Below are 70949 nucleotides of genomic sequence, written 5' to 3' on the forward strand. Positions count from 1 at the left end.
GAACTGCACGCCAAGACCCTTATGCTTGCAAAACGCAAACTCTATCTTTAGAGGATATTCATATGTGGCTGTGTGTTCCCAGTTGTTTAAAGATGGGAGAACAAGGCCGCACTCTAGGCAAGTTGTATACTCTAAGGGAAGGGCAGGCCAAGTCCCGAATGCTTCCAAAACGTATAATCGCTCTGAAGGTTAAGTCTCATAGGTGGCAGTGAGGTCCCAGGTAAGGAGAGATCTTACAACAAGGGCCGATTGTAAGCATTTTCAATACTCTTTAAGTTAAATTGAAGTGAAGCCCCTTATGCTTCCAAAACCTACAAACGCCCTGAAGATGAACACTCCTAAATCGCAATGTTTCCAGGGGAGGACAAGTGTTAGAACAAGGGCGGTCTCTGGGCAGGTTGGACACTCTCAGCTAAGTGCTCACCAATGCGCTTCTGCTTCCAAAACGTCAAATCCCGCTGCATACCAAAACCCATTCTGGCAGTGTTTCCCCAGTTGAGGAAAGAAGTTAGAACAAGGACGGACTGTAGGCAAGTTGGATCATCTGAGGGAAGTGCACACCAAGTCCCATAGACTTCCCAATCCTATCATCGCTCTTAAGGTGAAGTCTCCTAAGTGGTATTGTGTTCACAGTTCAGGAAAGAACTTAGAACAAAGGCGAACATAAGCAAGTTGGAAGCTCGGAGTCAAAGGCAGGCTATGGCCCTGACGCTTCCAAAACGTATGAAGGCTCCTAAGGCGAAGAGGCCGAAGCGGCCCTGCGTTGCCCGTTCAGGAAAGAACTTAGAACACGGGCAGAGTATAAGCCAGTTGGAACACTGAGTTCAGTGCACGTCCATCCCCAAATGCTTCCAAAACATATAATTGCACTTAGGGTGAAGTCTCATAGGTGGCAGTGTGTTCCCAGTTAAGGAAAGAATTTAGAACAAGGCCAGACTAGAAGCTTGTTGGATCCTCTGTGTTGAAGGGACACAAAGACGCTTAGGCTTCCAAAAGGGAAACGCGATCTTAAAGTGACGATTCAAAAATGGCACTGTGTTCCCAGTTGTGGAACGAAGTTAGAACCTGCGTGCACTCTAGGCAAGTTGCCTACTCTAAGTGCAAGCCCGCTTCCTGATGCTGCCAGGACGTACACTCGATCTTTGGTGAAGATTCCTATGTGGCTGTGTGTTCCCAGTTGTGGGAAGACGTGAGAACAAGGCGCACTATAGCCATGTTGCATACTCTAATGTAAGTGCATGCCAAGTCCCTTATGCTCCCAAAACGTCTAATCGCCCTTAGCGTTAAGTCTCCTATGTGGCAGTGAGTTCCCAGTTGAGGGAAGGTGTTAGTACACGGGCGGACTCTAGACAGGTTGGAGACTCTGAGTTAAGAGCTTGCCAGTGCGCTTCTACTTCCAAAACGTAAAATCCTGCGGCATACGAAAACCCATTCTCGCAGTGTTTTCCCAGGTGAGGAAAGAAGTTAGAACAAGGACGGACTGTAGGCAAGTTGGATTCTCAGAAGGACATGCACACCAAGTCCCTTAGACTTCCAAAACCTACCATCGCTCTTCAGGTGAAGTCTCCTAAGGGGCAGTGTGTTCACAGTTCAGGAAAGAACTTAGAACTCAGGAGGACATAAGCAAGTTGGAAGCTCTAAGGAAAAATGCAGGCTAAGGCCCTGAGGCTTCCAAAACGTAAAAAGGCTCTTAAGGCGAAGAGGCCTCAGCGGCCCTGGGTTCCCAGTTCAGGAAAGAACTTAGAACAAGGGCAGACTACAAGCCAGTTGGATACTCTGAGTTCAGTGCACGTCCAGTCCGTTCTGTTTTCAAAACGTACAATCGCACTTCAGGTGAAGTCTCATCAGTGGCTCTGTGTTCCCACTTAAGGAAAGCATTTAGAACAAGGGCAGAGGAGAAGCTGGTTGGATCCTCTGAGTGACGGGCAGACAAAGACGCTGAGGCTTCCAAAACGTAAACGCGATCTTAAAGTGAAGATTCAAGAATGACACTGTGTTCCCAGTTGTGGAAAGAAGTTAGAACTTGGGCGTCCTCTAGGCAAGTTGCATACTCTAAGTGAACTGCACGCCAAGACCCTTATGCTTGCAAAACGCAAACTCTATCTTTAGAGGATATTCATATGTGGCTGTGTGTTCCCAGTTGTTTAAAGATGGGAGAACAAGGCCGCACTCTAGGCAAGTTGTATACTCTAAGGGAAGGGCAGGCCAAGTCCCGAATGCTTCCAAAACGTATAATCGCTCTGAAGGTTAAGTCTCATAGGTGGCAGTGAGGTCCCAGGTAAGGAGAGATCTTACAACAAGGGCCGATTGTAAGGATTTTCAATACTCTTTAAGTTAAATTGAAGTGAAGCCCCTTATGCTTCCAAAACCTACAAACGCCCTGAAGATGAATACTCCTAAATCGCAATGTTTCCAGGGGAGAACAAGTGTTAGAACAAGGGCGGTCTCTGGGCAGGTTGGACACTCTCAGCTAAGTGCTCACCAATGCGCTTCTGCTTCCAAAACGTCAAATCCCGCTGCATACGAAAACCCATTCTGGCAGTGTTTCCCCAGTTGAGGAAAGAAGTTAGAACAAGGACGGACTGTAGGCAAGTTGGATCATCTGAAGGAAGTGCACACCAAGTCCCATAGACTTCCCAATCCTATCATCGCTCTTAAGGTGAAGTCTCCTAAGTGGCATTGTGTTCACAGTTCAGGAAAGAACTTAGAACAAAGGCGAACATAAGCCAGTTGGAAGCTCTGAGTCAAAGGCAGGCTATGGCCCTGACGCTTCCAAAACGTATGAAGGTTCCTAAGGCGAAGAGGCCGAAGCGGCCCTGGGTTGCCCGTTTAGGAAAGAACTTAGAACACGGGCAGAGTATAAGCCAGTTGGAACACTGAGTTCAGTGCACGTCCATCCCCAAATGCTTCCAAAACATATAATTGCACTTAGGGTGAAGTCTCATAGGTGGCAGTGTGTTCCCAGTTAAGGAAAGAATTTAGAACAAGGCCAGACTAGAAGCTTGTTGGATCCTCTGTGTTGAAGGGACACAAAGACGCTTAGGCTTCCAAAAGGGAAACGCGATCTTAAAGTGACGATTCAAAAATGGCACTGTGTTCCCAGTTGTGGAACGAAGTTAGAACCTGCGTGCACTCTAGGCAAGTTGCCTACTCTAAGTGCAAGCCCGCTTCCTGATGCTGCCAGGACGTACACTCGATCTTTGGTGAAGATTCCTATGTGGCTGTGTGTTCCCAGTTGTGGGAAGACGTGAGAACAAGGCGCACTATAGCCATGTTGCATACTCTAATGTAAGTGCATGCCAAGTCCCTTATGCTCCCAAAACGTCTAATCGCCCTTAGCGTTAAGTCTCCTATGTGGCAGTGAGTTCCCAGTTGAGGGAAGGTGTTAGTACACGGGCGGACTCTAGACAGGTTGGAGACTCTGAGTTAAGAGCTTGCCAGTGCGCTTCTACTTCCAAAACGTAAAATCCTGCGGCATACGAAAACCCATTCTCGCAGTGTTTTCCCAGGTGAGGAAAGAAGTTAGAACAAGGACGGACTGTAGGCAAGTTGGATTCTCAGAAGGACATGCACACCAAGTCCCTTAGACTTCCAAAACCTACCATCGCTCTTCAGGTGAAGTCTCCTAAGGGGCAGTGTGTTCACAGTTCAGGAAAGAACTTAGAACTCAGGAGGACATAAGCAAGTTGGAAGCTCTAAGGAAAAATGCAGGCTAAGGCCCTGAGGCTTCCAAAACGTAAAAAGGCTCTTAAGGCGAAGAGGCCTCAGCGGCCCTGGGTTCCCAGTTCAGGAAAGAACTTAGAACAAGGGCAGACTACAAGCCAGTTGGATACTCTGAGTTCAGTGCACGTCCAGTCCGTTCTGTTTTCAAAACGTACAATCGCACTTCAGGTGAAGTCTCATCAGTGGCTCTGTGTTCCCACTTAAGGAAAGCATTTAGAACAAGGGCAGAGGAGAAGCTGGTTGGATCCTCTGAGTGACGGGCAGACAAAGACGCTGAGGCTTCCAAAACGTAAACGCGATCTTAAAGTGAAGATTCAAGAATGACACTGTGTTCCCAGTTGTGGAAAGAAGTTAGAACTTGGGCGTCCTCTAGGCAAGTTGCATACTCTAAGTGAACTGCACGCCAAGACCCTTATGCTTGCAAAACGCAAACTCTATCTTTAGAGGATATTCATATGTGGCTGTGTGTTCCCAGTTGTTTAAAGATGGGAGAACAAGGCCGCACTCTAGGCAAGTTGTATACTCTAAGGGAAGGGCAGGCCAAGTCCCGAATGCTTCCAAAACGTATAATCGCTCTGAAGGTTAAGTCTCATAGGTGGCAGTGAGGTCCCAGGTAAGGAGAGATCTTACAACAAGGGCCGATTGTAAGGATTTTCAATACTCTTTAAGTTAAATTGAAGTGAAGCCCCTTATGCTTCCAAAACCTACAAACGCCCTGAAGATGAACACTCCTAAATCGCAATGTTTCCAGGGGAGGACAAGTGTTAGAACAAGGGTGGTCTCTGGGCAGGTTGGACACTCTCAGCTAAGTGCTCACCAATGCGCTTCTGCTTCCAAAACGTCAAATCCCGCTGCATACGAAAACCCATTCTGGCAGTGTTTCCCCAGTTGAGGAAAGAAGTTAGAACAAGGACGGACTGTAGGCAAGTTGGATCATCTGAGGGAAGTGCACACCAAGTCCCATAGACTTCCCAATCCTATCATCGCTCTTAAGGTGAAGTCTCCTAAGTGGTATTGTGTTCACAGTTCAGGAAAGAACTTAGAACAAAGGCGAACATAAGCAAGTTGGAAGCTCGGAGTCAAAGGCAGGCTATGGCCCTGACGCTTCCAAAACGTATGAAGGCTCCTAAGGCGAAGAGGCCGAAGCGGCCCTGCGTTGCCCGTTCAGGAAAGAACTTAGAACACGGGCAGAGTATAAGCCAGTTGGAACACTGAGTTCAGTGCACGTCCATCCCCAAATGCTTCCAAAACATATAATTGCACTTAGGGTGAAGTCTCATAGGTGGCAGTGTGTTCCCAGTTAAGGAAAGAATTTAGAACAAGGCCAGACTAGAAGCTTGTTGGATCCTCTGTGTTGAAGGGACACAAAGACGCTTAGGCTTCCAAAAGGGAAACGCGATCTAAAAGTGACGATTCAAAAATGGCACTGTGTTCCCAGTTGTGGAACGAAGTTAGAACCTGCATGCACTATAGGCAAGTTGCATACTCTAAGTGCAAGCCCGCTTCCTGATGCTGCCAGGACGTACACTCGATCTTTGGTGAAGATTCCTATGTGGCTGTGTGTTCCCAGTTGTGGGAAGACGTGAGAACAAGGCGCACTATAGCCATGTTGCATACTCTAATGTAAGTGCATGCCAAGTCCCTTATGCTCCCAAAACGTCTAATCGCCCTTAGCGTTAGGTCTCCTATGTGGCAGTGAGTTCCCCGTTGAGGGAAGGTGTTAGTACACGGGCGGACTCTAGACAGGTTGGAGACTCTGAGTTAAGAGCTTGCCAGTGCGCTTCTACTTCCAAAACGTAAAATCCAGCGGTATACGAAAACCCATTCTCGCAGTGTTTTCCCAGGTGAGGAAAGAAGTTAGAACAAGGACGGACTGTAGGCAAGTTGGATCATCTGAAGGAAGTGCACACCGAGTCCCACAGACTTCCCAATCCTATCATCGCTCTTAAGGTGAAGTCTCCTAAGTGGCATTGTGTTCACAGTTCAGGAAAGAACTTAGAACAAAGGCGAACATAAGCCAGTTGGAAGCTCTGAGTCAAAGGCAGGCTATGGCCCTGACGCTTCCAAAACGTATGAAGGCTCCTAAGGCGAAGAGGCCGAAGCGGCCCTGGGTTGCCCCTTCAGGAAAGAACTTAGAACACGGGCAGAGTATAAGCCAGTTGGAACACTGAGTTCAGTGCACGTCCATCCCCAAATGCTTCCAAAACATATAATTGCACTTAGGGTGAAGTCTCATAGGTGGCAGTGTGTTCCCAGTTAAGGAAAGAATTTAGAACAAGGCCAGACTAGAAGCTTGTTGGATCCTCTGTGTTGAAGGGACACAAAGACGCTTAGGCTTCCAAAAGGGAAACGCGATCTTAAAGTGACGATTCAAAAATGGCACTGTGTTCCCAGTTGTGGAACGAAGTTAGAACCTGCGTGCACTCTAGGCAAGTTGCCTACTCTAAGTGCAAGCCCGCTTCCTGATGCTGCCAGGACGTACACTCGATCTTTGGTGAAGATTCCTATGTGGCTGTGTGTTCCCAGTTGTGGGAAGACGTGAGAACAAGGCGCACTATAGCCATGTTGCATACTCTAATGTAAGTGCATGCCAAGTCCCTTATGCTCCCAAAACGTCTAATCGCCCTTAGCGTTAAGTCTCCTATGTGGCAGTGAGTTCCCAGTTGAGGGAAGGTGTTAGTACACGGGCGGACTCTAGACAGGTTGGAGACTCTGAGTTAAGAGCTTGCCAGTGCGCTTCTACTTCCAAAACGTAAAATCCTGCGGCATACGAAAACCCATTCTCGCAGTGTTTTCCCAGGTGAGGAAAGAAGTTAGAACAAGGACGGACTGTAGGCAAGTTGGATTCTCAGAAGGACATGCACACCAAGTCCCTTAGACTTCCAAAACCTACCATCGCTCTTCAGGTGAAGTCTCCTAAGGGGCAGTGTGTTCACAGTTCAGGAAAGAACTTAGAACTCAGGAGGACATAAGCAAGTTGGAAGCTCTAAGGAAAAATGCAGGCTAAGGCCCTGAGGCTTCCAAAACGTAAAAAGGCTCTTAAGGCGAAGAGGCCTCAGCGGCCCTGGGTTCCCAGTTCAGGAAAGAACTTAGAACAAGGGCAGACTACAAGCCAGTTGGATACTCTGAGTTCAGTGCACGTCCAGTCCGTTCTGTTTTCAAAACGTACAATCGCACTTCAGGTGAAGTCTCATCAGTGGCTCTGTGTTCCCACTTAAGGAAAGCATTTAGAACAAGGGCAGAGGAGAAGCTGGTTGGATCCTCTGAGTGACGGGCAGACAAAGACGCTGAGGCTTCCAAAACGTAAACGCGATCTTAAAGTGAAGATTCAAGAATGACACTGTGTTCCCAGTTGTGGAAAGAAGTTAGAACTTGGGCGTCCTCTAGGCAAGTTGCATACTCTAAGTGAACTGCACGCCAAGACCCTTATGCTTGCAAAACGCAAACTCTATCTTTAGAGGATATTCATATGTGGCTGTGTGTTCCCAGTTGTTTAAAGATGGGAGAACAAGGCCGCACTCTAGGCAAGTTGTATACTCTAAGGGAAGGGCAGGCCAAGTCCCGAATGCTTCCAAAACGTATAATCGCTCTGAAGGTTAAGTCTCATAGGTGGCAGTGAGGTCCCAGGTAAGGAGAGATCTTACAACAAGGGCCGATTGTAAGGATTTTCAATACTCTTTAAGTTAAATTGAAGTGAAGCCCCTTATGCTTCCAAAACCTACAAACGCCCTGAAGATGAACACTCCTAAATCGCAATGTTTCCAGGGGAGGACAAGTGTTAGAACAAGGGTGGTCTCTGGGCAGGTTGGACACTCTCAGCTAAGTGCTCACCAATGCGCTTCTGCTTCCAAAACGTCAAATCCCGCTGCATACGAAAACCCATTCTGGCAGTGTTTCCCCAGTTGAGGAAAGAAGTTAGAACAAGGACGGACTGTAGGCAAGTTGGATCATCTGAGGGAAGTGCACACCAAGTCCCATAGACTTCCCAATCCTATCATCGCTCTTAAGGTGAAGTCTCCTAAGTGGTATTGTGTTCACAGTTCAGGAAAGAACTTAGAACAAAGGCGAACATAAGCAAGTTGGAAGCTCGGAGTCAAAGGCAGGCTATGGCCCTGACGCTTCCAAAACGTATGAAGGCTCCTAAGGCGAAGAGGCCGAAGCGGCCCTGCGTTGCCCGTTCAGGAAAGAACTTAGAACACGGGCAGAGTATAAGCCAGTTGGAACACTGAGTTCAGTGCACGTCCATCCCCAAATGCTTCCAAAACATATAATTGCACTTAGGGTGAAGTCTCATAGGTGGCAGTGTGTTCCCAGTTAAGGAAAGAATTTAGAACAAGGCCAGACTAGAAGCTTGTTGGATCCTCTGTGTTGAAGGGACACAAAGACGCTTAGGCTTCCAAAAGGGAAACGCGATCTAAAAGTGACGATTCAAAAATGGCACTGTGTTCCCAGTTGTGGAACGAAGTTAGAACCTGCATGCACTATAGGCAAGTTGCATACTCTAAGTGCAAGCCCGCTTCCTGATGCTGCCAGGACGTACACTCGATCTTTGGTGAAGATTCCTATGTGGCTGTGTGTTCCCAGTTGTGGGAAGACGTGAGAACAAGGCGCACTATAGCCATGTTGCATACTCTAATGTAAGTGCATGCCAAGTCCCTTATGCTCCCAAAACGTCTAATCGCCCTTAGCGTTAGGTCTCCTATGTGGCAGTGAGTTCCCCGTTGAGGGAAGGTGTTAGTACACGGGCGGACTCTAGACAGGTTGGAGACTCTGAGTTAAGAGCTTGCCAGTGCGCTTCTACTTCCAAAACGTAAAATCCAGCGGTATACGAAAACCCATTCTCGCAGTGTTTTCCCAGGTGAGGAAAGAAGTTAGAACAAGGACGGACTGTAGGCAAGTTGGATCATCTGAAGGAAGTGCACACCGAGTCCCACAGACTTCCCAATCCTATCATCGCTCTTAAGGTGAAGTCTCCTAAGTGGCATTGTGTTCACAGTTCAGGAAAGAACTTAGAACAAAGGCGAACATAAGCCAGTTGGAAGCTCTGAGTCAAAGGCAGGCTATGGCCCTGACGCTTCCAAAACGTATGAAGGCTCCTAAGGCGAAGAGGCCGAAGCGGCCCTGGGTTGCCCCTTCAGGAAAGAACTTAGAACACGGGCAGAGTATAAGCCAGTTGGAACACTGAGTTCAGTGCACGTCCATCCCCAAATGCTTCCAAAACATATAATTGCACTTAGGGTGAAGTCTCATAGGTGGCAGTGTGTTCCCAGTTAAGGAAAGAATTTAGAACAAGGCCAGACTAGAAGCTTGTTGGATCCTCTGTGTTGAAGGGACACAAAGACGCTTAGGCTTCCAAAAGGGAAACGCGATCTTAAAGTGACGATTCAAAAATGGCACTGTGTTCCCAGTTGTGGAACGAAGTTAGAACCTGCGTGCACTATAGGCAAGTTGCCTACTCTAAGTGCAAGCCCGCTTTCTGATGCTGCCAGGACGTACACTCGATCTTTGGTGAAGATTCCTATGTGGCTGTGTGTTCCCAGTTGTGGGAAGACGTGAGAACAAGGCGCACTATAGCCATGTTGCATACTCTAATGTAAGTGCATGCCAAGTCCCTTATGCTCCCAAAACGTCTAATCGCCCTTAGCGTTAAGTCTCCTATGTGGCAGTGAGTTCCCAGTTGAGGGAAGGTGTTAGTACACGGGCGGACTCTAGACAGGTTGGAGACTCTGAGTTAAGAGCTTGCCAGTGCGCTTCTACTTCCAAAACGTAAAATCCTGCGGCATACGAAAACCCATTCTCGCAGTGTTTTCCCAGGTGAGGAAAGAAGTTAGAACAAGGACGGACTGTAGGCAAGTTGGATCATCTGAAGGAAGTGCACACCGAGTCCCACAGACTTCCCAATCCTATCATCGCTCTTAAGGTGAAGTCTCCTAAGTGGCATTGTGTTCACAGTTCAGGAAAGAACTTAGAACAAAGGCGAACATAAGCCAGTTGGAAGCTCTGAGTCAAAGGCAGGCTATGGCCCTGACGCTTCCAAAACGTATGAAGGCTCCTAAGGCGAAGAGGCCGAAGCGGCCCTGGGTTGCCCGTTCAGGAAAGAACTTAGAACACGGGCAGAGTATAAGCCAGTTGGAACACTGAGTTCAGTGCACGTCCATCCCCAAATGCTTCCAAAACATATAATTGCACTTAGGGTGAAGTCTCATAGGTGGCAGTGTGTTCCCAGTTAAGGAAAGAATTTAGAACAAGGCCAGACTAGAAGCTTGTTGGATCCTCTGTGTTGAAGGGACACAAAGACGCTTAGGCTTCCAAAAGGGAAACGCGATCTTAAAGTGACGATTCAAAAATGGCACTGTGTTCCCAGTTGTGGAACGAAGTTAGAACCTGCGTGCACTATAGGCAAGTTGCCTACTCTAAGTGCAAGCCCGCTTCCTGATGCTGCCAGGACGTACACTCGATCTTTGGTGAAGATTCCTATGTGGCTGTGTGTTCCCAGTTGTGGGAAGACGTGAGAACAAGGCGCACTATAGCCATGTTGCATACTCTAATGTAAGTGCATACCAAGTCCCTTATGCTCCCAAAACGTCTAATCGCCCTTAGCGTTAAGTCTCCTATGTGGCAGTGAGTTCCCAGTTGAGGAAAGGTGTTATTACAAGGGCGGACTCTAGACAGGTTGGAGACTCTGAGTTAAGAGCTTGCCAGTGCGCTTCTACTTCCAAAACGTAAAATGCAGCGGTATACGAAAACCTATTCTCGCAGTGTTTTCCCAGGTGAGGAAAGATGTTAGAACAAGGACGGACTGTAGGCAAGTTGGATCATCTGAAGGAAGTGCACACCGAGTCCCACAGACTTCCCAATCCTATCATCGCTCTTAAGGTGAAGTCTCCTAAGTGGCATTTTGTTCACAGTTCAGGAAAGAACTTAGAACAAAGGCGAACATAAGCCAGTTGGAAGCTCGGAGTCAAAGGCAGGCTATGGCCCTGACGCTTCCAAAACGTATGAAGGCTCCTAAGGCGAAGAGGCCGAAGCGGCCTTGGGTTGCCGTTCAGGAAAGAACTTAGAACACGGGCAGAGTATAAGCCAGTTGGAACACTGAGTTCAGTGCACGTCCATCCCCAAATGCTTCCAAAACATATAATTGCACTTAGGGTGAAGTCTCATAGGTGGCAGTGTGTTCCCAGTTAAGGAAAGAATTTAGAACAAGGCCAGACTAGAAGCTTGTTGGATCCTCTGTGTTGAAGGGACACAAAGACGCTTAGGCTTCCAAAAGGGAAACGCGATCTTAAAGTGACGATTCAAAAATGGCACTGTGTTCCCAGTTGTGGAACGAAGTTAGAACCTGCGTGCACTCTAGGCAAGTTGCCTACTCTAAGTGCAAGCCCGCTTCCTGATGCTGCCAGGACGTACACTCGATCTTTGGTGAAGATTCCTATGTGGCTGTGTGTTCCCAGTTGTGGGAAGACGTGAGAACAAGGCGCACTATAGCCATGTTGCATACTCTAATGTAAGTGCATGCCAAGTCCCTTATGCTCCCAAAACGTCTAATCGCCCTTAGCGTTAAGTCTCCTATGTGGCAGTGAGTTCCCAGTTGAGGGAAGGTGTTAGTACACGGGCGGACTCTAGACAGGTTGGAGACTCTGAGTTAAGAGCTTGCCAGTGCGCTTCTACTTCCAAAACGTAAAATCCTGCGGCATACGAAAACCCATTCTCGCAGTGTTTTCCCAGGTGAGGAAAGAAGTTAGAACAAGGACGGACTGTAGGCAAGTTGGATTCTCAGAAGGACATGCACACCAAGTCCCTTAGACTTCCAAAACCTACCATCGCTCTTCAGGTGAAGTCTCCTAAGGGGCAGTGTGTTCACAGTTCAGGAAAGAACTTAGAACTCAGGAGGACATAAGCAAGTTGGAAGCTCTAAGGAAAAATGCAGGCTAAGGCCCTGAGGCTTCCAAAACGTAAAAAGGCTCTTAAGGCGAAGAGGCCTCAGTGGCCCTGGGTTCCCAGTTCAGGAAAGAACTTAGAACAAGGGCAGACTACAAGCCAGTTGGATACTCTGAGTTCAGTGCACGTCCAGTCCGTTCTGTTTTCAAAACGTACAATCGCACTTCAGGTGAAGTCTCATCAGTGGCTCTGTGTTCCCACTTAAGGAAAGCATTTAGAACAAGGGCAGAGGAGAAGCTGGTTGGATCCTCTGAGTGACGGGCACACAAAGACGCTGAGGCTTCCAAAACGTAAACGCGATCTTAAAGTGAAGATTCAAGAATGACACTGTGTTCCCAGTTGTGGAAAGAAGTTAGAACTTGGGCGTCCTCTAGGCAAGTTGCATACTCTAAGTGAACTGCACGCCAAGACCCTTATGCTTGCAAAACGCAAACTCTATCTTTAGAGGATATTCATATGTGGCTGTGTGTTCCCAGTTGTTTAAAGATGGGAGAACAAGGCCGCACTCTAGGCAAGTTGTATACTCTAAGGGAAGGGCAGGCCAAGTCCCGAATGCTTCCAAAACGTATAATCGCTCTGAAGGTTAAGTCTCATAGGTGGCAGTGAGGTCCCAGGTAAGGAGAGATCTTACAACAAGGGCCGATTGTAAGGATTTTCAATACTCTTTAAGTTAAATTGAAGTGAAGCCCCTTATGCTTCCAAAACCTACAAACGCCCTGAAGATGAACACTCCTAAATCGCAATGTTTCCAGGGGAGGACAAGTGTTAGAACAAGGGCGGTCTCCGGGCAGGTTGGACACTCTGAGGTAAGTGCTCGCCAGTGCGCTTCTGCTTCCAAAACGTCAAATCCCGCTGCATACCAAAACCCATTCTGGCAGTGTTTCCCCAGTTGAGGAAAGAAGTTAGAACAAGGACGGACTGTAGGCAAGTTGGATCATCTGAAGGAAGTGCACACCAAGTCCCATAGACTTCCCAATCCTATCATCGCTCTTAAGGTGAAGTCTCCTAAGTGGTATTGTGTTCACAGTTCAGGAAAGAACTTAGAACAAAGGCGAACATAAGCAAGTTGGAAGCTCGGAGTCAAAGGCAGGCTATGGCCCTGACGCTTCCAAAACGTATGAAGGCTCCTAAGGCGAAGAGGCCGAAGCGGCCCTGGGTTGCCCGTTCAGGAAAGAACTTAGAGCAAGGGCAGAGTATAAGCCAGTTGGAACACTGAGTTCAGTGCACGTCCATCCCCAAATGCTTCCAAAACATATAATTGCACTTAGGGTGAAGTCTCATAGCTGGCAGTGTGTTCCCAGTTAAGGAAAGAATTTAGAACAAGGCCAGACTAGAAGCTTGTTGGATCCTCTGTGTTGAAGGGACACAAAGACGCTTAGGCTTCCAAAAGGGAAACGCGATCTTAAAGTGACGATTCAAAAATGGCACTGTGTTCCCAGTTGTGGAACGAAGTTAGAACCTGCGTGCACTATACGCAAGTTGCATACTCTAAGTGCAAGCCCGCTTCCTGATGCTGCCAGGACGTACACTCGATCTTTGGTGAAGATTCCTATGTGGCTGTGTGTTCCCAGTTGTGGGAAGACGTGAGAACAAGGCGCACTATAGCCATGTTGCATACTCTAATGTAAGTGCATGCCAAGTCCCTTATGCTCCCAAAACGTCTAATCGCCCTTAGCGTTAAGTCTCCTATGTGGCAGTGAGTTCCCAGTTGAGGGAAGGTGTTAGTACACGGGCGGACTCTAGACAGGTTGGAGACTCTGAGTTAAGAGCTTGCCAGTGCGCTTCTACTTCCAAAACGTAAAATCCTGCGGCATACGAAAACCCATTCTCGCAGTGTTTTCCCAGGTGAGGAAAGAAGTTAGAACAAGGACGGACTGTAGGCAAGTTGGATTCTCAGAAGGACATGCACACCAAGTCCCTTAGACTTCCAAAACCTACCATCGCTCTTCAGGTGAAGTCTCCTAAGGGGCAGTGTGTTCACAGTTCAGGAAAGAACTTAGAACTCAGGAGGACATAAGCAAGTTGGAAGCTCTAAGGAAAAATGCAGGCTAAGGCCCTGAGGCTTCCAAAACGTAAAAAGGCTCTGAAGGCGAAGAGGCCTCAGCGGCCCTGGGTTCCCAGTTCAGGAAAGAACTTAGAACAAGGGCAGACTACAAGCCAGTTGGATACTCTGAGTTCAGTGCACGTCCAGTCCGTTCTGTTTTCAAAACGTACAATCGCACTTCAGGTGAAGTCTCATCAGTGGCTCTGTGTTCCCACTTAAGGAAAGCATTTAGAACAAGGGCAGAGGAGAAGCTGGTTGGATCCTCTGAGTGACGGGCACACAAAGACGCTGAGGCTTCCAAAACGTAAACGCGATCTTAAAGTGAAGATTCAAGAATGACACTGTGTTCCCAGTTGTGGAAAGAAGTTAGAACTTGGGCGTCCTCTAGGCAAGTTGCATACTCTAAGTGAACTGCACGCCAAGACCCTTATGCTTGCAAAACGCAAACTCTATCTTTAGAGGATATTCATATGTGGCTGTGTGTTCCCAGTTGTTTAAAGATGGGAGAACAAGGCCGCACTCTAGGCAAGTTGTATACTCTAAGGGAAGGGCAGGCCAAGTCCCGAATGCTTCCAAAACGTATAATCGCTCTGAAGGTTAAGTCTCATAGGTGGCAGTGAGGTCCCAGGTAAGGAGAGATCTTACAACAAGGGCCGATTGTAAGGATTTTCAATACTCTTTAAGTTAAATTGAAGTGAAGCCCCTTATGCTTCCAAAACCTACAAACGCCCTGAAGATGAACACTCCTAAATCGCAATGTTTCCAGTGGAGGACAAGTGTTAGAACAAGGGCGGTCTCCGGGCAGGTTGGACACTCTGAGGTAAGTGCTCGCCAGTGCGCTTCTGCTTCCAAAACGTCAAATCCCGCTGCATACCAAAACCCATTCTGGCAGTGTTTCCCCAGTTGAGGAAAGAAGTTAGAACAAGGACGGACTGTAGGCAAGTTGGATCATCTGAAGGAAGTGCACACCGAGTCCCATAGACTTCCCAATCCTATCATCGCTCTTAAGGTGAAGTCTCCTAAGTGGTATTGTGTTCACAGTTCAGGAAAGAACTTAGAACAAAGGCGAACATAAGCAAGTTGGAAGCTCGGAGTCAAAGGCAGGCTATGGCCCTGACGCTTCCAAAACGTATGAAGGCTCCTAAGGCGAAGAGGCCGAAGCGGCCCTGGGTTGCCCGTTCAGGAAAGAACTTAGAGCAAGGGCAGAGTATAAGCCAGTTGGAACACTGAGTTCAGTGCACGTCCATCCCCAAATGCTTCCAAAACATATAATTGCACTTAGGGTGAAGTCTCATAGGTGGCAGTGTGTTCCCAGTTAAGGAAAGAATTTAGAACAAGGCCAGACTAGAAGCTTGTTGGATCCTCTGTGTTGAAGGGACACAAAGACGCTTAGGCTTCCAAAAGGGAAACGCGATCTTAAAGTGACGATTCAAAAATGGCACTGTGTTCCCAGTTGTGGAACGAAGTTAGAACCTGCGTGCACTATAGGCAAGTTGCATACTCTAAGTGCAAGCCCGCTTCCTGATGCTGCCAGGACGTACACTCGATCTTTGGTGAAGATTCCTATGTGGCTGTGTGTTCCCAGTTGTGGGAAGACGTGAGAACAAGGCGCACTATAGCCATGTTGCATACTCTAATGTAAGTGCATGCCAAGTCCCTTATGCTCCCAAAACGTCTAATCGCCCTTAGCGTTAAGTCTCCTATGTGGCAGTGAGTTCCCAGTTGAGGGAAGGTGTTAGTACACGGGCGGACTCTAGACAGGTTGGAGACTCTGAGTTAAGAGCTTGCCAGTGCGCTTCTACTTCCAAAACGTAAAATCCTGCGGCATACGAAAACCCATTCTCGCAGTGTTTTCCCAGGTGAGGAAAGAAGTTAGAACAAGGACGGACTGTAGGCAAGTTGGATTCTCAGAAGGACATGCACACCAAGTCCCTTAGACTTCCAAAACCTACCATCGCTCTTCAGGTGAAGTCTCCTAAGGGGCAGTGTGTTCACAGTTCAGGAAAGAACTTAGAACTCAGGAGGACATAAGCAAGTTGGAAGCTCTAAGGAAAAATGCAGGCTAAGGCCCTGAGGCTTCCAAAACGTAAAAAGGCTCTGAAGGCGAAGAGGCCTCAGCGGCCCTGGGTTCCCAGTTCAGGAAAGAACTTAGAACAAGGGCAGACTACAAGCCAGTTGGATACTCTGAGTTCAGTGCACGTCCAGTCCGTTCTGTTTTCAAAACGTACAATCGCACTTCAGGTGAAGTCTCATCAGTGGCTCTGTGTTCCCACTTAAGGAAAGCATTTAGAACAAGGGCAGAGGAGAAGCTGGTTGGATCCTCTGAGTGACGGGCACACAAAGACGCTGAGGCTTCCAAAACGTAAACGCGATCTTAAAGTGAAGATTCAAGAATGACACTGTGTTCCCAGTTGTGGAAAGAAGTTAGAACTTGGGCGTCCTCTAGGCAAGTTGCATACTCTAAGTGAACTGCACGCCAAGACCCTTATGCTTGCAAAACGCAAACTCTATCTTTAGAGGATATTCATATGTGGCTGTGTGTTCCCAGTTGTTTAAAGATGGGAGAACAAGGCCGCACTCTAGGCAAGTTGTATACTCTAAGGGAAGGGCAGGCCAAGTCCCGAATGCTTCCAAAACGTATAATCGCTCTGAAGGTTAAGTCTCATAGGTGGCAGTGAGGTCCCAGGTAAGGAGAGATCTTACAACAAGGGCCGATTGTAAGGATTTTCAATACTCTTTAAGTTAAATTGAAGTGAAGCCCCTTATGCTTCCAAAACCTACAAACGCCCTGAAGATGAACACTCCTAAATCGCAATGTTTCCAGTGGAGGACAAGTGTTAGAACAAGGGCGGTCTCCGGGCAGGTTGGACACTCTGAGGTAAGTGCTCGCCAGTGCGCTTCTGCTTCCAAAACGTCAAATCCCGCTGCATACCAAAACCCATTCTGGCAGTGTTTCCCCAGTTGAGGAAAGAAGTTAGAACAAGGACGGACTGTAGGCAAGTTGGATCATCTGAAGGAAGTGCACACCGAGTCCCATAGACTTCCCAATCCTATCATCGCTCTTAAGGTGAAGTCTCCTAAGTGGTATTGTGTTCACAGTTCAGGAAAGAACTTAGAACAAAGGCGAACATAAGCAAGTTGGAAGCTCGGAGTCAAAGGCAGGCTATGGCCCTGACGCTTCCAAAACGTATGAAGGCTCCTAAGGCGAAGAGGCCGAAGCGGCCCTGGGTTGCCCGTTCAGGAAAGAACTTAGAGCAAGGGCAGAGTATAAGCCAGTTGGAACACTGAGTTCAGTGCACGTCCATCCCCAAATGCTTCCAAAACATATAATTGCACTTAGGGTGAAGTCTCATAGGTGGCAGTGTGTTCCCAGTTAAGGAAAGAATTTAGAACAAGGCCAGACTAGAAGCTTGTTGGATCCTCTGTGTTGAAGGGACACAAAGACGCTTAGGCTTCCAAAAGGGAAACGCGATCTTAAAGTGACGATTCAAAAATGGCACTGTGTTCCCAGTTGTGGAACGAAGTTAGAACCTGCGTGCACTATAGGCAAGTTGCATACTCTAAGTGCAAGCCCGCTTCCTGATGCTGCCAGGACGTACACTCGATCTTTGGTGAAGATTCCTATGTGGCTGTGTGTTCCCAGTTGTGGGAAGACGTGAGAACAAGGCGCACTATAGCCATGTTGCATACTCTAATGTAAGTGCATGCCAAGTCCCTTATGCTCCCAAAACGTCTAATCGCCCTTAGCGTTAAGTCTCCTATGTGGCAGTGAGTTCCCAGTTGAGGGAAGGTGTTAGTACACGGGCGGACTCTAGACAGGTTGGAGACTCTGAGTTAAGAGCTTGCCAGTGCGCTTCTACTTCCAAAACGTAAAATCCTGCGGCATACGAAAACCCATTCTCGCAGTGTTTTCCCAGGTGAGGAAAGAAGTTAGAACAAGGACGGACTGTAGGCAAGTTGGATTCTCAGAAGGACATGCACACCAAGTCCCTTAGACTTCCAAAACCTACCATCGCTCTTCAGGTGAAGTCTCCTAAGGGGCAGTGTATTCACAGTTCAGGAAAGAACTTAGAACTCAGGAGGACATAAGCAAGTTGGAAGCTCTAAGGAAAAATGCAGGCTAAGGCCCTGAGGCTTCCAAAACGTAAAAAGGCTCTTAAGGCGAAGAGGCCTCAGCGGCCCTGGGTTCCCAGTTCAGGAAAGAACTTAGAACAAGGGCAGACTACAAGCCAGTTGGATACTCTGAGTTCAGTGCACGTCCAGTCCGTTCTGTTTTCAAAACATACAATCGCACTTCAGGTGAAGTCTCATCAGTGGCTCTGTGTTCCCACTTAAGGAAAGCATTTAGAACAAGGGCAGAGGAGAAGCTGGTTGGATCCTCTGAGTGACGGGCACACAAAGACGCTGAGGCTTCCAAAACGTAAACGCGATCTTAAAGTGAAGATTCAAGAATGACACTGTGTTCCCAGTTGTGGAAAGAAGTTAGAACTTGGGCGTCCTCTAGGCAAGTTGCATACTCTAAGTGAACTGCACGCCAAGACCCTTATGCTTGCAAAACGCAAACTCTATCTTTAGAGGATATTCATATGTGGCTGTGTGTTCCCAGTTGTTTAAAGATGGGAGAACAAGGCCGCACTCTAGGCAAGTTGTATACTCTAAGGGAAGGGCAGGCCAAGTCCCGAATGCTTCCAAAACGTATAATCGCTCTGAAGGTTAAGTCTCATAGGTGGCAGTGAGGTCCCAGGTAAGGAGAGATCTTACAACAAGGGCCGATTGTAAGGATTTTCAATACTCTTTAAGTTAAATTGAAGTGAAGCCCCTTATGCTTCCAAAACCTACAAACGCCCTGAAGATGAACACTCCTAAATCGCAATGTTTCCAGGGGAGGACAAGTGTTAGAACAAGGGCGGTCTCTGGGCAGGTTGGACACTCTCAGCTAAGTGCTCACCAATGCGCTTCTGCTTCCAAAACGTCAAATCCCGCTGCATACCAAAACCCATTCTGGCAGTGTTTCCCCAGTTGAGGAAAGAAGTTAGAACAAGGACGGACTGTAGGCAAGTTGGATCATCTGAAGGAAGTGCACACCAAGTCCCATAGACTTCCCAATCCTATCATCGCTCTTAAGGTGAAGTCTCCTAAGTGGCATTGTGTTCACAGTTCAGGAAAGAACTTAGAACAAAGGCGAACATAAGCCAGTTGGAAGCTCTGAGTCAAACGCAGGCTATGGCCCTGACGCTTCCAAAACGTATGAAGGTTCCTAAGGCGAAGAGGCCGAAGCGTCCCTGGGTTGCCCGTTTAGGAAAGAACTTAGAACACGGGCAGAGTATAAGCCAGTTGGAACACTGAGTTCAGTGCACGTCCATCCCCAAATGCTTCCAAAACATATAATTGCACTTAGGGTGAAGTCTCATAGGTGGCAGTGTGTTCCCAGTTAAGGAAAGAATTTAGAACAAGGCCAGACTAGAAGCTTGTTGGATCCTCTGTGTTGAAGGGACACAAAGACGCTTAGGCTTCCAAAAGGGAAACGCGATCTTAAAGTGACGATTCAAAAATGGCACTGTGTTCCCAGTTGTGGAACGAAGTTAGAACCTGCGTGCACTATAGGCAAGTTGCATACTCTAAGTGCAAGCCCGCTTCCTGATGCTGCCAGGACGTACACTCGATCTTTGGTGAAGATTCCTATGTGGCTGTGTGTTCCCAGTTGTGGGAAGACGTGAGAACAAGGCACGCAATAGCCATGTTGCATACTCTAATGTAAGTGCATGCCAAGTCCCTTATGCTCCCAAAACGTCTAATCGCCCTTAGCGTTAAGTCTCCTATGTCGCAGTGAGTTCCCAGTTGAGGAAAGGTGTTAGTACAAGGGCGGACTCTAGACAGGTTGGAGACTCTGAGTTAAGAGCTTGCCAGTGCGCTTCTACTTCCAAAACGTAAAATCCAGCGGTATACGGAAACCCATTCTCACAGTGTTTTCCCAGGTGAGGAAAGAAGTTAGAACAAGGACGGACTGTAGGCAAGTTGGATCATCTGAAGGAAGTGCACACCGAGTCCCACAGACTTCCCAATCCTATCATCGCTCTTAAGGTGAAGTCTCCTAAGTGGCATTTTGTTCACAGTTCAGGAAAGAACTTAGAACAAAGGCGAACATAAGCCAGTTGGAAGCTCTGAGTCAAAGGCAGGCTATGGCCCTGACGCTTCCAAAACGTATGAAGGCTCCTAAGGCGAAGAGGCCGAAGCGGCCCTGGGTTGCCCGTTCAGGAAAGAACTTAGAACACGGGCAGAGTATAAGCCAGTTGGAACACTGAGTTCAGTGCACGTCCATCCCCAAATGCTTCCAAAACATATAATTGCACTTAGGGTGAAGTCTCATAGGTGGCAGTGTGTTCCCAGTTAAGGAAAGAATTTAGAACAAGGCCAGACTAGAAGCTTGTTGGATCCTCTGTGTTGAAGGGACACAAAGACGCTTAGGCTTCCAAAAGGGAAACGCGATCTAAAAGTGACGATTCAAAAATGGCACTGTGTTCCCAGTTGTGGAACGAAGTTAGAACCTGCGTGCACTATAGGCAAGTTGCCTACTCTAAGTGCAAGCCCGCTTCCTGATGCTGCCAGGACGTACACTCGATCTTTGGTGAAGATTCCTATGTGGCTGTGTGTTCCCAGTTGTGGGAAGACGTGAGAACAAGGCGCACTATAGCCATGTTGCATACTCTAATGTAAGTGCATGCCAAGTCCCTTATGCTCCCAAAACGTCTAATCGCCCTTAGCGTTAAGTCTCCTATGTGGCAGTGAGTTCCCCGTTGAGGGAAGGTGTTAGTACACGGGCGGACTCTAGACAGGTTGGAGACTCTGAGTTAAGAGCTTGCCAGTGCGCTTCTACTTCCAAAACGTAAAATCCAGCGGTATACGAAAACCTATTCTCGCAGTGTTTTCCCAGGTGAGGAAAGAAGTTAGAACAAGGACGGACTGTAGGCAAGTTGGATCATCTGAAGGAAGTGCACACCGAGTCCCACAGACTTCCCAATCCTATCATCGCTCTTAAGGTGAAGTCTCCTAAGTGGCATTGTGTTCACAGTTCAGGAAAGAACTTAGAACAAAGGCGAACATAAGCCAGTTGGAAGCTCGGAGTCAAAGGCAGGCTATGGCCCTGACGCTTCCAAAACGTATGAAGGCTCCTAAGGCGAAGAGGCCGAAGCGGCCTTGGGTTGCCCGTTCAGGAAAGAACTTAGAACACGGGCAGAGTATAAGCCAGTTGGAACACTGAGTTCAGTGCACGTCCATCCCCAAATGCTTCCAAAACATATAATTGCACTTAGGGTGAAGTCTCATAGGTGGCAGTGTGTTCCCAGTTAAGGAAAGAATTTAGAACAAGGCCAGACTAGAAGCTTGTTGGATCCTCTGTGTTGAAGGGACACAAAGACGCTTAGGCTTCCAAAAGGGAAACGCGATCTTAAAGTGACGATTCAAAAATGGCACTGTGTTCCCAGTTGTGGAACGAAGTTAGAACCTGCGTGCACTCTAGGCAAGTTGCATACTCTAAGTGCAAGCCCGCTTCCTGATGCTGCCAGGACGTACACTCGATCTTTGGTGAAGATTCCTATGTGGCTGTGTGTTCCCAGTTGTGGGAAGACGTGAGAACAAGGCGCACTATAGCCATGTTGCATACTCTAATGTAAGTGCATGCCAAGTCCCTTATGCTCCCAAAACGTCTAATCGCCCTTAGCGTTAAGTCTCCTATGTGGCAGTGAGTTCCCAGTTGAGGGAAGGTGTTAGTACACGGGCAGACTCTAGACAGGTTGGAGACTCTGAGTTAAGAGCTTGCCAGTGCGCTTCTACTTCCAAAACGTAAAATCCTGCGGCATACGAAAACCCATTCTCGCAGTGTTTTCCCAGGTGAGGAAAGAAGTTAGAACAAGGACGGACTGTAGGCAAGTTGGATTCTCAGAAGGACATGCACACCAAGTCCCTTAGACTTCCAAAACCTACCATCGCTCTTCAGGTGAAGTCTCCTAAGGGGCAGTGTGTTCACAGTTCAGGAAAGAACTTAGAACTCAGGAGGACATAAGCAAGTTGGAAGCTCTAAGGAAAAATGCAGGCTAAGGCCCTGAGGCTTCCAAAACGTAAAAAGGCTCTTAAGGCGAAGAGGCCTCAGCGGCCCTGGGTTCCCAGTTCAGGAAAGAACTTAGAACAAGGGCAGACTACAAGCCAGTTGGATACTCTGAGTTCAGTGCACGTCCAGTCCGTTCTGTTTTCAAAACGTACAATCGCACTTCAGGTGAAGTCTCATCAGTGGCTCTGTGTTCCCACTTAAGGAAAGCATTTAGAACAAGGGCAGAGGAGAAGCTGGTTGGATCCTCTGAGTGACGGGCACACAAAGACGCTGAGGCTTCCAAAACGTAAACGCGATCTTAAAGTGAAGATTCAAGAATGACACTGTGTTCCCAGTTGTGGAAAGAAGTTAGAACTTGGGCGTCCTCTAGGCAAGTTGCATACTCTAAGTGAACTGCACGCCAAGACCCTTATGCTTGCAAAACGCAAACTCTATCTTTAGAGGATATTCATATGTGGCTGTGTGTTCCCAGTTGTTTAAAGATGGGAGAACAAGGCCGCACTCTAGGCAAGTTGTATACTCTAAGGGAAGGGCAGGCCAAGTCCCGAATGCTTCCAAAACGTATAATCGCTCTGAAGGTTAAGTCTCATAGGTGGCAGTGAGGTCCCAGGTAAGGAGAGATCTTACAACAAGGGCCGATTGTAAGGATTTTCAATACTCTTTAAGTTAAATTGAAGTGAAGCCCCTTATGCTTCCAAAACCTACAAACGCCCTGAAGATGAACACTCCTAAATGGCAATGTTTCCAGTGGAGGACAAGTGTTAGAACAAGGGCGGTCTCTGGGCAGGTTGGACACTCTCAGCTAAGAGCTCACCAATGCGCTTCTACTTCCAAAACGTCAAATCCCGCTGCATACCAAAACCCATTCTGGCAGTGTTTCCCCAGTTGAGGAAAGAAGTTAGAACAAGGACGGACTGTAGGCAAGTTGGATCATCTGAAGGAAGTGCACACCAAGTCCCATAGACTTCCAATCCTATCATCGCACTTAAGGTGAAGTCTCCTAAGTGGCATTGTGTTCACAGTTCAGGAAAGAACTTAGAACAAAGGCGAACATAAGCCAGTTGGAAGCTCGGAGTCAAAGGCAGGCTATGGCCCTGACGCTTCCAAAACGTATGAAGGCTCCTAAGGCGAAGAGGCCGAAGCGGCCTTGGGTTGCCCGTTCAGGAAATAACTTAGAACACGGGCAGAGTATAAGCCAGTTGGAACACTGAGTTCAGTGCACGTCCATCCCCAAATGCTTCCAAAACATATAATTGCACTTAGGGTGAAGTCTCATAGGTGGCAGTGTGTTCCCAGTTAAGGAAAGAATTTAGAACAAGGCCAGACTAGAAGCTTGTTGGATCCTCTGTGTTGAAGGGACACAAAGACGCTTAGGCTTCCAAAAGGGAAACGCGATCTTAAAGTGACGATTCAAAAATGGCACTGTGTTCCCAGTTGTGGAACGAAGTTAGAACCTGCGTGCACTATAGGCAAGTTGCATACTCTAAGTGCAAGCCCGCTTCCTGATGCTGCCAGGACGTACACTCGATCTTTGGTGAAGATTCCTATGTGGCTGTGTGTTCCCAGTTGTGGGAAGACGTGAGAACAAGGCGCGCAATAGCCATGTTGCATACTCTAATGTAAGTGCATGCCAAGTCCCTTATGCTCCCAAAACGTCTAATCGCCCTTAGCGTTAAGTCTCCTATGTGGCAGTGAGTTCCCAGTTGAGGAAAGGTGTTAGTACAAAGGCGGACTCTAGACAGGTTGGAGACTCTGAGTTAAGAGCTTGCCAGTGCGCTTCTACTTCCAAAACGTAAAATCCAGCGGTATACGGAAACCCATTCTCACAGTGTTTTCCCAGGTGAGGAAAGAAGTTAGAACAAGGACGGACGGTAGGCAAGTTGGATCATCTGAAGGAAGTGCACACCGAGTCCCACAGACTTCCCAATCCTATCATCGCTCTTAAGGTGAAGTCTCCTAAGTGGCATTGTTTTCACAGTTCAGGAAAGAACTTAGAACAAAGGCGAACATAAGCCAGTTGGAAGCTCTGAGTCAAAGGCAGGCTATGGCCCTGACGCTTCCAAAACGTATGAAGGCTCCTAAGGCGAAGAGGCCGACGCGGCCCTGGGTTGCCCGTTCAGGAAAGAACTTAGAACACGGGCAGAGTATAAGCCAGTTGGAACACTGAGTTCAGTGCACGTCCATCCCCAAATGCTTCCAAAACATATAATTGCACTTAGGGTGAAGTCTCATAGGTGGCAGTGTGTTCCCAGTTAAGGAAAGAATTTAGAACAAGGCCAGACTAGAAGCTTGTTGGATCCTCTGTGTTGAAGGGACACAAAGACGCTTAGGCTTCCAAAAGGGAAACGCGATCTAAAAGTGACTATTCAAAAATGGCAATGTGTTCCCAGATGTGGAACAAAGTTAGAACCTGCGTGCACTATAGGCAATTTGCATACTCTAAGTGCAAGCCCGCTTCCTGATGCTGCCAGGACGTACACTCGATCTTTGGTGAAGATTCCTATGTGGCTGTGTGTTCCCAGTTGTGGGAAGACGTGAGAACAAGGCGCACTATAGCCATGTTGCATACTCTAATGTAAGTGCATGCCAAGTCCCTTATGCTCCCAAAACGTCTAATCGCCCTTAGCGTTAAGTCTCCTATGTGGCAGTGAGTTCCCAGTTGAGGAAAGGTGTTAGTACACGGGCGGACTCTAGACAGGTTGGAGACTCTGAGTTAAGAGCTTGCCAGTGCGCTTCTACTTCCAAAACGTAAAATCCAGCGGTATACGGAAACCCATTCTCACAGTGTTTTCCCAGGTGAGGAAAGAAGTTAGAACAAGGACGGACGGTAGGCAAGTTGGATCATCTGAAGGAAGTGCACACAGAGTCCCACAGACTTCCCAATCCTATCATCGCTCTTAAGGTGAAGTCTCCTAAGTGGCATTTTGTTCACAGTTCAGGAAAGAACTTAGAACAAAGGCGAACATAAGCCAGTTGGAAGCTCTGAGTCAAACGCAGGCTATGGCCCTGACGCTTCCAAAACGTATGAAGGCTCCTAAGGCGAAGAGGCCGAAGCGGCCCTGGGTTGCCCGTTCAGGAAAGAACTTAGAACACGGGCAGAGAATAAGCCAGTTGGAACACTGAGTTCAGTGCACGTCCATCCCCAAATGCTTCCAAAACATATAATTGCACTTAGGGTGAAGTCTCATAGGTGGCAGTGTGTTCCCAGTTAAGGAAAGAATTTAGAACAAGGCCAGACTAGAAGCTTGTTGGATCCTCTGTGTTGAAGGGACACAAAGACGCTTAGGCTTCCAAAAGGGAAACGCGATCTAAAAGTGACGATTCAAAAATGGCACTGTGTTCCCAGTTGTGGAACGAAGTTAGAACCTGCGTGCACTATAGGCAAGTTGCCTACTCTAAGTGCAAGCCCGCTTCCTGATGCTGCCAGGACGTACACTCGATCTTTGGTGAAGATTCCTATGTGGCTGTGTGTTCCCAGTTGTGGGAAGACGTGAGAACAAGGCGCACTATAGCCATGTTGCATACTCTAATGTAAGTGCATGCCAAGTCCCTTATGCTCCCAAAACGTCTAATCGCCCTTAGCGTTAAGTCTCCTATGTGGCAGTGAGTTCCCCGTTGAGGGAAGGTGTTAGTACACGGGCGGACTCTAGACAGGTTGGAGACTCTGAGTTAAGAGCTTGCCAGTGCGCTTCTACTTCCAAAACGTAAAATCCAGCGGTATACGAAAACCTATTCTCGCAGTGTTTTCCCAGGTGAGGAAAGAAGTTAGAACAAGGACGGACTGTAGGCAAGTTGGATCATCTGAAGGAAGTGCACACCGAGTCCCACAGACTTCCCAATCCTATCATCGCTCTTAAGGTGAAGTCTCCTAAGTGGCATTGTGTTCACAGTTCAGGAAAGAACTTAGAACAAAGGCGAACATAAGCCAGTTGGAAGCTCGGAGTCAAAGGCAGGCTATGGCCCTGACGCTTCCAAAACGTATGAAGGCTCCTAAGGCGAAGAGGCCGAAGCGGCCTTGGGTTGCCCGTTCAGGAAAGAACTTAGAACACGGGCAGAGTATAAGCCAGTTGGAACACTGAGTTCAGTGCACGTCCATCCCCAAATGCTTCCAAAACATATAATTGCACTTAGGGTGAAGTCTCATAGGTGGCAGTGTGTTCCCAGTTAAGGAAAGAATTTAGAACAAGGCCAGACTAGAAGCTTGTTGGATCCTCTGTGTTGAAGGGACACAAAGACGCTTAGGCTTCCAAAAGGGAAACGCGATCTTAAAGTGACGATTCAAAAATGGCACTGTGTTCCCAGTTGTGGAACGAAGTTAGAACCTGCGTGCACTCTAGGCAAGTTGCATACTCTAAGTGCAAGCCCGCTTCCTGATGCTGCCAGGACGTACACTCGATCTTTGGTGAAGATTCCTATGTGGCTGTGTGTTCCCAGTTGTGGGAAGACGTGAGAACAAGGCGCACTATAGCCATGTTGCATACTCTAATGTAAGTGCATGCCAAGTCCCTTATGCTCCCAAAACGTCTAATCGCCCTTAGCGTTAAGTCTCCTATGTGGCAGTGAGTTCCCAGTTGAGGGAAGGTGTTAGTACACGGGCAGACTCTAGACAGGTTGGAGACTCTGAGTTAAGAGCTTGCCAGTGCGCTTCTACTTCCAAAACGTAAAATCCTGCGGCATACGAAAACCCATTCTCGCAGTGTTTTCCCAGGTGAGGAAAGAAGTTAGAACAAGGACGGACTGTAGGCAAGTTGGATTCTCAGAAGGACATGCACACCAAGTCCCTTAGACTTCCAAAACCTACCATCGCTCTTCAGGTGAAGTCTCCTAAGGGGCAGTGTGTTCACAGTTCAGGAAAGAACTTAGAACTCAGGAGGACATAAGCAAGTTGGAAGCTCTAAGGAAAAATGCAGGCTAAGGCCCTGAGGCTTCCAAAACGTAAAAAGGCTCTTAAGGCGAAGAGGCCTCAGCGGCCCTGGGTTCCCAGTTCAGGAAAGAACTTAGAACAAGGGCAGACTACAAGCCAGTTGGATACTCTGAGTTCAGTGCACGTCCAGTCCGTTCTGTTTTCAAAACGTACAATCGCACTTCAGGTGAAGTCTCATCAGTGGCTCTGTGTTCCCACTTAAGGAAAGCATTTAGAACAAGGGCAGAGGAGAAGCTGGTTGGATCCTCTGAGTGACGGGCAGACAAAGACGCTGAGGCTTCCAAAACGTAAACGCGATCTTAAAGTGAAGATTCAAGAATGACACTGTGTTCCCAGTTGTGGAAAGAAGTTAGAACTTGGGCGTCCTCTAGGCAAGTTGCATACTCTAAGTGAACTGCACGCCAAGACCCTTATGCTTGCAAAACGCAAACTCTATCTTTAGAGGATATTCTTATGTGGCTGTGTGTTCCCAGTTGTTTAAAGATGGGAGAACAAGGCCGCACTCTAGGCAAGTTGTATACTCTAAGGGAAGGGCAGGCCAAGTCCCGAATGCTTCCAAAACGTATAATCGCTCTGAAGGTTAAGTCTCATAGGTGGCAGTGAGGTCCCAGGTAAGGAGAGATCTTACAACAAGGGCCGATTGTAAGGATTTTCAATACTCTTTAAGTTAAATTGAAGTGAAGCCCCTTATGCTTCCAAAACCTACAAACGCCCTGAAGATGAACACTCCTAAATGGCAATGTTTCCAGTGGAGGACAAGTGTTAGAACAAGGGCGGTCTCTGGGCAGGTTGGACACTCTCAGCTAAGAGCTCACCAATGCGCTTCTGCTTCCAAAACGTCAAATCCCGCTGCATACCAAAACCCATTCTGGCAGTGTTTCCCCAGTTGAGGAAAGAAGTTAGAACAAGGACGGACTGTAGGCAAGTTGGATCATCTGAAGGAAGTGCACACCAAGTCCCATAGACTTCCAATCCTATCATCGCACTTAAGGTGAAGTCTCCTAAGTGGCATTGTGTTCACAGTTCAGGAAAGAACTTAGAACAAAGGCGAACATAAGCCAGTTGGAAGCTCGGAGTCAAAGGCAGGCTATGGCCCTGACGCTTCCAAAACGTATGAAGGCTCCTAAGGCGAAGAGGCCGAAGCGGCCTTGGGTTGCCCGTTCAGGAAATAACTTAGAACACGGGCAGAGTATAAGCCAGTTGGAACACTGAGTTCAGTGCACGTCCATCCCCAAATGCTTCCAAAACATATAATTGCACTTAGGGTGAAGTCTCATAGGTGGCAGTGTGTTCCCAGTTAAGGAAAGAATTTAGAACAAGGCCAGACTAGAAGCTTGTTGGATCCTCTGTGTTGAAGGGACACAAAGACGCTTAGGCTTCCAAAAGGGAAACGCGATCTTAAAGTGACGATTCAAAAATGGCACTGTGTTCCCAGTTGTGGAACGAAGTTAGAACCTGCGTGCACTATAGGCAAGTTGCATACTCTAAGTGCAAGCCCGCTTCCTGATGCTGCCAGGACGTACACTCGATCTTTGGTGAAGATTCCTATGTGGCTGTGTGTTCCCAGTTGTGGGAAGACGTGAGAACAAGGCGCGCAATAGCCATGTTGCATACTCTAATGTAAGTGCATGCCAAGTCCCTTATGCTCCCAAAACGTCTAATCGCCCTTAGCGTTAAGTCTCCTATGTGGCAGTGAGTTCCCAGTTGAGGAAAGGTGTTAGTACAAGGGCGGACTCTAGACAGGTTGGAGACTCTGAGTTAAGAGCTTGCCAGTGCGCTTCTACTTCCAAAACGTAAAATCCAGCGGTATACGGAAACCCATTCTCACAGTGTTTTCCCAGGTGAGGAAAGAAGTTAGAACAAGGACGGACGGTAGGCAAGTTGGATCATCTGAAGGAAGTGCACACCGAGTCCCACAGACTTCCCAATCCTATCATCGCTCTTAAGGTGAAGTCTCCTAAGTGGCATTGTTTTCACAGTTCAGGAAAGAACTTAGAACAAAGGCGAACATAAGCCAGTTGGAAGCTCTGAGTCAAAGGCAGGCTATGGCCCTGACGCTTCCAAAACGTATGAAGGCTCCTAAGGCGAAGAGGCCGACGCGGCCCTGGGTTGCCCGTTCAGGAAAGAACTTAGAACACGGGCAGAGTATAAGCCAGTTGGAACACTGAGTTCAGTGCACGTCCATCCCCAAATGCTTCCAAAACATATAATTGCACTTAGGGTGAAGTCTCATAGGTGGCAGTGTGTTCCCAGTTAAGGAAAGAATTTAGAACAAGGCCAGACTATAAGCTTGTTGGATCCTCTGTGTTGAAGGGACACAAAGACGCTTAGGCTTCCAAAAGGGAAACGCGATCTAAAAGTGACTATTCAAAAATGGCAATGTGTTCCCAGTTGTGGAACAAAGTTAGAACCTGCGTGCACTATAGGCAATTTGCATACTCTAAGTGCAAGCCCGCTTCCTGATGCTGCCAGGACGTACACTCGATCTTTGGTGAAGATTCCTATGTGGCTGTGTGTTCCCAGTTGTGGGAAGACGTGAGAACAAGGCGCACTATAGCCATGTTGCATACTCTAATGTAAGTGCATGCCAAGTCCCTTATGCTCCCAAAACGTCTAATCGCCCTTAGCGTTAAGTCTCCTATGTGGCAGTGAGTTCCCAGTTGAGGAAAGGTGTTAGTACACGGGCGGACTCTAGACAGGTTGGAGACTCTGAGTTAAGAGCTTGCCAGTGCGCTTCTACTTCCAAAACGTAAAATCCTGCGGCATACGAAAACCCATTCTCGCAGTGTTTTCCCAGGTGAGGAAAGAAGTTAGAACAAGGACGGACTGTAGGCAAGTTGGATTCTCAGAAGGACATGCACACCAAGTCCCTTAGACTTCCAAAACCTACCATCGCTCTTCAGGTGAAGTCTCCTAAGGGGCAGTGTGTTCACAGTTCAGGAAAGAACTTAGAACTCAGGAGGACATAAGCAAGTTGGAAGCTCTCAGGAAAAATGCAGGCTAAGGCCCTGAGGCTTCCAAAACGTAAAAAGGCTCTTAAGGCGAAGAGGCCTCAGCGGCCCTGGGTTCCCAGTTCAGGAAAGAACTTAGAACAAGGGCAGACTACAAGCCAGTTGGATACTCTGAGTTCAGTGCACGTCCAGTCCGTTCTGTTTTCAAAACGTACAATCGCACTTCAGGTGAGGTCTCATCAGTGGCTCTGTGTTCCCACTTAAGGAAAGCATTTAGAACAAGGGCAGAGGAGAAGCTGGTTGGATCCTCTGAGTGATGGGCACACAAAGACGCTGAGGCTTCCAAAACGTAAACGCGATCTTAAAGTGAAGATTCAAGAATGACACTGTGTTCCCAGTTGTGGAAAGAAGTTAGAACTTGGGCGTCCTCCAGGCAAGTCGCATACCCTAAGTGAACTGCACGCCAAGACCCTTATGCTTGCAAAACGCAAACTCTATCTTTAAAAGATATTCATATGTGGCTGTGTGTTCCCAGTTGTTCAAAGATGGGAGAACAAGGCCGCACTCTAGGCAAGTTGTATACTCTAAGGGAAGGGCAGGCCAAGTCCCGAATGCTTCCAAAACGTATAATCGCTCTGAAGGTTAAGTCTCATAAGTGGCAGTGAGGTCCCAGGTAAGGAGAGATCTTACAACAAGGGCAGACTGTAAGGATTTTCAATACTCTAAGTTAAATTGAAGGGAAGCCCCTTATGCTTCCAAAACCTACAAACGCCCTGAAGACGAACACTCCTAAGTCCCAATATTTCCAGGGGAGGACAAGTGTTAGAACAAGGGCGGTCTCCGGGCAGGTTGGACACTCTGAGGTAAGTGCTCGCCAGTGCGCTTCTGCTTCCAAAACGTCAAATCCCGCTGCATACGAAAACCCATTCTGGCGGTGTTTCCCCAGTTGAAGAAAGAAGTTAGAACAAGGACGGACTGTAGGCAAGTTGGATCATCTGAAGGAAGTGCACACCAAGTCCCATAGACTTCCCAATCCTATCATCGCTCTTAAGGTGAAGTCTCCTAAGTGGTATTGTGTTCACAGTTCAGGAAAGAACTTAGAACAAAGGCGAACATAAGCAAGTTGGAAGCTCGGAGTCAAAGGCAGGCTATGGCCCTGACGCTTCCAAAACGTATGAAGGCTCCTAAGGCGAAGAGGCCGAAGCGGCCCTGGGTTGCCCGTTCAGGAAAGAACTTAGAGCAAGGGCAGAGTATAAGCCAGTTGGAACACTGAGTTCAGTGCACGTCCATCCCCAAATGCTTCCAAAACATATAATTGCACTTAGGGTGAAGTCTCATAGGTGGCAGTGTGTTCCCAGTTAAGGAAAGAATTTAGAACAAGGCCAGACTAGAAGCTTGTTGGATCCTCTGTGTTGAAGGGACACAAAGACGCTTAGGCTTCCAAAAGGGAAACGCGATCTTAAAGTGACGATTCAAAAATGGCACTGTGTTCCCAGTTGTGGAACGAAGTTAGAACCTGCGTGCACTCTAGGCAAGTTGCATACTCTAAGTGCAAGCCCGCTTCCTGATGCTGCCAGGACGTACACTCGATCTTTGGTGAAGATTCCTATGTGGCTGTGTGTTCCCAGTTGTGGGAAGACGTGAGAACAAGGCGCACTATAGCCATGTTGCATACTCTAATGTAAGTGCATGCCAAGTCCCTTATGCTCCCAAAACGTCTAATCGCCCTTAGCGTTAAGTCTCCTATGTGGCAGTGAGTTCCCAGTTGAGGGAAGGTGTTAGTACACGGGCGGACTCTAGACAGGTTGGAGACTCTGAGTTAAGAGCTTGCCAGTGCGCTTCTACTTCCAAAACGTAAAATCCTGCGGCATACGAAAACCCATTCTCGCAGTGTTTTCCCAGGTGAGGAAAGAATTTAGAACAAGGACGGACTGTAGGCAAGTTGGATTCTCAGAAGGACATGCACACCAAGTCCCTTAGACTTCCAAAACCTACCATCGCTCTTCAGGTGAAGTCTCCTAAGGGGCAGTGTGTTCACAGTTCAGGAAAGAACTTAGAACTCAGGAGGACATAAGCAAGTTGGAAGCTCTAAGGAAAAATGCAGGCTAAGGCCCTGAGGCTTCCAAAACGTAAAAAGGCTCTTAAGGCGAAGAGGCCTCAGCGGCCCTGGGTTCCCAGTTCAGGAAAGAACTTAGAACAAGGGCAGACTACAAGCCAGTTGGATACTCTGAGTTCAGTGCACGTCCAGTCCGTTCTGTTTTCAAAACGTACAATCGCACTTCAGGTGAAGTCTCATCAGTGGCTCTGTGTTCCCACTTAAGGAAAGCATTTAGAACAAGGGCAGAGGAGAAGCTGGTTGGATCCTCTGAGTGACGGGCACACAAAGACGCTGAGGCTTCCAAAACGTAAACGCGATCTTAAAGTGAAGATTCAAGAATGACACTGTGTTCCCAGTTGTGGAAAGAAGTTAGAACTTGGGCGTCCTCTAGGCAAGTTGCATACTCTAAGTGAACTGCACGCCAAGACCCTTATGCTTGCAAAACGCAAACTCTATCTTTAGAGGATATTCATATGTGGCTGTGTGTTCCCAGTTGTTTAAAGATGGGAGAACAAGGCCGCACTCTAGGCAAGTTGTATACTCTAAGGGAAGGGCAGGCCAAGTCCCGAATGCTTCCAAAACGTATAATCGCTCTGAAGGTTAAGTCTCATAAGTGGCAGTGAGGTCCCAGGTAAGGAGAGATCTTACAACAAGGGCAGACTGTAAGGATTTTCAATACTCTAAGTTAAATTGAAGGGAAGCCCCTTATGCTTCCAAAACCTACAAACGCCCTGAAGACGAACACTCCTAAGTCCCAATATTTCCAGGGGAGGAAAAGTGTTAGAACAAGGGCGGTCTCCGGGCAGGTTGGACACTCTGAGGTAAGTGCTCGCCAGTGCGCTTCTGCTTCCAAAACGTCAAATCCCGCTGCATACCAAAACCCATTCTGGCAGTGTTTCCCCAGTTGAGGAAAGAAGTTAGAACAAGGACGGACTGTAGGCAAGTTGGATCATCTGAAGGAAGTGCACACCGAGTCCCACAGACTTCCCAATCCTATCATCGCTCTTAAGGTGAAGTCTCCTAAGTGGTATTGTGTTCACAGTTCAGGAAAGAACTTAGAACAAAGGCGAACATAAGCAAGTTGGAAGCTCGGAGTCAAAGGCAGGCTATGGCCCTGACGCTTCCAAAACGTATGAAGGCTCCTAAGGCGAAGAGGCCGAAGCGGCCCTGGGTTGCCCGTTCAGGAAAGAACTTAGAGCAAGGGCAGAGTATAAGCCAGTTGGAACACTGAGTTCAGTGCACGTCCATCCCCAAATGCTTCCAAAACATATAATTGCACTTAGGGTGAAGTCTCATAGGTGGCAGTGTGTTCCCAGTTAAGGAAAGAATTTAGAACAAGGCCAGACTAGAAGCTTGTTGGATCCTCTGTGTTGAATGGGCCACAAAGACGCTTAGGCTTCCAAAAGGGAAACGCGATCTTAAAGTGACGATTCAAAAATGGCACTGTGTTCCCAGTTGTGGAACGAAGTTAGAACCTGCGTGCACTCTAGGCAAGTTGCCTACTCTAAGTGCAAGCCCGCTTCCTGATGCTGCCAGGACGTACACTCGATCTTTGGTGAAGATTCCTATGTGGCTGTGTGTTCCCAGTTGTGGGAAGACGTGAGAACAAGGCGCACTATAGCCATGTTGCATACTCTAATGTAAGTGCATGCCAAGTCCCTTATGCTCCCAAAACGTCTAATCGCCCTTAGCGTTAAGTCTCCTATGTGGCAGTGAGTTCCCAGTTGAGGGAAGGTGTTAGTACACGGGCAGACTCTAGACAGGTTGGAGACTCTGAGTTAAGAGCTTGCCAGTGCGCTTCTACTTCCAAAACGTAAAATCCTGCGGCATACGAAAACCCATTCTCGCAGTGTTTTCCCAGGTGAGGAAAGAAGTTAGAACAAGGACGGACTGTAGGCAAGTTGGATCATCTGAAGGAAGTGCACACCGAGTCCCACAGACTTCCCAATCCTATCATCGCTCTTAAGGTGAAGTCTCCTAAGTGGCATTGTGTTCACAGTTCAGGAAAGAACTTAGAACAAAGGCGAACATAAGCCAGTTGGAAGCTCTGAGTCAAAGGCAGGCTATGGCCCTGACGCTTCCAAAACGTATGAAGGCTCCTAAGGCGAAGAGGCCGAAGCGGCCCTGGGTTGCCCGTTCAGGAAAGAACTTAGAACACGGGCAGAGTATAAGCCAGTTGGAACACTGAGTTCAGTGCACGTCCATCCCCAAATGCTTCCAAAACATATAATTGCACTTAGGGTGAAGTCTCATAGGTGGCAGTGTGTTCCCAGTTAAGGAAAGAATTTAGAACAAGGCCAGACTAGAAGCTTGTTGGATCCTCTGTGTTGAAGGGACACAAAGACGCTTAGGCTTCCAAAAGGGAAACGCGATCTTAAAGTGACGATTCAAAAATGGCACTGTGTTCCCAGTTGTGGAACGAAGTTAGAACCTGCGTGCACTATAGGCAAGTTGCCTACTCTAAGTGCAAGCCCGCTTCCTGATGCTGCCAGGACGTACACTCGATCTTTGGTGAAGATTCCTATGTGGCTGTGTGTTCCCAGTTGTGGGAAGACGTGAGAACAAGGCGCACTATAGCCATGTTGCATACTCTAATGTAAGTGCATGCCAAGTCCCTTATGCTCCCAAAACGTCTAATCGCCCTTAGCGTTAAGTCTCCTATGTGGCAGTGAGTTCCCAGTTGAGGGAAGGTGTTAGTACACGGGCGGACTCTAGACAGGTTGGAGACTCTGAGTTAAGAGCTTGCCAGTGCGCTTCTACTTCCAAAACGTAAAATCCTGCAGCATACGAAAACCCATTCTCGCAGTGTTTTCCCAGGTGAGGAAAGAAGTTAGAACAAGGACGGACTGTAGGCAAGTTGGATCATCTGAAGGAAGTGCACACCGAGTCCCACAGACTTCCCAATCCTATCATCGCTCTTAAGGTGAAGTCTCCTAAGTGGCATTGTGTTCACAGTTCAGGAAAGAACTTAGAACAAAGGCGAACATAAGCCAGTTGGAAGCTCTGAGTCAAAGGCAGGCTATGGCCCTGACGCTTCCAAAACGTATGAAGGCTCCTAAGGCGAAGAGGCCGAAGCGGCCCTGGGTTGCCCGTTCAGGAAAGAACTTAGAACACGGGCAGAGTATAAGCCAGTTGGAACACTGAGTTCAGTGCACGTCCATCCCCAAATGCTTCCAAAACATATAATTGCACTTAGGGTGAAGTCTCATAGGTGGCAGTGTGTTCCCAGTTAAGGAAAGAATTTAGAACAAGGCCAGACTAGAAGCTTGTTGGATCCTCTGTGTTGAAGGGACACAAAGACGCTTAGGCTTCCAAAAGGGAAACGCGATCTTAAAGTGACGATTCAAAAATGGCACTGTGTTCCCAGTTGTGGAACGAAGTTAGAACCTGCGTGCACTATAGGCAAGTTGCCTACTCTAAGTGCAAGCCCGCTTCCTGATGCTGCCAGGACGTACACTCGATCTTTGCTGAAGATTCCTATGTGGCTGTGTGTTCCCAGTTGTGGGAAGACGTGAGAACAAGGCGCACTATAGCCATGTTGCATACTCTAATGTAAGTGCATGCCAAGTCCCTTATGCTCCCAAAACGTCTAATCGCCCTTAGCGTTAAGTCTCCTATGTGGCAGTGAGTTCCCAGTTGAGGAAAGGTGTTATTACAAGGGCGGACTCTAGACAGGTTGGAGACTCTGAGTTAAGAGCTTGCCAGTGCGCTTCTACTTCCAAAACGTAAAATCCAGCGGTATACGAAAACCTATTCTCGCAGTGTTTTCCCAGGTGAGGAAAGAAGTTAGAACAAGGACGGACCTTAGGCAAGTTGGATCATCTGAAGGAAGTGCACACCGAGTCCCACAGACTTCCCAATCCTATCATCGCTCTTAAGGTGAAGTCTCCTAAGTGGCATTGTGTTCACAGTTCAGGAAAGAACTTAGAACAAAGGCGAACATAAGCCAGTTGGAAGCTCGGAGTCAAAGGCAGGCTATGGCCCTGACGCTTCCAAAACGTATGAAGGCTCCTAAGGCGAAGAGGCCGAAGCGGCCTTGGGTTGCCGTTCAGGAAAGAACTTAGAACACGGGCAGATTATAAGCCAGTTGGAACACTGAGTTCAGTGCACGTCCATCCCCAAATGCTTCCAAAACATATAATTGCACTTAGGGTGAAGTCTCATAGGTGGCAGTGTGTTCCCAGTTAAGGAAAGAATTTAGAACAAGGCCAGACTAGAAGCTTGTTGGATCCTCTGTGTTGAAGGGACACAAAGACGCTTAGGCTTCCAAAAGGGAAACGCGATCTTAAAGTGACGATTCAAAAATGGCACTGTGTTCCCAGTTGTGGAACGAAGTTAGAACCTGCGTGCACTATAGGCAAGTTGCCTACTCTAAGTGCAAGCCCGCTTCCTGATGCTGCCAGGACGTACACTCGATCTTTGGTGAAGATTCCTATGTGGCTGTGTGTTCCCAGTTGTGGGAAGACGTGAGAACAAGGCGCACTATAGCCATGTTGCATACTCTAATGTAAGTGCATGCCAAGTCCCTTATGCTCCCAAAACGTCTAATCGCCCTTAGCGTTAAGTCTCCTATGTGGCAGTGAGTTCCCAGTTGAGGAAAGGTGTTATTACAAGGGCGGACTCTAGACAGGTTGGAGACTCTGAGTTAAGAGCTTGCCAGTGCGCTTCTACTTCCAAAACGTAAAATCCAGCGGTATACGAAAACCTATTCTCGCAGTGTTTTCCCAGGTGAGGAAAGAAGTTAGAACAAGGACGGACTGTAAGCAAGTTGGATCATCTGAAGGAAGTGCACACCGAGTCCCACAGACTTCCCAATCCTATCATCGCTCTTAAGGTGAAGTCTCCTAAGTGGCATTGTGTTCACAGTTCAGGAAAGAACTTAGAACAAAGGCGAACATAAGCCAGTTGGAAGCTCGGAGTCAAAGGCAGGCTATGGCCCTGACGCTTCCAAAACGTATGAAGGCTCCTAAGGCGAAGAGGCCGAAGCGGCCTTGGGTTGCCGTTCAGGAAAGAACTTAGAACACGGGCAGAGTATAAGCCAGTTGGAACACTGAGTTCAGTGCACGTCCATCCCCAAATGCTTCCAAAACATATAATTGCACTTAGGGTGAAGTCTCATAGGTGGCAGTGTGTTCCCAGTTAAGGAAAGAATTTAGAACAAGGCCAGACTAGAAGCTTGTTGGATCCTCTGTGTTGAAGGGACACAAAGACGCTTAGGCTTCCAAAAGGGAAACGCGATCTTAAAGTGACGATTCAAAAATGGCACTGTGTTCCCAGTTGTGGAACGAAGTTAGAACCTGCGTGCACTATAGGCAAGTTGCCTACTCTAAGTGCAAGCCCGCTTCCTGATGCTGCCAGGACGTACACTCGATCTTTGGTGAAGATTCCTATGTGGCTGTGTGTTCCCAGTTGTGGGAAGACGTGAGAACAAGGCGCACTATAGCCATGTTGCATACTCTAATGTAAGTGCATGCCAAGTCCCTTATGCTCCCAAAACGTCTAATCGCCCTTAGCGTTAAGTCTCCTATGTGGCAGTGAGTTCCCAGTTGAGGGAAGGTGTTAGTACACGGGCGGACTCTAGACAGGTTGGAGACTCTGAGTTAAGAGCTTGCCAGTGCGCTTCTACTTCCAAAACGTAAAATCCTGCTGCATACGAAAACCCATTCTCGCAGTGTTTTCCCAGGTGAGGAAAGAAGTTAGAACAAGGACGGACTGTAGGCAAGTTGGATTCTCAGAAGGACATGCACACCAAGTCCCTTAGACTTCCAAAACCTACCATCGCTCTTCAGGTGAAGTCTCCTAAGGGGCAGTGTGTTCACAGTTCAGGAAAGAACTTAGAACTCAGGAGGACATAAGCAAGTTGGAAGCTCTAAGGAAAAATGCAGGCTAAGGCCCTGAGGCTTCCAAAACGTAAAAAGGCTCTTAAGGCGAAGAGGCCTCAGCGGCCCTGGGTTCCCAGTTCAGGAAAGAACTTAGAACAAGGGCAGACTACAAGCCAGTTGGATACTCTGAGTTCAGTGCACGTCCAGTCCGTTCTGTTTTCAAAACGTACAATCGCACTTCAGGTGAAGTCTCATCAGTGGCTCTGTGTTCCCACTTAAGGAAAGCATTTAGAACAAGGGCAGAGGAGAAGCTGGTTGGATCCTCTGAGTGACGGGCACACAAAGACGCTGAGGCTTCCAAAACGTAAACGCGATCTTAAAGTGAAGATTCAAGAATGACACTGTGTTCCCAGTTGTGGAAAGAAGTTAGAACTTGGGCGTCCTCTAGGCAAGTTGCATACTCTAAGTGAACTGCACGCCAAGACCCTTATGCTTGCAAAACGCAAACTCTATCTTTAGAGGATATTCATATGTGGCTGTGTGTTCCCAGTTGTTTAAAGATGGGAGAACAAGGCCGCACTCTAGGCAAGTTGTATACTCTAAGGGAAGGGCAGGCCAAGTCCCGAATGCTTCCAAAACGTATAATCGCTCTGAAGGTTAAGTCTCATAGGTGGCAGTGAGGTCCCAGGTAAGGAGAGATCTTACAACAAGGGCCGATTGTAAGGATTTTCAATACTCTTTAAGTTAAATTGAAGTGAAGCCCCTTATGCTTCCAAAACCTACAAACGCCCTGAAGATGAACACTCCTAAATCGCAATGTTTCCAGGGGAGGACAAGTGTTAGAACAAGGGCGGTCTCCGGGCAGGTTGGACACTCTGAGGTAAGTGCTCGCCAGTGCGCTTCTGCTTCCAAAACGTCAAATCCCGCTGCATACCAAAACCCATTCTGGCAGTGTTTCCCCAGTTGAGGAAAGAAGTTAGAACAAGGACGGACTGTAGGCAAGTTGGATCATCTGAAGGAAGTGCACACCAAGTCCCATAGACTTCCCAATCCTATCATCGCTCTTAAGGTGAAGTCTCCTAAGTGGTATTGTGTTCACAGTTCAGGAAAGAACTTAGAACAAAGGCGAACATAAGCAAGTTGGAAGCTCGGAGTCAAAGGCAGGCTATGGCCCTGACGCTTCCAAAACGTATGAAGGCTCCTAAGGCGAAGAGGCCGAAGCGGCCCTGGGTTGCCCGTTCAGGAAAGAACTTAGAGCAAGGGCAGAGTATAAGCCAGTTGGAACACTGAGTTCAGTGCACGTCCATCCCCAAATGCTTCCAAAACATATAATTGCACTTAGGGTGAAGTCTCATAGCTGGCAGTGTGTTCCCAGTTAAGGAAAGAATTTAGAACAAGGCCAGACTAGAAGCTTGTTGGATCCTCTGTGTTGAAGGGACACAAAGACGCTTAGGCTTCCAAAAGGGAAACGCGATCTTAAAGTGACGATTCAAAAATGGCACTGTGTTCCCAGTTGTGGAACGAAGTTAGAACCTGCGTGCACTATACGCAAGTTGCATACTCTAAGTGCAAGCCCGCTTCCTGATGCTGCCAGGACGTACACTCGATCTTTGGTGAAGATTCCTATGTGGCTGTGTGTTCCCAGTTGTGGGAAGACGTGAGAACAAGGCGCACTATAGCCATGTTGCATACTCTAATGTAAGTGCATGCCAAGTCCCTTATGCTCCCAAAACGTCTAATCGCCCTTAGCGTTAAGTCTCCTATGTGGCAGTGAGTTCCCAGTTGAGGGAAGGTGTTAGTACACGGGCGGACTCTAGACAGGTTGGAGACTCTGAGTTAAGAGCTTGCCAGTGCGCTTCTACTTCCAAAACGTAAAATCCTGCGGCATACGAAAACCCATTCTCGCAGTGTTTTCCCAGGTGAGGAAAGAAGTTAGAACAAGGACGGACTGTAGGCAAGTTGGATTCTCAGAAGGACATGCACACCAAGTCCCTTAGACTTCCAAAACCTACCATCGCTCTTCAGGTGAAGTCTCCTAAGGGGCAGTGTGTTCACAGTTCAGGAAAGAACTTAGAACTCAGGAAGACATAAGCAAGTTGGAAGCTCTAAGGAAAAATGCAGGCTAAGGCCCTGAGGCTTCCAAAACGTAAAAAGGCTCTGAAGGCGAAGAGGCCTCAGCGGCCCTGGGTTCCCAGTTCAGGAAAGAACTTAGAACAAGGGCAGACTACAAGCCAGTTGGATACTCTGAGTTCAGTGCACGTCCAGTCCGTTCTGTTTTCAAAACGTACAATCGCACTTCAGGTGAAGTCTCATCAGTGGCTCTGTGTTCCCACTTAAGGAAAGCATTTAGAACAAGGGCAGAGGAGAAGCTGGTTGGATCCTCTGAGTGACGGGCACACAAAGACGCTGAGGCTTCCAAAACGTAAACGCGATCTTAAAGTGAAGATTCAAGAATGACACTGTGTTCCCAGTTGTGGAAAGAAGTTAGAACTTGGGCGTCCTCTAGGCAAGTTGCATACTCTAAGTGAACTGCACGCCAAGACCCTTATGCTTGCAAAACGCAAACTCTATCTTTAGAGGATATTCATATGTGGCTGTGTGTTCCCAGTTGTTTAAAGATGGGAGAACAAGGCCGCACTCTAGGCAAGTTGTATACTCTAAGGGAAGGGCAGGCCAAGTCCCGAATGCTTCCAAAACGTATAATCGCTCTGAAGGTTAAGTCTCATAGGTGGCAGTGAGGTCCCAGGTAAGGAGAGATCTTACAACAAGGGCCGATTGTAAGGATTTTCAATACTCTTTAAGTTAAATTGAAGTGAAGCCCCTTATGCTTCCAAAACCTACAAACGCCCTGAAGATGAACACTCCTAAATCGCTATGTTTCCAGGGGAGGACAAGTGTTAGAACAAGGGCGGTCTCTGGGCAGGTTGGACACTCTGAGGTAAGTGCTCGCCAGTGCGCTTCTGCTTCCAAAACGTCAAATCCCGCTGCATACCAAAACCCATTCTGGCAGTGTTTCCCCAGTTGAGGAAAGAAGTTAGAACAAGGACGGACTGTAGGCAAGTTGGATCATCTGAAGGAAGTGCACACCAAGTCCCATAGACTTCCCAATCCTATCATCGCTCTTAAGGTGAAGTCTCCTAAGTGGTATTGTGTTCACAGTTCAGGAAAGAACTTAGAACAAAGGCGAACATAAGCAAGTTGGAAGCTCGGAGTCAAAGGCAGGCTATGGCCCTGACGCTTCCAAAACGTATGAAGGCTCCTAAGGCGAAGAGGCCGAAGCGGCCCTGGGTTGCCCGTTCAGGAAAGAACTTAGAGCAAGGGCAGAGTATAAGCCAGTTGGAACACTGAGTTCAGTGCACGTCCATCCCCAAATGCTTCCAAAACATATAATTGCACTTAGGGTGAAGTCTCATAGCTGGCAGTGTGTTCCCAGTTAAGGAAAGAATTTAGAACAAGGCCAGACTAGAAGCTTGTTGGATCCTCTGTGTTGAAGGGACACAAAGACGCTTAGGCTTCCAAAAGGGAAACGCGATCTTAAAGTGACGATTCAAAAATGGCACTGTGTTCCCAGTTGTGGAACGAAGTTAGAACCTGCGTGCACTATACGCAAGTTGCATACTCTAAGTGCAAGCCCGCTTCCTGATGCTGCCAGGACGTACACTCGATCTTTGGTGAAGATTCCTATGTGGCTGTGTGTTCCCAGTTGTGGGAAGACGTGAGAACAAGGCGCACTATAGCCATGTTGCATACTCTAATGTAAGTGCATGCCAAGTCCCTTATGCTCCCAAAATGTCTAATCGCCCTTAGCGTTAAGTCTCCTATGTGGCAGTGAGTTCCCAGTTGAGGGAAGGTGTTAGTACACGGGCGGACTCTAGACAGGTTGGAGACTCTGAGTTAAGAGCTTGCCAGTGCGCTTCTACTTCCAAAACGTAAAATCCAGCGGTATACGAAAACCTATTCTCGCAGTGTTTTCCCAGGTGAGGAAAGAAGTTAGAACAAGGACGGACTGTAAGCAAGTTGGATCATCTGAAGGAAGTGCACACCGAGTCCCACAGACTTCCCAATCCTATCATCGCTCTTAAGGTGAAGTCTCCTAAGTGGCATTGTGTTCACAGTTCAGGAAAGAACTTAGAACAAAGGCGAACATAAGCCAGTTGGAAGCTCGGAGTCAAAGGCAGGCTATGGCCCTGACGCTTCCAAAACGTATGAAGGCTCCTAAGGCGAAGAGGCCGAAGCGGCCTTGGGTTGCCGTTCAGGAAAGAACTTAGAACACGGGCAGAGTATAAGCCAGTTGGAACACTGAGTTCAGTGCACGTCCATCCCCAAATGCTTCCAAAACATATAATTGCACTTAGGGTGAAGTCTCATAGGTGGCAGTGTGTTCCCAGTTAAGGAAAGAATTTAGAACAAGGCCAGACTAGAAGCTTGTTGGATCCTCTGTGTTGAAGGGACACAAAGACGCTTAGGCTTCCAAAAGGGAAACGCGATCTTAAAGTGACGATTCAAAAATGGCACTGTGTTCCCAGTTGTGGAACGAAGTTAGAACCTGCGTGCACTATAGGCAAGTTGCCTACTCTAAGTGCAAGCCCGCTTCCTGATGCTGCCAGGACGTACACTCGATCTTTGGTGAAGATTCCTATGTGGCTGTGTGTTCCCAGTTGTGGGAAGACGTGAGAACAAGGCGCACTATAGCCATGTTGCATACTCTAATGTAAGTGCATGCCAAGTCCCTTATGCTCCCAAAACGTCTAATCGCCCTTAGCGTTAAGTCTCCTATGTGGCAGTGAGTTCCCAGTTGAGGGAAGGTGTTAGTACACGGGCGGACTCTAGACAGGTTGGAGACTCTGAGTTAAGAGCTTGCCAGTGCGCTTCTACTTCCAAAACGTAAAATCCTGCTGCATACGAAAACCCATTCTCGCAGTGTTTTCCCAGGTGAGGAAAGAAGTTAGAACAAGGACGGACTGTAGGCAAGTTGGATTCTCAGAAGGACATGCACACCAAGTCCCTTAGACTTCCAAAACCTACCATCGCTCTTCAGGTGAAGTCTCCTAAGGGGCAGTGTGTTCACAGTTCAGGAAAGAACTTAGAACTCAGGAGGACATAAGCAAGTTGGAAGCTCTAAGGAAAAATGCAGGCTAAGGCCCTGAGGCTTCCAAAACGTAAAAAGGCTCTTAAGGCGAAGAGGCCTCAGCGGCCCTGGGTTCCCAGTTCAGGAAAGAACTTAGAACAAGGGCAGACTACAAGCCAGTTGGATACTCTGAGTTCAGTGCACGTCCAGTCCGTTCTGTTTTCAAAACGTACAATCGCACTTCAGGTGAAGTCTCATCAGTGGCTCTGTGTTCCCACTTAAGGAAAGCATTTAGAACAAGGGCAGAGGAGAAGCTGGTTGGATCCTCTGAGTGACGGGCACACAAAGACGCTGAGGCTTCCAAAACGTAAACGCGATCTTAAAGTGAAGATTCAAGAATGACACTGTGTTCCCAGTTGTGGAAAGAAGTTAGAACTTGGGCGTCCTCTAGGCAAGTTGCATACTCTAAGTGAACTGCACGCCAAGACCCTTATGCTTGCAAAACGCAAACTCTATCTTTAGAGGATATTCATATGTGGCTGTGTGTTCCCAGTTGTTTAAAGATGGGAGAACAAGGCCGCACTCTAGGCAAGTTGTATACTCTAAGGGAAGGGCAGGCCAAGTCCCGAATGCTTCCAAAACGTATAATCGCTCTGAAGGTTAAGTCTCATAGGTGGCAGTGAGGTCCCAGGTAAGGAGAGATCTTACAACAAGGGCCGATTGTAAGGATTTTCAATACTCTTTAAGTTAAATTGAAGTGAAGCCCCTTATGCTTCCAAAACCTACAAACGCCCTGAAGATGAACACTCCTAAATCGCAATGTTTCCAGGGGAGGACAAGTGTTAGAACAAGGGCGGTCTCCGGGCAGGTTGGACACTCTGAGGTAAGTGCTCGCCAGTGCGCTTCTGCTTCCAAAACGTCAAATCCCGCTGCATACCAAAACCCATTCTGGCAGTGTTTCCCCAGTTGAGGAAAGAAGTTAGAACAAGGACGGACTGTAGGCAAGTTGGATCATCTGAAGGAAGTGCACACCAAGTCCCATAGACTTCCCAATCCTATCATCGCTCTTAAGGTGAAGTCTCCTAAGTGGTATTGTGTTCACAGTTCAGGAAAGAACTTAGAACAAAGGCGAACATAAGCAAGTTGGAAGCTCGGAGTCAAAGGCAGGCTATGGCCCTGACGCTTCCAAAACGTATGAAGGCTCCTAAGGCGAAGAGGCCGAAGCGGCCCTGGGTTGCCCGTTCAGGAAAGAACTTAGAGCAAGGGCAGAGTATAAGCCAGTTGGAACACTGAGTTCAGTGCACGTCCATCCCCAAATGCTTCCAAAACATATAATTGCACTTAGGGTGAAGTCTCATAGCTGGCAGTGTGTTCCCAGTTAAGGAAAGAATTTAGAACAAGGCCAGACTAGAAGCTTGTTGGATCCTCTGTGTTGAAGGGACACAAAGACGCTTAGGCTTCCAAAAGGGAAACGCGATCTTAAAGTGACGATTCAAAAATGGCACTGTGTTCCCAGTTGTGGAACGAAGTTAGAACCTGCGTGCACTATACGCAAGTTGCATACTCTAAGTGCAAGCCCGCTTCCTGATGCTGCCAGGACGTACACTCGATCTTTGGTGAAGATTCCTATGTGGCTGTGTGTTCCCAGTTGTGGGAAGACGTGAGAACAAGGCGCACTATAGCCATGTTGCATACTCTAATGTAAGTGCATGCCAAGTCCCTTATGCTCCCAAAACGTCTAATCGCCCTTAGCGTTAAGTCTCCTATGTGGCAGTGAGTTCCCAGTTGAGGGAAGGTGTTAGTACACGGGCGGACTCTAGACAGGTTGGAGACTCTGAGTTAAGAGCTTGCCAGTGCGCTTCTACTTCCAAAACGTAAAATCCTGCGGCATACGAAAACCCATTCTCGCAGTGTTTTCCCAGGTGAGGAAAGAAGTTAGAACAAGGACGGACTGTAGGCAAGTTGGATTCTCAGAAGGACATGCACACCAAGTCCCTTAGACTTCCAAAACCTACCATCGCTCTTCAGGTGAAGTCTCCTAAGGGGCAGTGTGTTCACAGTTCAGGAAAGAACTTAGAACTCAGGAAGACATAAGCAAGTTGGAAGCTCTAAGGAAAAATGCAGGCTAAGGCCCTGAGGCTTCCAAAACGTAAAAAGGCTCTGAAGGCGAAGAGGCCTCAGCGGCCCTGGGTTCCCAGTTCAGGAAAGAACTTAGAACAAGGGCAGACTACAAGCCAGTTGGATACTCTGAGTTCAGTGCACGTCCAGTCCGTTCTGTTTTCAAAACGTACAATCGCACTTCAGGTGAAGTCTCATCAGTGGCTCTGTGTTCCCACTTAAGGAAAGCATTTAGAACAAGGGCAGAGGAGAAGCTGGTTGGATCCTCTGAGTGACGGGCACACAAAGACGCTGAGGCTTCCAAAACGTAAACGCGATCTTAAAGTGAAGATTCAAGAATGACACTGTGTTCCCAGTTGTGGAAAGAAGTTAGAACTTGGGCGTCCTCTAGGCAAGTTGCATACTCTAAGTGAACTGCACGCCAAGACCCTTATGCTTGCAAAACGCAAACTCTATCTTTAGAGGATATTCATATGTGGCTGTGTGTTCCCAGTTGTTTAAAGATGGGAGAACAAGGCCGCACTCTAGGCAAGTTGTATACTCTAAGGGAAGGGCAGGCCAAGTCCCGAATGCTTCCAAAACGTATAATCGCTCTGAAGGTTAAGTCTCATAGGTGGCAGTGAGGTCCCAGGTAAGGAGAGATCTTACAACAAGGGCCGATTGTAAGGATTTTCAATACTCTTTAAGTTAAATTGAAGTGAAGCCCCTTATGCTTCCAAAACCTACAAACGCCCTGAAGATGAACACTCCTAAATCGCTATGTTTCCAGGGGAGGACAAGTGTTAGAACAAGGGCGGTCTCCGGGCAGGTTGGACACTCTGAGGTAAGTGCTCGCCAGTGCGCTTCTGCTTCCAAAACGTCAAATCCCGCTGCATACCAAAACCCATTCTGGCAGTGTTTCCCCAGTTGAGGAAAGAAGTTAGAACAAGGACGGACTGTAGGCAAGTTGGATCATCTGAAGGAAGTGCACACCAAGTCCCATAGACTTCCCAATCCTATCATCGCTCTTAAGGTGAAGTCTCCTAAGTGGTATTGTGTTCACAGTTCAGGAAAGAACTTAGAACAAAGGTGAACATAAGCAAGTTGGAAGCTCGGAGTCAAAGGCAGGCTATGGCCCTGACGCTTCCAAAACGTATGAAGGCTCCTAAGGCGAAGAGGCCGAAGCGGCCCTGGGTTGCCCGTTCAGGAAAGAACTTAGAGCAAGGGCAGAGTATAAGCCAGTTGGAACACTGAGTTCAGTGCACGTCCATCCCCAAATGCTTCCAAAACATATAATTGCACTTAGGGTGAAGTCTCATAGGTGGCAGTGTGTTCCCAGTTAAGGAAAGAATTTAGAACAAGGCCAGACTAGAAGCTTGTTGGATCCTCTGTGTTGAAGGGACACAAAGACGCTTAGGCTTCCAAAAGGGAAACGCGATCTTAAAGTGACGATTCAAAAATGGCACTGTGTTCCCAGTTGTGGAACGAAGTTAGAACCTGCGTGCACTCTAGGCAAGTTGCCTACTCTAAGTGCAAGCCCGCTTCCTGATGCTGCCAGGACGTACACTCGATCTTTGGTGAAGATTCCTATGTGGCTGTGTGTTCCCAGTTGTGGGAAGACGTGAGAACAAGGCGCACTATAGCCATGTTGCATACTCTAATGTAAGTGCATGCCAAGTCCCTTATGCTCCCAAAACGTCTAATCGCCCTTAGCGTTAAGTCTCCTATGTGGCAGTGAGTTCCCAGTTGAGGGAAGGTGTTAGTACACGGGCGGACTCTAGACAGGTTGGAGACTCTGAGTTAAGAGCTTGCCAGTGCGCTTCTACTTCCAAAACGTAAAATCCTGCGGCATACGAAAACCCATTCTCGCAGTGTTTTCCCAGGTGAGGAAAGAAGTTAGAACAAGGACGGACTGTAGGCAAGTTGGATTCTCAGAAGGACATGCACACCAAGTCCCTTAGACTTCCAAAACCTACCATCGCTCTTCAGGTGAAGTCTCCTAAGGGGCAGTGTGTTCACAGTTCAGGAAAGAACTTAGAACTCAGGAGGACATAAGCAAGTTGGAAGCTCTAAGGAAAAATGCAGGCTAAGGCCCTGAGGCTTCCAAAACGTAAAAAGGCTCTTAAGGCGAAGAGGCCTCAGCGGCCCTGGGTTCCCAGTTCAGGAAAGAACTTAGAACAAGGGCAGACTACAAGCCAGTTGGATACTCTGAGTTCAGTGCACGTCCAGTCCGTTCTGTTTTCAAAACGTACAATCGCACTTCAGGTGAAGTCTCATCAGTGGCTCTGTGTTCCCACTTAAGGAAAGCATTTAGAACAAGGGCAGAGGAGAAGCTGGTTGGATCCTCTGAGTGACGGGCACACAAAGACGCTGAGGCTTCCAAAACGTAAACGCGATCTTAAAGTGAAGATTCAAGAATGACACTGTGTTCCCAGTTGTGGAAAGAAGTTAGAACTTGGGCGTCCTCTAGGCAAGTTGCATACTCTAAGTGAACTGCACGCCAAGACCCTTATGCTTGCAAAACGCAAACTCTATCTTTAGAGGATATTCATATGTGGCTGTGTGTTCCCAGTTGTTTAAAGATGGGAGAACAAGGCCGCACTCTAGGCAAGTTGTATACTCTAAGGGAAGGGCAGGCCAAGTCCCGAATGCTTCCAAAACGTATAATCGCTCTGAAGGTTAAGTCTCATAGGTGGCAGTGAGGTCCCAGGTAAGGAGAGATCTTACAACAAGGGCCGATTGTAAGGATTTTCAATACTCTTTAAGTTAAATTGAAGTGAAGCCCCTTATGCTTCCAAAACCTACAAACGCCCTGAAGATGAACACTCCTAAATCGCAATGTTTCCAGGGGAGGACAAGTGTTAGAACAAGGGCGGTCTCTGGGCAGGTTGGACACTCTCAGCTAAGTGCTCACCAATGCGCTTCTGCTTCCAAAACGTCAAATCCCGCTGCATACGAAAACCCATTCTGGCAGTGTTTCCCCAGTTGAGGAAAGAAGTTAGAACAAGGACGGACTGTAGGCAAGTTGGATCATCTGAGGGAAGTGCACACCAAGTCCCATAGACTTCCCAATCCTATCATCGCTCTTAAGGTGAAGTCTCCTAAGTGGCATTGTGTTCACAGTTCAGGAAAGAACTTAGAACAAAGGCGAACATAAGCCAGTTGGAAGCTCTGAGTCAAACGCAGGCTATGGCCCTGACGCTTCCAAAACGTATGAAGGTTCCTAAGGCGAAGAGGCCGAAGCGGCCCTGGGTTGCCCGTTTAGGAAAGAATTTAGAACACGGGCAGAGTATAAGCCAGTTGGAACACTGAGTTCAGTGCACGTCCATCCCCAAATGCTTCCAAAACATATAATTGCACTTAGGGTGAAGTCTCATAGGTGGCAGTGTGTTCCCAGTTAAGGAAAGAATTTAGAACAAGGCCAGACTAGAAGCTTGTTGGATCCTCTGTGTTGAAGGGACACAAAGACGCTTAGGCTTCCAAAAGGGAAACGCGATCTTAAAGTGACGATTCAAAAATGGCACTGTGTTCCCAGTTGTGGAACGAAGTTAGAACCTGCGTGCACTATAGGCAAGTTGCATACTCTAAGTGCAAGCCCGCTTCCTGATGCTGCCAGGACGTACACTCGATCTTCGGTGAAGATTCCTATGTGGCTGTGTGTTCCCAGTTGTGGGAAGACGTGAGAACAAGGCGCGCAATAGCCATGTTGCATACTCTAATGTAAGTGCATGCCAAGTCCCTTATGCTCCCAAAACGTCTAATCGCCCTTAGCGTTAAGTCTCCTATGTGGCAGTGAGTTCCCAGTTGAGGAAAGGTGTTAGTACAAGGGCGGACTCTAGACAGGTTGGAGACTCTGAGTTAAGAGCTTGCCAGTGCGCTTCTACTTCCAAAACGTAAAATCCAGCGGTATACGGAAACCCATTCTCACAGTGTTTTCCCAGGTGAGGAAAGAAGTTAGAACAAGGACGGACTGTAGGCAAGTTGGATCATCTGAAGGAAGTGCACACCGAGTCCCACAGACTTCCCAATCCTATCATCGCTCTTAAGGTGAAGTCTCCTAAGTGGCATTGTGTTCACAGTTCAGGAAAGAACTTAGAACAAAGGCGAACATAAGCCAATTGGAAGCTCTGAGTCAAAGGCAGGCTATGGCCCTGACGCTTCCAAAACGTATGAAGGCTCCTAAGGCGAAGAGGCCGAAGCGGCCCTGGGTTGCCCGTTCAGGAAAGAACTTAGAACACGGGCAGAGTATAAGCCAGTTGGAACACTGAGTTCAGTGCACGTCCATCCCCAAATGCTTCCAAAACATATAATTGCACTTAGGGTGAAGTCTCATAGGTGGCAGTGTGTTCCCAGTTAAGGAAAGAATTTAGAACAAGGCCAGACTAGAAGCTTGTTGGATCCTCTGTGTTGAAGGGACACAAAGACGCTTAGGCTTCCAAAAGGGAAACGCGATCTAAAAGTGACGATTCAAAAATGGCACTGTGTTCCCAGTTGTGGAACGAAGTTAGAACCTGCGTGCACTATAGGCAAGTTGCATACTCTAAGTGCAAGCCCGCTTCCTGATGCTGCCAGGACGTACACTCGATCTTTGGTGAAGATTCCTATGTGGCTGTGTGTTCCCAGTTGTGGGAAGACGTGAGAACAAGGCGCACTATAGCCATGTTGCATACTCTAATGTAAGTGCATGCCAAGTCCCTTATGCTCCCAAAACGTCTAATCGCCCTTAGCGTTAAGTCTCCTATGTGGCAGTGAGTTCCCCGTTGAGGGAAGGTGTTAGTACACGGGCGGACTCTAGACAGGTTGGAGACTCTGAGTTAAGAGCTTGCCAGTGCGCTTCTACTTCCAAAACGTAAAATCCAGCGGTATACGAAAACCTATTCTCGCAGTGTTTTCCCAGGTGAGGAAAGAAGTTAGAACAAGGACGGACTGTAGGCAAGTTGGATCATCTGAAGGAAGTGCACACCGAGTCCCACAGACTTCCCAATCCTATCATCGCTCTTAAGGTGAAGTCTCCTAAGTGGCATTGTGTTCACAGTTCAGGAAAGAACTTAGAACAAAGGCGAACATAAGCCAGTTGGAAGCTCGGAGTCAAAGGCAGGCTATGGCCCTGACGCTTCCAAAACGTATGAAGGCTCCTAAGGCGAAGAGGCCGAAGCGGCCTTGGGTTGCCCGTTCAGGAAAGAACTTAGAACACGGGCAGAGTATAAGCCAGTTGGAACACTGAGTTCAGTGCACGTCCATCCCCAAATGCTTCCAAAACATATAATTGCACTTAGGGTGAAGTCTCATAGGTGGCAGTGTGTTCCCAGTTAAGGAAAGAATTTAGAACAAGGCCAGACTAGAAGCTTGTTGGATCCTCTGTGTTGAAGGGACACAAAGACGCTTAGGCTTCCAAAAGGGAAACGCGATCTTAAAGTGACGATTCAAAAATGGCACTGTGTTCCCAGTTGTGGAACGAAGTTAGAACCTGCGTGCACTCTAGGCAAGTTGCCTACTCTAAGTGCAAGCCCGCTTCCTGATGCTGCCAGGACGTACACTCGATCTTTGGTGAAGATTCCTATGTGGCTGTGTGTTCCCAGTTGTGGGAAGACGTGAGAACAAGGAGCACTATAGCCATGTTGCATACTCTAATGTAAGTGCATGCCAAGTCCCTTATGCTCCCAAAACGTCTAATCGCCCTTAGCGTTAAGTCTCCTATGTGGCAGTGAGTTCCCAGTTGAGGGAAGGTGTTAGTACACGGGCAGACTCTAGACAGGTTGGAGACTCTGAGTTAAGAGCTTGCCAGTGCGCTTCTACTTCCAAAACGTAAAATCCTGCGGCATACGAAAACCCATTCTCGCAGTGTTTTCCCAGGTGAGGAAAGAAGTTAGAACAAGGACGGACTGTAGGCAAGTTGGATTCTCAGAAGGACATGCACACCAAGTCCCTTAGACTTCCAAAACCTACCATCGCTCTTCAGGTGAAGTCTCCTAAGGGGCAGTGTGTTCACAGTTCAGGAAAGAACTTAGAACTCAGGAGGACATAAGCAAGTTGGAAGCTCTAAGGAAAAATGCAGGCTAAGGCCCTGAGGCTTCCAAAACGTAAAAAGGCTCTTAAGGCGAAGAGGCCTCAGCGGCCCTGGGTTCCCAGTTCAGGAAAGAACTTAGAACAAGGGCAGACTACAAGCCAGTTGGATACTCTGAGTTCAGTGCACGTCCAGTCCGTTCTGTTTTCAAAACGTACAATCGCACTTCAGGTGAAGTCTCATCAGTGGCTCTGTGTTCCCACTTAAGGAAAGCATTTAGAACAAGGGCAGAGGAGAAGCTGGTTGGATCCTCTGAGTGACGGGCACACAAAGACGCTGAGGCTTCCAAAACGTAAACGCGATCTTAAAGTGAAGATTCAAGAATGACACTGTGTTCCCAGTTGTGGAAAGAAGTTAGAACTTGGGCGTCCTCTAGGCAAGTTGCATACTCTAAGTGAACTGCACGCCAAGACCCTTATGCTTGCAAAACGCAAACTCTATCTTTAGAGGATATTCATATGTGGCTGTGTGTTCCCAGTTGTTTAAAGATGGGAGAACAAGGCCGCACTCTAGGCAAGTTGTATACTCTAAGGGAAGGGCAGGCCAAGTCCCGAATGCTTCCAAAACGTATAATCGCTCTGAAGGTTAAGTCTCATAGGTGGCAGTGAGGTCCCAGGTAAGGAGAGATCTTACAACAAGGGCCGATTGTAAGGATTTTCAATACTCTTTAAGTTAAATTGAAGTGAAGCCCCTTATGCTTCCAAAACCTACAAACGCCCTGAAGATGAACACTCCTAAATGGCAATGTTTCCAGTGGAGGACAAGTGTTAGAACAAGGGCGGTCTCTGCGCAGGTTGGACACTCTCAGCTAAGTGCTCACCAATGCGCTTCTGCTTCCAAAACGTCAAATCCCGCTGCATACCAAAACCCATTCTGGCAGTGTTTCCCCAGTTGAGGAAAGAAGTTAGAACAAGGACGGACTGTAGGCAAGTTGGATCATCTGAAGGAAGTGCACACCAAGTCCCATAGACTTCCCAATCCTATCATCGCACTTAAGGTGAAGTCTCCTAAGTGGCATTGTGTTCACAGTTCAGGAAAGAACTTAGAACAAAGGCGAACATAAGCCAGTTGGAAGCTCGGAGTCAAAGGCAGGCTATGGCCCTGACGCTTCCAGAACGTATGAAGGCTCCTAAGGCGAAGAGGCCGAAGCGGCCTTGGGTTGCCCGTTCAGGAAAGAACTTAGAACACGGGCAGAGTATAAGCCAGTTGGAACACTGAGTTCAGTGCACGTCCATCCCCAAATGCTTCCAAAACATATAATTGCACTTAGGGTGAAGTCTCATAGGTGGCAGTGTGTTCCCAGTTAAGGAAAGAACTTAGAACAAGGCCAGACTAGAAGCTTGTTGGATCCTCTGTGTTGAAGGGACACAAAGACGCTTAGGCTTCCAAAAGGGAAACGCGATCTTAAAGTGACGATTCAAAAATGGCACTGTGTTCCCAGTTGTGGAACGAAGTTAGAACCTGCGTGCACTATAGGCAAGTTGCATACTCTAAGTGCAAGCCCGCTTCCTGATGCTGCCAGGACGTACACTCGATCTTTGGTGAAGATTCCTATGTGGCTGTGTGTTCCCAGTTGTGGGAAGACGTGAGAACAAGGCGCGCAATAGCCATGTTGCATACTCTAATGTAAGTGCATGCCAAGTCCCTTATGCTCCCAAAACGTCTAATCGCCCTTAGCGTTAAGTCTCCTATGTGGCAGTGAGTTCCCAGTTGAGGAAAGGTGTTAGTACAAGGGCGGACTCTAGACAGGTTGGAGACTCTGAGTTAAGAGCTTGCCAGTGCGCTTCTACTTCCAAAACGTAAAATCCAGCGGTATACGGAAACCCATTCTCACAGTGTTTTCCCAGGTGAGGAAAGAAGTTAGAACAAGGACGGACTGTAGGCAAGTTGGATCATCTGAAGGAAGTGCACACCGAGTCCCACAGACTTCCCAATCCTATCATCGCTCTTAAGGTGAAGTCTCCTAAGTGGCATTGTTTTCACAGTTCAGGAAAGAACTTAGAACAAAGGCGAACATAAGCCAGTTGGAAGCTCTGAGTCAAAGGCAGGCTATGGCCCTGACGCTTCCAAAACGTATGAAGGCTCCTAAGGCGAAGAGGCCGACGCGGCCCTGGGTTGCCCGTTCAGGAAAGAACTTAGAACACGGGCAGAGTATAAGCCAGTTGGAACACTGAGTTCAGTGCACGTCCATCCCCAAATGCTTCCAAAACATATAATTGCACTTAGGGTGAAGTCTCATAGGTGGCAGTGTGTTCCCAGTTAAGGAAAGAATTTAGAACAAGGCCAGACTAGAAGCTTGTTGGATCCTCTGTGTTGAAGGGACACAAAGACGCTTAGGCTTCCAAAAGGGAAACGCGATCTAAAAGTGACTATTCAAAAATGGCACTGTCTTCCCAGTTGTGGAACGAAGTTAGAACCTGCGTGCACTATAGGCAAGTTGCATACTCTAAGTGCAAGCCCGCTTCCTGATGCTGCCAGGACGTACACTCGATCTTTGGTGAAGATTCCTATGTGGCTGTGTGTTCCCAGTTGTGGGAAGACGTGAGAACAAGGCGCACTATAGCCATGTTGCATACTCTAATGTAAGTGCATGCCAAGTCCCTTATGCTCCCAAAACGTCTAATCGCCCTTAGCGTTAAGTCTCCTATGTGGCAGTGAGTTCCCCGTTGAGGGAAGGTGTTAGTACACGGGCGGACTCTAGACAGGTTGGAGACTCTGAGTTAAGAGCTTGCCAGTGCGCTTCTACTTCCAAAACGTAAAATCCTGCGGCATACGAAAACCCATTCTCGCAGTGTTTTCCCAGGTGAGGAAAGAAGTTAGAACAAGGACGGACTGTAGGCAAGTTGGATTCTCAGAAGGACATGCACACCAAGTCCCTTAGACTTCCAAAACCTACCATCGCTCTTCAGGTGAAGTCTCCTAAGGGGCAGTGTGTTCACAGTTCAGGAAAGAACTTAGAACTCAGGAGGACATAAGCAAGTTGGAAGCTCTAAGGAAAAATGCAGGCTAAGGCCCTGAGGCTTCCAAAACGTAAAAAGGCTCTTAAGGCGAAGAGGCCTCAGCGGCCCTGGGTTCCCAGTTCAGGAAAGAACTTAGAACAAGGGCAGACTACAAGCCAGTTGGATACTCTGAGTTCAGTGCACGTCCAGTCCGTTCTGTTTTCAAAACGTACAATCGCACTTCAGGTGAAGTCTCATCAGTGGCTCTGTGTTCCCACTTAAGGAAAGCATTTAGAACAAGGGCAGAGGAGAAGCTGGTTGGATCCTCTGAGTGATGGGCACACAAAGACGCTGAGGCTTCCAAAACGTAAACGCGATCTTAAAGTGAAGATTCAAGAATGACACTGTGTTCCCAGTTGTGGAAAGAAGTTAGAACTTGGGCGTCCTCCAGGCAAGTCGCATACCCTAAGTGAACTGCACGCCAAGACCCTTATGCTTGCAAAACGCAAACTCTATCTTTAGAAGATATTCATATGTGGCTGTGTGTTCCCAGTTGTTTAAAGATGGGAGAACAAGGCCGCACTCTAGGCAAGTTGTATACTCTAAGGGAAGGGCAGGCCAAGTCCCGAATGCTTCCAAAACGTATAATCGCTCTGAAGGTTAAGTCTCATAAGTGGCAGTGAGGTCCCAGGTAAGGAGAGATCTTACAACAAGGGCAGACTGTAAGGATTTTCAATACTCTAAGTTAAATTGAAGGGAAGCCCCTTATGCTTCCAAAACCTACAAACGCCCTGAAGACGAACACTCCTAAGTCCCAATATTTCCAGGGGAGGACAAGTGTTAGAACAAGGGCGGTCTCCGGGCAGGTTGGACACTCTGAGGTAAGTGCTCGCCAGTGCGCTTCTGCTTCCAAAACGTCAAATCCCGCTGCATACCAAAACCCATTCTGGCAGTGTTTCCCCAGTTGAGGAAAGAAGTTAGAACAAGGACGGACTGTAGGCAAGTTGGATCATCTGAAGGAAGTGCACACCAAGTCCCATAGACTTCCCAATCCTATCATCGCTCTTAAGGTGAAGTCTCCTAAGTGGTATTGTGTTCACAGTTCAGGAAAGAACTTAGAACAAAGGCGAACATAAGCAAGTTGGAAGCTCGGAGTCAAAGGCAGGCTATGGCCCTGACGCTTCCAAAACGTATGAAGGCTCCTAAGGCGAAGAGGCCGAAGCGGCCCTGGGTTGCCCGTTCAGGAAAGAACTTAGAGCAAGGGCAGAGTATAAGCCAGTTGGAACACTGAGTTCAGTGCACGTCCATCCCCAAATGCTTCCAAAACATATAATTGCACTTAGGGTGAAGTCTCATAGGTGGCAGTGTGTTCCCAGTTAAGGAAAGAATTTAGAACAAGGCCAGACTAGAAGCTTGTTGGATCCTCTGTGTTGAAGGGACACAAAGACGCTTAGGCTTCCAAAAGGGAAACGCGATCTTAAAGTGACGATTCAAAAATGGCACTGTGTTCCCAGTTGTGGAACGAAGTTAGAACCTGCGTGCACTCTAGGCAAGTTGCATACTCTAAGTGCAAGCCCGCTTCCTGATGCTGCCAGGACGTACACTCGATCTTTGGTGAAGATTCCTATGTGGCTGTGTGTTCCCAGTTGTGGGAAGACGTGAGAACAAGGCGCACTATAGCCATGTTGCATACTCTAATGTAAGTGCATGCCAAGTCCCTTATGCTCCCAAAACGTCTAATCGCCCTTAGCGTTAAGTCTCCTATGTGGCAGTGAGTTCCCAGTTGAGGGAAGGTGTTAGTACAAGGGCGGACTCTAGACAGGTTGGAGACTCTGAGTTAAGAGCTTGCCAGTGCGCTTCTACTTCCAAAACGTAAAATCCTGCGGCATACGAAAACCCATTCTCGCAGTGTTTTCCCAGGTGAGGAAAGAAGTTAGAACAAGGACGGACTGTAGGCAAGTTGGATTCTCAGAAGGACATGCACACCAAGTCCCTTAGACTTCCAAAACCTACCATCGCTCTTCAGGTGAAGTCTCCTAAGGGGCAGTGTGTTCACAGTTCAGGAAAGAACTTAGAACTCAGGAGGACATAAGCAAGTTGGAAGCTCTAAGGAAAAATGCAGCCTAAGGCCCTGAGGCTTCCAAAACGTAAAAAGGCTCTTAAGGCGAAGAGGCCTCAGCGGCCCTGGGTTCCCAGTTCAGGAAAGAACTTAGAACAAGGGCAGACTACAAGCCAGTTGGATACTCTGAGTTCAGTGCACGTCCAGTCCGTTCTGTTTTCAAAACGTACAATCGCACTTCAGGTGAAGTCTCATCAGTGGCTCTGTGTTCCCACTTAAGGAAAGCATTTAGAACAAGGGCAGAGGAGAAGCTGGTTGGATCCTCTGAGTGACGGGCACACAAAGACGCTGAGGCTTCCAAAACGTAAACGCGATCTTAAAGTGAAGATTCAAGAATGACACTGTGTTCCCAGTTGTGGAAAGAAGTTAGAACTTGGGCGTCCTCTAGGCAAGTTGCATACTCTAAGTGAACTGCACGCCAAGACCCTTATGCTTGCAAAACGCAAACTCTATCTTTAGAGGATATTCATATGTGGCTGTGTGTTCCCAGTTGTTTAAAGATGGGAGAACAAGGCCGCACTCTAGGCAAGTTGTATACTCTAAGGGAAGGGCAGGCCAAGTCCCGAATGCTTCCAAAACGTATAATCGCTCTGAAGGTTAAGTCTCATAGGTGGCAGTGAGGTCCCAGGTAAGGAGAGATCTTACAACAAGGGCCGATTGTAAGGATTTTCAATACTCTTTAAGTTAAATTGAAGTGAAGCCCCTTATGCTTCCAAAACCTACAAACGCCCTGAAGATGAACACTCCTAAATCGCAATGTTTCCAGGGGAGGACAAGTGTTAGAACAAGGGCGGTCTCTGGGCAGGTTGGACACTCTCAGCTAAGTGCTCACCAATGCGCTTCTGCTTCCAAAACGTCAAATCCCGCTGCATACGAAAACCCATTCTGGCAGTGTTTCCCCAGTTGAGGAAAGAAGTTAGAACAAGGACGGACTGTAGGCAAGTTGGATCATCTGAGGGAAGTGCACACCAAGTCCCATAGACTTCCCAATCCTATCATCGCTCTTAAGGTGAAGTCTCCTAAGTGGCATTGTGTTCACAGTTCAGGAAAGAACTTAGAACAAAGGCGAACATAAGCCAGTTGGAAGCTCTGAGTCAAATGCAGGCTATGGCCCTGACGCTTCCAAAACGTATGAAGGTTCCTAAGGCGAAGAGGCCGAAGCGGCCCTGTGTTGCCCGTTTAGGAAAGAACTTAGAACACGGGCAGAGTATAAGCCAGTTGGAACACTGAGTTCAGTGCACGTCCATCCCCAAATGCTTCCAAAACATATAATTGCACTTAGGGTGAAGTCTCATAGGTGGCAGTGTGTTCCCAGTTAAGGAAAGAATTTAGAACAAGGCCAGACTAGAAGCTTGTTGGATCCTCTGTGTTGAAGGGACACAAAGACGCTTAGGCTTCCAAAAGGGAAACGCGATCTTAAAGTGACGATTCAAAAATGGCACTGTGTTCCCAGTTGTGGAACGAAGTTAGAACCTGCGTGCACTCTAGGCAAGTTGCATACTCTAAGTGCAAGCCCGCTTCCTGATGCTGCCAGGACGTACACTCGATCTTCGGTGAAGATTCCTATGTGGCTGTGTGTTCCCAATTGTGGGAAGACGTGAGAACAAGGCGCACTATAGCCATGTTGCATACTCTAATGTAAGTGCATGCCAAGTCCCTTATGCTCCCAAAACGTCTAATCGCCCTTAGCGTTAAGTCTCCTAAGTGGCAGTGAGTTCCCAGTTGAGGGAAGGTGTTAGTACACGGGCGGACTCTAGACAGGTTGGAGACTCTGAGTTAAGAGCTTGCCAGTGCGCTTCTACTTCCAAAACGTAAAATCCAGCGGTATACGAAAACCCATTCTCGCAGTGTTTTCCCAGGTGAGGAAAGAAGTTAGAACAAGGACGGACTGTAGGCAAGTTGGATCATCTGAAGGAAGTGCACACCGAGTCCCACAGACTTCCCAATCCTATCATCGCTCTTAAGGTGAAGTCTCCTAAGTGGCATTGTGTTCACAGTTCAGGAAAGAACTTAGAACAAAGGCGAACATAAGCCAGTTGGAAGCTCGGAGTCAAAGGCAGGCTATGGCCCTGACGCTTCCAAAACGTATGAAGGCTCCTAAGGCGAAGAGGCCGAAGCGGCCCTGGGTTGCCCGTTCAGGAAAGAACTTAGAACACGGGCAGAGTATAAGCCAGTTGGAACACTGAGTTCAGTGCACGTCCATCCCCAAATGCTTCCAAAACATATAATTGCACTTAGGGTGAAGTCTCATAGGTGGCAGTGTGTTCCCAGTTAAGGAAAGAATTTAGAACAAGGCCAGACTAGAAGCTTGTTGGATCCTCTGTGTTGAAGGGACACAAAGACGCTTAGGCTTCCAAAAGGGAAACGCGATCTTAAAGTGACGATTCAAAAATGGCACTGTGTTCCCAGTTGTGGAACGAAGTTAGAACCTGCGTGCACTCTAGGCAAGTTGCCTACTCTAAGTGCAAGCCCGCTTCCTGATGCTGCCAGGACGTACACTCGATCTTTGGTGAAGATTCCTATGTGGCTGTGTGTTCCCAGTTGTGGGAAGACGTGAGAACAAGGCGCACTATAGCCATGTTGCATACTCTAATGTAAGTGCATGCCAAGTCCCTTATGCTCCCAAAACGTCTAATCGCCCTTAGCGTTAAGTCTCCTATGTGGCAGTGAGTTCCCCGTTGAGGGAAGGTGTTAGTACACGGGCGGACTCTAGACAGGTTGGAGACTCTGAGTTAAGAGCTTGCCAGTGCGCTTCTACTTCCAAAACGTAAAATCCTGCGGCATACGAAAACCCATTCTCGCAGTGTTTTCCCAGGTGAGGAAAGAAGTTAGAACAAGGACGGACTGTAGGCAAGTTGGATTCTCAGAAGGACATGCACACCAAGTCCCTTAGACTTCCAAAACCTATCATCGCTCTTCAGGTGAAGTCTCCTAAGGGGCAGTGTGTTCACAGTTCAGGAAAGAACTTAGAACTCAGGAGGACATAAGCAATTTGGAAGCTCTAAGGAAAAATGCAGGCTAAGGCCCTGAGGCTTCCAAAACGTAAAAAGGCTCTTAAGGCGAAGAGGCCTAAGCGGCCCAGGGTTCCCAGTTCAGGAAAGAACTTAGAACAAGGGCAGACTATAAGCAAGTTGGATACTCTGAGTTCAGTGCACGTCCAGTCCGTTCTGTTTTCAAAACGTACAATCGCACTTCAGGTGAAGTCTCATCAGTGGCTCTGTGTTCCCACTTAAGGAAAGCATTTAGAACAAGGGCAGAGGAGAAGCTGGTTGGATCCTCTGAGTGACGGGCACACAAAGACGCTGAGGCTTCCAAAACGTAAACGCGATCTTAAAGTGAAGATTCAAGAATGACACTGTGTTCCCAGTTGTGGAAAGAAGTTAGAACTTGGGCGTCCTCTAGGCAAGTTGCATACTCTAAGTGAACTGCACGCCAAGACCCTTATGCTTGCAAAACGCAAACTCTATCTTTAGAGGATATTCATATGTGGCTGTGTGTTCCCAGTTGTTTAAAGATGGGAGAACAAGGCCGCACTCTAGGCAAGTTGTATACTCTCAGGGAAGGGCAGGCCAAGTCCCGAATGCTTCCAAAACGTATAATCGCTCTGAAGGTTAAGTCTCATAAGTGGCAGTGAGGTCCCAGGTAAGGAGAGATCTTACAACAAGGGCAGACTGTAAGGATTTTCAATACTCTAAGTTACATTGAAGTGAAGCCCCTTATGCTTCCAAAACCTACAAACGCCCTGAAGATGAACACTCCTAAATCGCTATGTTTCCAGGGGAGGACAAGTGTTAGAACAAGGGCGGTCTCTGGGCAGGTTGGACACTCTGAGGTAAGTGCTCGCCAGTGCGCTTCTGCTTCCAAAACGTCAAATCCCGCTGCATACCAAAACCCATTCTGGCAGTGTTTCCCCAGTTGAGGAAAGAAGTTAGAACAAGGACGGACTGTAGGCAAGTTGGATCATCTGAAGGAAGTGCACACCAAGTCCCATAGACTTCCCAATCCTATCATCGCTCTTAAGGTGAAGTCTCCTAAGTGGCATTGTGTTCACAGTTCAGGAAAGAACTTAGAACAAAGGCGAACATAAGCCAGTTGGAAGCTCTGAGTCAAAGGCAGGCTATGGCCCTGACGCTTCCAAAACGTATGAAGGCTCCTAAGGCGAAGTGGCCGAAGCGGCCCTGGGTTACCCGTTCAGGAAAGAACTTAGAGCAAGGGCAGAGTATAAGCCAGTTGGAACACTGAGTTCAGTTCACGTCCATCCCCAAATGCTTCCAAAACATATAATTGCACTTAGGGTGAAGTCTCATAGGAGGCAGTGTGTTCCCAGTTAAGGAAAGAATTTAGAACAAGGCCAGACTAGAAGCTTGTTGGATCCTCTGTGTTGAAGGGACACAAAGACGCTTAGGCTTCCAAAAGGGAAACGCGATCTTAAAGTGACGATTCAAAAATGGCACTGTGTTCCCAGTTGTGGAACGAAGTTAGAACCTGCGTGCACTATAGGCAAGTTGCCTACTCTAAGTGCAAGCCCGCTTCCTGATGCTGCCAGGACGTACACTCGATCTTTGGTGAAGATTCCTATGTGGCTGTGTGTTCCCAGTTGTGGGAAGACGTGAGAACAAGGCGCACTATAGCCATGTTGCATACTCTAATGTAAGTGCATGCCAAGTCCCTTATGCTCCCAAAACGTCTAATCGCCCTTAGCGTTAAGTCTCCTATGTGGCAGTGAGTTCCCAGTTGAGGAAAGGTGTTAGTGCAAGGGCGGACTCTAGACAGGTTGGAGACTCTGAGTTAAGAGCTTGCCAGTGCGCTTCTACTTTCAAAACGTAAAATCCTGCGGCATACGAAAACCCATTCTCGCAGTGTTTTCCCAGGTGAGGAAAGAAGTTAGAACAAGGTCGGACTGTAGGCAAGTTGGATTCTCAGAAGGACATGCACACCAAGTCCCTTAGACTTCCAAAACCCATCATCGCTCTTCAGGTGAAGTCTCCTAAGGGGCAGTGTGTTCACAGTTCAGGAAAGAACTTAGAACTCAGGAGGACATAAGCAAGTGGGAAGCTCTAAGTATAAATGCAGGCTAAGGCCCTGAGGCTTCCAAAACGTTAAAAGGCTCTTAAGGCGAAGAGGCCTAAGCGGCCCAGGGTTCCCAGTTCAGGAAAGAACTTAGAACAAGGGCAGACTACAAGCCAGTTGGATACTCTGAGTTCAGTGCACGTCCAGTCCGTTCTGTTTTCAAAACGTACAATAGCACTTCAGGTGAAGTCTCATCAGTGGCTCTGTGTTCCCACTTCAGGAAAGCATTCAGAACAAGGGCAGAGGAGAAGCTGGTTGGATCCTCTGAGTGACGGGCACACAAAGACGCTTAGGCTTCCAAAACGTAAACGCGATCTTAAAGTGAAGATTCAAGAATGACACTGTGTTCCCAGTTGTGGAAAGAAGTTAGAACTTGGGCGTCCTCTAGGCAAGTTGCATACGCTAAGTGAACTGCACGCCAAGACCCTTATGCTTGCAAAACGCAAACTCTATCTTTAGAGAATATTCATATGTGGCTGTGTGTTCCCAGTTGTTTAAAGATGGGAGAACAAGGCGGCACTCTAGGCAAGTTGTATACTCTCAGGGAAGGGCAGGCCAAGTCCCGAATGCTTCCAAAACGTATAATCGCTCTGAAGGTTAAGTCTCATAAGTGGCAGTGAGGTCCCAGGTAAGGAGAGATCTTACAACAAGGGCAGACTGTAAGGATTTTCAATACTCTAAGTTACATTGAAGTGAAGCCCCTTATGCTTCCAAAACCTACAAACGCCCTGAAGATGAACACTCCTAAATCGCCATGTTTCCAGGGGAGGACAAGGGTTAGAACAAGGGCGGTCTCTGGGCAGGTTGGACACTCTGAGTGAAGTGCTCACCAATGCGCTTCTGCTTCCAAAACGTCAAATCCCGCTGCATACCAAAACCCATTCTGGCAGTGTTTCCCCAGTTGAGGATAGAAGTTAGAACAAGGACGGACTGTAGGCAAGTTGGATCATCTGAAGGAAGTGCACACCAAGTCCCATAGACTTCCCAATCCTATCATCGCTCTTAAGGTGAAGTCTCCTAAGTGGCATTGTGTTCACAGTTCAGGAAAGAACTTAGAACAAAGGCGAACATAAGCAAGTTGGAAGCTCTGAGTCAAAGGCAGGCTATGGCCCTGACGCTTCCAAAACGTATGAAAGCTCCTAAGGCGAAGAGGCCGAAGCGGCCCTGGGTTGCCCGTTCAGGAAAGAACTTAGAGCACGGGCAAATTATCAGCCAGTTGGAACACTGAGTTCAGTGCACGTCCATCCCCAAATGCTTCCAAAACATATAATTGCACTTAGGGTGAAGCCTCATAGGTGGCAGTGTGTTCCCAGTTAAGGAAAGAATGTAGAACAAGGCCAGACTAGAAGCTTGTTGGATCCTCTGTGTTGAAGGGACACAAAGACGCTTAGGCTTCCAAAAGGGAAACGCGATCTTAACGTGACGATTCAATAATGGCACTGTGTTCCCAGTTGTGGAACGAAGTTAGAACCTGCGTGCACTATAGGCAAGTTGCATACTCTGAGTGCAACCCGCTTCCTGATGCTGCCAGGACGAACACTCTATCTTTGTTGAATATTCATATGTGGCTGTGTGTTCCCAGTTGTGGGAAGACGTGAGAACAAGGCGCACTATAGCCATGTTGCATACTCTAATGTAAGTGCATGCCAAGTCCCTTATGCTCCCAAAACGTCTAATCGCCCTTAGCGTTAAGTCTCCTATGTGGCAGTGAGTTCCCAGTTGAGGAAAGGTGTTAGTGCAAGGGCGGACTCTAGACAGGTTGGAGACTCTGAGTTAAGAGCTTGCCAGTGCGCTTCTACTTTCAAAACGTAAAATCCTGCTGCATACGAAAACCCATTCTCGCAGTGTTTTCCCAGGTGAGGAAAGAAGTTAGAACAAGGTCGGACTGTAGGCAAGTTGGATTCTCAGAAGGACATGCACACCATGTCCCTTAGACTTCCAAAACCCATCATCGCTCTTCAGGTGAAGTCTCCTAAGGGGCAGTGTGTTCACAGTTCAGGAAAGAACTTAGAACTCAGGAGGACATAAGCAAGTGGGAAGCTCTAAGTATAAATGCAGGCTAAGGCCCTGAGGCTTCCAAAACGTTAAAAGGCTCTTAAGGCGAAGAGGCCTAAGCGGCCCAGGGTTCCCAGTTCAGGAAAGAACTTAGAACAAGGGCAGACTACAAGCCAGTTGGATACTCTGAGTTAAGTGCACGTCCAGTCCGTTCTGTTTTCAAAACGTACAATAGCACTTCAGGTGAAGTCTCATCAGTGGCTCTGTGTTCCCACTTCAGGAAAGCATTCAGAACAAGGGCAGAGGAGAAGCTGGTTGGATCCTCTGAGTGACGGGCACACAAAGACGCTTAGGCTTCCAAAACGTAAACGCGATCTTAAAGTGAAGATTCAAGAATGACACTGTGTTCCCAGTTGTGGAAAGAAGTTAGAACTTGGGCGTCCTCTAGGCAAGTTGCATACGCTAAGTGAACTGCACGCCAAGACCCTTATGCTTGCAAAACGCAAACTCTATCTTTAGAGAATATTCATATGTGGCTGTGTGTTCCCAGTTGTTTAAAGATGGGAGAACAAGGCGGCACTCTAGGCAAGTTGTATACTCTCAGGGAAGGGCAGGCCAAGTCCCGAATGCTTCCAAAACGTATAATCGCTCTGAAGGTTAAGTCTCATAAGTGGCAGTGAGGTCCCAGGTAAGGAGAGATCTTACAACAAGGGCAGACTGTAAGGATTTTCAATACTCTAAGTTACATTGAAGTGAAGCCCCTTATGCTTCCAAAACCTACAAACGCCCTGAAGATGAACACTCCTAAATCGCCATGTTTCCAGGGGAGGACAAGGGTTAGAACAAGGGCGGTCTCTGGGCAGGTTGGACACTCTGAGTGAAGTGCTCACCAATGCGCTTCTGCTTCCAAAACGTCAAATCCCGCTGCATACCAAAACCCATTCTGGCAGTGTTTCCCCAGTTGAGGATAGAAGTTAGAACAAGGACGGACTGTAGGCAAGTTGGATCATCTGAAGGAAGTGCACACCAAGTCCCATAGACTTCCCAATCCTATCATCGCTCTTAAGGTGAAGTCTCCTAAGTGGCATTGTGTTCACAGTTCAGGAAAGAACTTAGAACAAAGGCGAACATAAGCCAGTTGGAAGCTCTGAGTCAAAGGCAGGCTATGGCCCTGACGCTTCCAAAACGTATGAAAGCTCCTAAGGCGAAGAGGCCGAAGCGGCCCTGGGTTGCCCGTTCAGGAAAGAACTTAGAGCACGGGCAAATTATCAGCCAGTTGGAACACTGAGTTCAGTGCACGTCCATCCCCAAATGCTTCCAAAACATATAATTGCACTTAGGGTGAAGCCTCATAGGTGGCAGTGTGTTCCCAGTTAAGGAAAGAATGTAGAACAAGGCCAGACTAGAAGCTTGTTGGATCCTCTGTGTTGAAGGGACACAAAGACGCTTAGGCTTCCAAAAGGGAAACGCGATCTTAACGTGACGATTCAATAATGGCACTGTGTTCCCAGTTGTGGAACGAAGTTAGAACCTGCGTGCACTATAGGCAAGTTGCATACTCTGAGTGCAACCCGCTTCCTGATGCTGCCAGGACGAACACTCGATCTTTGTTGAATATTCATATGTGGCTGTGTGTTCCCAGTTGTGGGAAGACGTGAGAACAAGGCGCACTATAGCCATGTTGCATACTCTAATGTAAGTGCATGCCAGGTCCCTTATGCTCCCAAAACGTCTAATCGCCCTTAGCGTTAAGTCTCCTATGTGGCAGTGAGTTCCCAGTTGAGGAAAGGTGTTAGTGCAAGGGCGGACTCTAGACAGGTTGGAGACTCTGAGTTAAGAGCTTGCCAGTGCGCTTCTACTTTCAAAACGTAAAATCCTGCTGCATACGAAAACCCATTCTCGCAGTGTTTTCCCAGGTGAGGAAAGAAGTTAGAACAAGGTCGGACTGTAGGCAAGTTGGATTCTCAGAAGGACATGCACACCAAGTCCCTTAGACTTCCAAAACCCATCATCGCTCTTCAGGTGAAGTCTCCTAAGGGGCAGTGTGTTCACAGTTCAGGAAAGAACTTAGAACTCAGGAGGACATAAGCAAGTGGGAAGCTCTAAGTATAAATGCAGGCTAAGGCCCTGAGGCTTCCAAAACGTTAAAAGGCTCTTAAGGCGAAGAGGCCTAAGCGGCCCAGGGTTCCCAGTTCAGGAAAGAACTTAGAACAAGGGCAGACTACAAGCCAGTTGGATACTCTGAGTTCAGTGCACGTCCAGTCCGTTCTGTTTTCAAAACGTACAATAGCACTTCAGGTGAAGTCTCATCAGTGGCTCTGTGTTCCCACTTCAGGAAAGCATTCAGAACAAGGGCAGAGGAGAAGCTGGTTGGATCCTCTGAGTGACGGGCACACAAAGACGCTTAGGCTTCCAAAACGTAAACGCGATCTTAAAGTGAAGATTCAAGAATGACACTGTGTTCCCAGTTGTGGAAAGAAGTTAGAACTTGGGCGTCCTCTAGGCAAGTTGCATACGCTAAGTGAACTGCACGCCAAGACCCTTATGCTTGCAAAACGCAAACTCTATCTTTAGAGAATATTCCTATGTGGCTGTGTGTTCCCAGTTGTTTAAAGATGGGAGAACAAGGCGGCACTCTAGGCAAGTTGTATACTCTCAGGGAAGGGCAGGCCAAGTCCCGAATGCTTCCAAAACGTATAATCGCTCTGAAGGTTAAGTCTCATAAGTGGCAGTGAGGTCCCAGGTAAGGAGAGATCTTACAACAAGGGCAGACTGTAAGGATTTTCAATACTCTAAGTTACATTGAAGTGAAGCCCCTTATGCTTCCAAAACCTACAAACGCCCTGAAGATGAACACTCCTAAATCGCCATGTTTCCAGGGGAGGACAAGGGTTAGAACAAGGGCGGTCTCTGGGCAGGTTGGACACTCTGAGTGAAGTGCTCACCAATGCGCTTCTGCTTCCAAAACGTCAAATCCCGCTGCATACCAAAACCCATTCTGGCAGTGTTTCCCCAGTTGAGGATAGAAGTTAGAACAAGGACGGACTGTAGGCAAGTTGGATCATCTGAAGGAAGTGCACACCAAGTCCCATAGACTTCCCAATCCTATCATCGCTCTTAAGGTGAAGTCTCCTAAGTGGCATTGTGTTCACAGTTCAGGAAAGAACTTAGAACAAAGGCGAACATAAGCCAGTTGGAAGCTCTGAGTCAAAGGCAGGCTATGGCCCTGACGCTTCCAAAACGTATGAAAGCTCCTAAGGCGAAGAGGCCGAAGCGGCCCTGGGTTGCCCGTTCAGGAAAGAACTTAGAGCACGGGCAAATTATCAGCCAGTTGGAACACTGAGTTCAGTGCACGTCCATCCCCAAATGCTTCCAAAACATATAATTGCACTTAGGGTGAAGCCTCATAGGTGGCAGTGTGTTCCCAGTTAAGGAAAGAATGTAGAACAAGGCCAGACTAGAAGCTTGTTGGATCCTCTGTGTTGAAGGGACACAAAGACGCTTAGGCTTCCAAAAGGGAAACGCGATCTTAACGTGACGATTCAATAATGGCACTGTGTTCCCAGTTGTGGAACGAAGTTAGAACCTGCGTGCACTATAGGCAAGTTGCATACTCTGAGTGCAACCCGCTTCCTGATGCTGCCAGGACGAACACTCGATCTTTGTTGAATATTCATATGTGGCTGTGTGTTCCCAGTTGTGGGAAGACGTGAGAACAAGGCGCACTATAGCCATGTTGCATACTCTAATGTAAGTGCATGCCAGGTCCCTTATGCTCCCAAAACGTCTAATCGCCCTTAGCGTTAAGTCTCCTATGTGGCAGTGAGTTCCCAGTTGAGGAAAGGTGTTAGTGCAAGGGCGGACTCTAGACAGGTTGGAGACTCTGAGTTAAGAGCTTGCCAGTGCGCTTCTACTTTCAAAACGTAAAATCCTGCTGCATACGAAAACCCATTCTCGCAGTGTTTTCCCAGGTGAGGAAAGAAGTTAGAACAAGGTCGGACTGTAGGCAAGTTGGATTCTCAGAAGGACATGCACACCAAGTCCCTTAGACTTCCAAAACCCATCATCGCTCTTCAGGTGAAGTCTCCTAAGGGGCAGTGTGTTCACAGTTCAGGAAAGAACTTAGAACTCAGGAGGACATAAGCAAGTGGGAAGCTCTAAGTATAAATGCAGGCTAAGGCCCTGAGGCTTCCAAAACGTTAAAAGGCTCTTAAGGCGAAGAGGCCTAAGCGGCCCAGGGTTCCCAGTTCAGGAAAGAACTTAGAACAAGGGCAGACTACAAGCCAGTTGGATACTCTGAGTTCAGTGCACGTCCAGTCCGTTCTGTTTTCAAAACGTACAATAGCACTTCAGGTGAAGTCTCATCAGTGGCTCTGTGTTCCCACTTCAGGAAAGCATTCAGAACAAGGGCAGAGGAGAAGCTGGTTGGATCCTCTGAGTGACGGGCACACAAAGACGCTTAGGCTTCCAAAACGTAAACGCGATCTTAAAGTGAAGATTCAAGAATGACACTGTGTTCCCAGTTGTGGAAAGAAGTTAGAACTTGGGCGTCCTCTAGGCAAGTTGCATACGCTAAGTGAACTGCACGCCAAGACCCTTATGCTTGCAAAACGCAAACTCTATCTTTAGAGAATATTCCTATGTGGCTGTGTGTTCCCAGTTGTTTAAAGATGGGAGAACAAGGCGGCACTCCAGGCAAGTTGTATACTCTCAGGGAAGGGCAGGCCAAGTCCCGAATGCTTCCAAAACGTATAATCGCTCTGAAGGTTAAGTCTCATAAGTGGCAGTGAGGTCCCAGGTAAGGAGAGATCTTACAACAAGGGCAGACTGTAAGGATTTTCAATACTCTAAGTTACATTGAAGTGAAGCCCCTTATGCTTCCAAAACCTACAAACGCCCTGAAGATGAACACTCCTAAATCGCCATGTTTCCAGGGGAGGACAAGGGTTAGAACAAGGGCGGTCTCTGGGCAGGTTGGACACTCTGAGTGAAGTGCTCACCAATGCGCTTCTGCTTCCAAAACGTCAAATCCCGCTGCATACCAAAACCCATTCTGGCAGTGTTTCCCCAGTTGAGGATAGAAGTTAGAACAAGGACGGACTGTAGGCAAGTTGGATCATCTGAAGGAAGTGCACACCAAGTCCCATAGACTTCCCAATCCTATCATCGCTCTTAAGGTGAAGTCTCCTAAGTGGCATTGTGTTCACAGTTCAGGAAAGAACTTAGAACAGAGGCGAACATAAGCCAGTTGGAAGCTCTGAGTCAAAGGCAGGCTATGGCCCTGACGCTTCCAAAACGTACGAAGGCTCCTAAGGCGAAGAGGCCGAAGCGGCCCTGGGTTGCCCGTTCAGGAAAGAACTTAGAGCAAGGGCAGAGTATCAGCCAGTTGGAACACTGAGTTCAGTGCACGTCCATCCCCAAATGCTTCCAAAACATATAATTGCACTTAGGGTGAAGCCTCATAGGTGGCAGTGTGTTCCCAGTTAAGGAAAGAATGTAGAACAAGGCCAGACTAGAAGCTTGTTGGATCCTGTGTGTTGAAGGGACACAAAGACGCTTAGGCTTCCAAAAGGGAAACGCGATCTTAAAGTGACGATTCAAAAATGGCACTGTGTTCCCAGTTGTGGAACGAAGTTAGAACCTGCGTGCACTATAGGCAAGTTGCATACTCTGAGTGCAAGCCCGCTTCCTGATGCTGCCAGGACGTACACTCGATCTTTGGTGAAGATTCCTATGTGGCTGTGTGTTCCCAGTTGTGGGAAGACGTGAGAACAAGGCGCACTATAGCCATGTTGCATACTCTAATGTAAGTGCATGCCAAGTCCCTTATGCTCCCAAAACGTCTAATCGCCCTTAGCGTTAAGTCTCCTACGTGGCAGTGAGTTCCCAGTTGAGGAAAGGTGTTAGTGCAAGGGCTGACTCTAGACAGGTTGGAGACTCTGAGTTAAGAGCTTGCCAGTGCGCTTCTACTTCCAAAACGTAAAATCCTGCGGCATACGAAAACCCATTCTCGCAGTGTTTTCCCAGGTGAGGAAAGAAGTTAGAACAAGGACGGACTGTAGGCAAGTTGGATTCTCAGAAGGACATGCACACCAAGTCCCTTAGACTTCCAAAACCCATCATCGCTCTTCAGGTGAAGTCTCCTAAGGGGCAGTGTGTTCACAGTTCAGGAAAGAACTTAGAACTCAGGAGGACATAAGCAAGTGGGAAGCTCTAAGTAAAAATGCAGGCTAAGGCCCTGAGGCTTCCAAAACGTAAAAAGGCTCTTAAGGCGAAGAGGCCTCAGCGGCCCTGGGTTCCCAGTTCAGGAAAGAACTTAGAACAAGGGCAGACTACAAGCCAGTTGGATACTCTGAGTTCAGTGCACGTCCAGTCCGTTCTGTTTTCAAAACTTACAATCGCACTTCAGGTGAAGTCTCATCAGTGGCTCTGTGTTCCCACTTAAGGAAAGCATTTAGAACAAGGGCAGAGGAGAAGCTGGTTGGATCCTCTGAGTGACGGGCACACAAAGACGCTTAGGCTTCCAAAACGTAAACGCGATCTTAAAGTGAAGATTCAAGAATGACACTGTGTTCCCAGTTGTGGAAAGAAGTTAGAACTTGGGCGTCCTCTAGGCAAGTTGCATACGCTAAGTGAACTGCACGCCAAGACCCTTATGCTTGCAAAACACAAACTCTATCTTTAGAGGATATTCCTATGTGGCTGTGTGTTCCCAGTTGTTTAAAGATGGGAGAACAAGGCCGCACTCTAGGCAAGTTGTATACTCTAAGGGAAGGGCAGGCCAAGTCCCGAATGCTTCCAAAACGTATAATCGCTCTGAAGGTTAAGTCTCATATGTGGCAGTCAGGTCCCAGGTAAGGAGAGATCTTACAACAAGGGCAGAGTATAAGGATTTTCAATACTCTAAGTCAAATTGAAGTGAAGCCCCTTATGCTTCCAAAACCTACAAACGCCCTGAAGATGAACACTCCTAAATCGCAATGTTTCCAGGGGAGGACAAGGGTTAGAACAAGGGCGGTCTCCGGGCAGGTTGGACACTCTGAGTGAAGTGCTGACCAATGCGCTTCTGCTTCCAAAACGTCAAATCCCGCTGCATACCAAAACCCATTCTGGCAGTGTTTCCCCAGTTGAGGAAAGAAGTTAGAACAAGGACGGACTGTAGGCAAGTTGGATCATCTGAAGGAAGTGCACACCAAGTCCCATAGACTTCCCAATCCTATCATCGCTCTTATGGTGAAGTCTCCTAAGTGGCATTGTGTTCACAGTTCAGGAAAGAACTTAGAACAAAGGCGAACATAAGCAAGTTGGAAGCTCTGAGCCAAAGGCAGGCTATGGCCCTGACGCTTCCAAAACGTATGAAGGCTCCTAAGGCGAAGAGGCCGAAGCGGCCCTGGGTTGCCCGCTCAGGAAAGAACTTAGAGCACGGGCAGAGTATCAGCCAGTTGGAACACTGAGTTCAGTGCACGTCCATCCCCAAATGCTTCCAAAACATATAATTGCACTTAGGGTGAAGCCTCATAGGTGGCAGTGTGTTCCCAGTTAAGGAAAGAATGTAGAACAAGGCCAGACTAGAAGCTTGTTGGATCCTCTGTGTTGAAGGGACACAAAGACGCTTAGGCTTCCAAAAGGGAAACGCGATCTTAACGTGACGATTCAAAAATGGCACTGTGTTCCCAGTTGTGGATCGAAGTTAGAACCTGCGTGCACTATAGGCAAGTTGCATACTCTGAGTGCAAGCCCGCTTCCTGATGCTGCCAGGACGTACACTCGATCTTTGGTGAAGACTCCTATGTGGCTGTGTGTTCCCAGTTGTGGGAAGACGTGAGAACAAGGCGCACTATAGCCATGTTGCATACTCTAATGTAAGTGCATGCCAAGTCCCTTATGCTCCCGAAACGTCTAATCGCCCTTAGCGTTAAGTCTCCTATGTGGCAGTGAGTTCCCAGTTGAGGAAAGGTGTTAGTGCAAGGGCGGACTCTAGACAGGTTGGAGA

Source organism: Meles meles, chromosome 5 (genome assembly GCF_922984935.1).
Source record: "Meles meles chromosome 5, mMelMel3.1 paternal haplotype, whole genome shotgun sequence".
In the NCBI taxonomy this organism is placed as follows: Eukaryota; Metazoa; Chordata; class Mammalia; order Carnivora; family Mustelidae; genus Meles; species Meles meles.